The sequence below is a fragment of the Apium graveolens genome, chromosome 2, assembly GCF_009905375.1.
Source record: "Apium graveolens cultivar Ventura chromosome 2, ASM990537v1, whole genome shotgun sequence".
Lineage (NCBI taxonomy): Eukaryota > Viridiplantae > Streptophyta > Magnoliopsida > Apiales > Apiaceae > Apium > Apium graveolens.
Window position 1 is genome coordinate 235,159,940 of NC_133648.1, and position 72,089 is coordinate 235,232,028.

At 37.0% G+C, this 72,089-nt stretch overlaps 1 pseudogene; it reads left to right on the forward strand.

Annotated features, from left to right (window-relative positions):
* The first annotated feature begins 45,129 nt into the window (after window positions 1-45,129).
* On the forward strand, window positions 45,130-57,199 carry LOC141697938 ((-)-alpha-terpineol synthase-like; annotated as a pseudogene).
* Window positions 57,200-72,089: the final 14,890 nt, after the last annotated feature.

A 72,089-nucleotide genomic window follows, 5' to 3' on the forward strand; every position in this document is an offset into this window, starting at 1 on the left:
AAAGAATAGTGAGTCTGATGATTCGCTCTTGCTGGCGGAGAGCTTCCAGCCTTTCCTCCTTCAATCGCTCTAGATGGCGATGGTAGTCCATGTAAAAGAACAGGAGGTGTGTGAGAACCTCCTGGGGAACCGAGTGCCAAATTTCATCAGGAATGACAGTCACGTGCCATTCCTGCTGCCATCCCTCATGGATTAACTCCATGTTGAAGGTCTCATAGTTTAAAAACATATTGTAGTTAACCATGATGTTGTGTATATGAGGGAAAAGAGAGTAAGTGTTTGAGGAAGGGAATAATGTGTAGGCTGATGTGAAGTGTTGGTTTATATAGGCAGAAGAATGCCAGGAGACACATGGATAATTTAATGCGGACAGGTAGAAATAATTCTACCCCGTCTCCCTAGACTGGGAAGACGAAAAACAGTCATTGGAAGTGTAAGACAGGGTTTAATGCGCACAAGAAACAAGTAAAAATTACTGTGCATGTACGTGTTCTACTAACCCTAATTAGATTGACTGTTAATATTCTACCCAAACATATTCTGATTTAAAAAGGAGACTGTTTCAAATTGTAACCACAAATAAGTCAAGTAAAGGATCAGAATTTAATATCAGAACTTAGACTTATATCAGAACTTAACAGTCATCAGAACGTGATTTCTGAACTCGAAAAATGAATGCTTATTTCTGTAGTTCATAAAAATTCTGATTTTGTTTCTTTAGAACTTAATCATCAGAACTTCCATCATAACTTGTCCTCATAATTTATGTAATAGACACTTAAACGTTCATCTAAAACACCATTTATCACCACAATAATTTTCATCATTAATATGGAGTGTATATGTGTGGAGTAAGCTAAATATCAGATAAAGATTAAAGTCTGATTCACTTCAGTACATCTTAAAAATAAGGCATAACTAAGAACTTTACTCAAAATCTGTCATGATTCTGAAGTCTACTTTAGAATGAGTTCATGCATGAGTCCACCTCAACTGTTTTGTGCTCATTTTATGCATCTTTTGAAATTCCATTTTAAGTGGCTTCTCAGTGTAAGTGAGTCACGACTGCTTATCAGAATTTATGCTATTATCAGAGTATTTCTCCAGTAATCATAGAGTGTGAAAAGTCACCAAGAAAAATATTTATTTTTGCTTTTCTGATGCATATTACTTAATACCAGCAATGCACTTGGGTCTTCTCTTCCACAGTTTTTACTCTAGATCTCAAAGGAGTACCTGATTTTTATTTCTTTTTCTTTTCTTTTGATAAGTGAGGCTTATCAGCACTTAGTACATTCACAAGATTTATTAACATCAGGAACTTAACAGATGAGAAGCACTATTCTAGTTGTTGACTTAGTAATAAGATAGACAAAGTCAACTTAACTAAGCTCAATATCAGAATTTGCTTGTGTCAATAGATTTCCACATAAACAATTACTTCAAACATGGGATTTGTTAGTATATTAAAGACTACTAGGTCAGCATCTAGCATATTTATCCTCATTGAATTGAATAATCACAGAAATATTCATATCACTATCAGAGTTTAGAAATTCACATCAGACAACAATCAGTACTTAAGCAATTTTCAATTAAGCACAGAATACACAAAGATGATAATATCTATAAATATTGATCATAAAGTCTGATGCATCAGAACAAAAACTAAGCAGATTTAGAGAAAGAACCTGAAACCATTCCAAGTTCATTTACTAATCTTGTAAAAGTAGCTTCACACAGTGATTTTGTGAAGATATCTGCTAGTTGCTAATCTGTTGGAACAAAGTGCAATTCCACTGTACCTTCATCCACATGTTCCCTTATGAAGTGGTACCTTATACTGATGTGCTTTGTCATTGAGTGTTGAACTGGATTACCTGTCATAGCAATAGCACTTTGATTATCATAGTATATAGGGATTTTAAAATATGTTAACCCATAATCCAGTAACTGATTCTTCATCCAAAGAATCTGTGCACAACAGCTTCCTGCAGCAATGTATTCTGCTTCTGCAGTTGATGTGGAAATTGACTTTTGTTTCTCGCTAAACCAAGAAACCAATCTGCCTCCAAGAAATTGGCAGCTTCCACTTGTGCTTTTCCTATCAATTTTGCAACCTGCAAAATCTGCATCTGAGTAACCTATTAGCTTAAAGTCTGATTCTCTAGGATACCACAATCCCAGATCAGTTGTTCCCTTAAGATACTTGAAAATTTCTTTTCACAGCTGTTAAGTGAGGTTCTCTTGGATCTGCTTGAAATCTTGCACAAAGACAGGTAGCATACATGATATCTGATCTACTAGCAGTTAGATAGAGTAGAGAGCCAATCATACCTCTATAATCAGTAATATTTACTGATTTACCAGTATCCTTATCCAATTTTGTTGCAGTGGCCATGGGAGTGGATGCACGGAAATAATCTTGCATTCCAAATTTCTTCAGCAAATTTCTGGTGTACTTGGTTTGACAAATAAAAGTGCCTTCTTCATTCTGCTTGACTTGAAGGCCCAGAAAATAGCTAAGTTCCCCCATCATACTCATTTGATATCTTGACTGCATCAGTTTGGCAAACTTCTTGCAAAGTCTGTCATTTATAGAACCAAAGATGATATCATCAACATATATCCGAACCAAAAGTAAGTCCTTTCCATGGTTGAGGTAGAACAGAGTTTTATCAATAGTTCCTCTATTAAATCCACTTTCCAGAAGAAACTGAGCTAAAGTCTCATACCATGCTCTTGGAGCTTGCTTGAGGCCATAAAGTGCTTTATCAAGCTTGCAGACATGATTTGGAAATTTGGAATCTACAAAGCCTGGAGGTTGTTCAACATATACTTCCTCTTCCAACTCTCCATTGAGAAAAGCACTTTTCACATCCATTTGAAAGACATTGAACTTTTTGTGAGCAATATAATCCAAAAATATCCTTATGGCTTCCAATCTAGCAACTGGTGCAAATGTCTCATCATAATCAATTCCCTCCTGTTGAGAATATCCTTTTGCAACCAGCCTTGCTTTATTCCTTGTAATTATGCCATCACTATCAGTTTTGTTTCTGAACACCCACTTTGTACCAACAACAGATCTGTTCTTTAGTCTTGACACTAGGGTCTAGACTTTGTTCCTTTCAAATTCATTTAACTTTTCCTGCATTACTTGCACCCAATTAGCATCTTGAAGAGCTTCTTTCACTTTCTTTGGTTCAGTCTGAGAAAGAAAAGAATTATATAGACATTTACTTGAAGTAGCTGTTCTAGTTCTGACACCTGTATCAGGATTTCCAATAATTAAGTCAGATGTATATGACTTAGTCCACTTCCTTGCAGATGGAAGGTTTTCTCTAGAACTGGATGCCCCCCCATGATCCATGCTATCTTCATCAATATTTTCTGATGCTCCCCCTGAAACTATGCTCTCTGAGTTGGATCCTTCAGAAATTGAGTTTTCAGAATTATCAGAACTTGGCTTATCAGAACTTGATGAATCAGAACTTGAAGAGCCAGTTGTATGTTCTGATGCTTCTTGAGATGTGGTTGTATCTTCAGTATGCTCCCCCTGCATAGGTGCATCTTCCTTTGGCATAGTCACCACAGTTTCAATTACGTCAGAGTTTAATCCATCAGAGTTTGCAGTATCAGGATTGTGGCGCCCTCCAAACCCGAGTCAGAAGTTTGGGGTCCACACACACACCTTAATTATAACCTGCTTATAACAATAATAAAGATAATAATAATATATACAATGACCCTACTTACCAACCACCACGGACCGCAACAGGTTAAAGTATGCACACAAGCCAAACACACTAATATATTACAAACCGTTCAAATCCCATCTATTTCAAATTCAAACTGAGTATTAAATATTATTACAAACTTTTACAAACTTAAATTATTCCAAAAGAAGCCTACTAGCTCCGCTTTCTCAACCTGAACCCCTAGCTCTCGCGCTGGACCGGGGATCCTCTTTACCAACTGGTTCCATTTTAACTAGAAAGAATATAAACAACATCGCACAAATGAGCTAACTAGCTCAGCAAGTCACAATGACAAAACTGAGAATAATGATCATCATGTGAATATGGTTATGATATCAAGTGAACAATGGATTATGATTTAGAATCGGATATTATACTTTTAATTTAAAAACCAAGGTTAGGCTGCTGATCAGTCATGCACTAACCCCGAGCAAGGCACACAACATTGCTCTAACTACTGGATCCAAGGCACACATTGGCCTAACTTGACCATTATATGGTCTGACCACGAATCTGGTCCACAATTTTATAAAAACGATCCAATTCTAACATAATAACAGAATATACAATAATAAACAATATCCGAAATCATTAATAACAATAAATGTTTAATAATGAAAGGGTTTCAATCCTTGTAAGGATCAATAAGGCAATTTAAAAGCTTGGATGCTGGGTAATGAAAGAATTGGATAACAAAGGAATCAACGTTTCAAGGTTTCAAGGATTTGGTCTTTCAAAGTATAAGATACCATGGGTTGAGTATATAATAGTTCATTTCAGTGTCTGGTATTTAGTTTGTATGTATTTGTGGAGTAGTATCGTAGATTTGTGGTTCTTGTTTGGGTATACAATAATCAATGGATTAGAAAGAATATGATTCATGGCTCAAGAACAATAACTGAAATCAGGATTTAGGTTTCTGTGCTTCAAAGCACTTGCAATATCACAGGATTATCAAGTACTATAATATATCGAGAAAGTTCAGAACACTTGCCTGATATTAGCTTACTAGACTGCACTTGTTTCCAATCACAACCGTCTTACTCTTCAACTATCTGTTTCCCTTTCTTACGTCTTGCCTCTTCTGCTCACATATCATAAGCATCTATCAATAATTTACTCGTGGAATTCTATTCAACACATACTTCTATCTACCCTTCGGTTTACCCAAATCCGATTAACGGATTGAAAGTTATGCAATAATCAAGTAAACACCGAATATATAGACCGATAGTCAATTAACAAGTCACATATAGCACATAATACATCACATAATCAATGATATATTATTTATAAAGAAGTCTCGGGTCATAAATAGGCTTTCTGGTATTTAAAATGATTTTTAAAACATTTTTCGGAATTAAAACGGGTCATTGGATCAATTTCGGGTTAATAAACAGGGTTCGGTTGGCCCATTCTGGCTCCGAAATAATTTTAGAATAATTATCGAGCCTTGGAAATAATTTAGAATAATATTTTAAAGCTCGAAACTATTTTTCAGAATTTTTAAATCATTTTTAAATAATTAAATCTAATTAAATAATTAATTAAAATCAATTAATAATTAATTAAATCAATTAATCAATTAATTTTCGACTTAGTTGACCAATTAATCAATTATAAATTAACTGAAATTAATTAACTAATTAATTTAGATTTATTTGTGAATTAAAAATAATTTTCAGAATTAAAATAATAATTTTTAGAATTTTCAGAATTTAAAAATGAATTTTTATAATAAAAATAAATAGGAAATATGATTTTTAAACATTTTATAAACAGGAATCCTAAATTTCCAAAGTTTGGAAACTTCAGGGACCTAACTGCATTGTTTTTAAAAGTTGGGGTACTAAACTGTAATTTTCCAACCCTTCGCCGGAAAACAGTCGGGTTCGCCGGAGAACACGTTCCCGGCGTCCTCACCCCACCAACACCTCCAGATCACATCTACACAACACCAGGAACACAACCATGCAATCAATTCATCCTAACAATCCCTGAGTTGGCTGGAATTTGGCCGTGAAGTTTTCCAGTTTCCGGCGAACATCGGAAAACTTCAAAACACAACTCCCTTCTCTACAGACCTCGTTGGTTCATGAAACTTATACGACTAGATTGCAAATTTCACAGAGAATACAACCCACTATAACACAACATCAATCTATCACAGAATAAGAAACCCCCAAATTTCAATTAAGAACATTCATACGGGTTATAAACCCTAATTTTGAAATTCGAAAATCAAACTCAAATTTGAACATGTTATTGAACTCCAAATCAGACGTATGATATATGAAAATCATCAGGAAAACAAGCTCTACAACATGCAATCATCAAATCATACAAACAATCATCCGAACAAAATTTCATATTTTTAATAAAATAAATTCAAAAATAAATAAATTTTTAGAAAAATAACCTTGATTTCTGCAGTGAAACAAAGCTCAAAATCTGATAGACCACTTCAAATCCTTCGTTTTGGTTACTCAAGCTTTGAAAACAGAGATCGGTAACGCCTTCGTTTTGCTGTTTGATTCTTAGAACAATTTTAGGAAATTAGGGCTTTTCTCTGAAAATTATATAATTAACTATCTGCAAATGATTTTGATAAGAAATAAAATACGGTAAAAGGCTATTTATAATTACGGAAAATTTATATCCCGTTGGATCATTCCGGATATAAAACGGTACGTTTATTTGTAAAAACTGATCCAAACGGTATCGGTTTTCGGGATAATTATCCAAATCAGTACAATTTGTACTGCGGTCTTGGTCTCAGCGCCTGGTTACACGTATTACGAAGTGATAATTGTGATAGTTTAATAAAAAGCTCCCGTTTATCGAAAATACGGGTTTTATTGATTTACCGAAATGAATATTGTATCGAAAATGTTGCGCCGGGACCCGCGCAGGAGAAACCGTACGCCGGATCGAAAAAGTCGAAACATGGAATATGCTCGGAATATTACAATTAGGTTAGGAAGGAGTTCTCGAAAGAGTTTCGGGTTCCAAAAACGTAACAACGGTTGACGTCGGTTGGTTCCCGTTTTTATAAAATAGATTTTAATTACCTGGAAAAAGATTTTAGACATTTCATATGATTCTTATAAATCCATAAACCAACATAAAAATAATTCGGAAGATATGACAATTATCTATATTTTATTTTGGACATATAAAAATTAAAATACTCAATTAATATTATTTTTGAATATTCAAGTACAGATAACACTTAACAATTAGCTCACAGAATAGATACTGAATACACATAATAATTATATAATAGCAAAAATAATTACACGATATATCCCGAATATTACATTCTTCCCCCCTTAAAAGGATTCTGTCCTCAGAATCTCTAAGAAAACAAATGAGGGTACTTTTCTCTCATATCACTTTCTAACTCCAAGGTTGACTCTTCAACCTTTGGGTGTCTCCACAATACTCTTACTAACTTTACCACTTTATTTCTCAATACTTTCTCTCTTTCCTCTAGAATCTCTATCGGACTCTCTACATAGGATAAATCTGCTTGAAGTTCTATTGGCTCATATTCTATTACATGCCTAGAGTCTGGATTATATTTCTTAAGCATTGATGTGTGAAAAACATTGTGAATGTGCTCCATGTGCGGAGGTAACGCCAACTCGTAAGCTACCTTGCCAATACGCGTTAGGATTTCAAGAGGTCCGACATATCTTGGGCTTAACTTCCCTTTCTTCCCAAATCTCGTTAGTCCTTTCCACGGTGATACTTTCAATAATACCAAGCTTCCTTCTTCAAATTCAATGTCTTTTCTTGACTGGTCAGCATATTTCCTTTGACGATCTTGTGCGGCTATTAATCTTTTCTGGATAATTTCAACAACTTCTTTTGTCTGCTGCACTAATTCAGGTCCGAGTATTTTGCGTTCTCCTACTTCGTCCCAATATATTGGAGATCTACACTTGCGTCCATAAAGGGCTTCATAAGGTGGCATCCCAATACTGGCGTGATAACTGTTGTTATAAGCAAACTCTACCAGGGGTAAATGCTCGTCCCAACTTCCTTTGAAATCAATAGCACAAACACGTAGCATGTCCTCGATTGTCTGGATCGTTCTTTCACTTTGGCCATCCGTTTGGGGGTGATAAGCTGTACTCATATTTAGTCTTGTTCCCAAACATTCTTGAAAACTCTTCCAAAATCTTGAATTAAATCTTGGATCTCGATCAGATACAATAGACACTGGAACTCCGTGACGAACTACGATCTCTTTCAAGTACATATGAACTAACTTGTCGAGCGAAAATCTTTCATTTATAGGCAGAAAATGAGCTGACTTGGTAAGTCTATCTACTATAACCCAAATGGCATCATGATTAGCCCTTGTCCTTGGTAATCCAACTATGAAATCCATGGCAATATGTTCCCACTTCCACTCTGGAATCTCCAATGGCTGTAGCAATCCGCTTGGTCTCTGATGCTCTGCTTTAACTTTCTGACAGGTATAGCATTTGCTAACCCATTCCGCAATTTCCCTCTTCATATTTGGCCACCAATAATTCTTCTTTAAATCTCTGTACATTTTGGTACTCCCTGGATGGATGGAATATCTTGAACTATGTGCCTCTTGTAAAATTTCATTTTTCAGCTCTGTCACTGGTGGAATCCAAATTCTTGAGGAAAACCTAAGAATACCTTGATCATCTTGTTGCGTGCATAATTCCTCACCTACCAAACTATTTATATCTTGATCCATTACCTTTTTCTGGCATTTCTTTATTTTCTCCAATAACTCCGGTTGGAAAATCATACCGTACACTTTTGCTTCCTCAGGCTTGCAAATTCTAATCTCCAATTCCAATTTTTGAAATTCTTTATATATCTCTTCAGGTACGGATAATACATTTAACTTTTCCTTCCGACTTAACGCATCTGCTACAACGTTCGCCTTACCGGGATGATAATTAATCGAGCAATCATAATCCTTAATCAATTCTAACCATCTCCTTTGTCTCATATTAAGTTCCTTCTGGGTAAATATATATTTCAAACTTTTGTGATCCGTGAAAATCTCACACTTTTCTCCATACAAATAATGTCTCCAAATCTTCAAAGCGAAAACTATAGCTGCTAACTCCAAATCATGAGTAGGGTACTTCTGTTCGTGTAGTTTCAATTGCCTTGACGCATACGCAATCACTTTGTCAGTGCTGCATAAGAAAACATCCTAATCCTTTGTAAGAAGCATCGCTATAAATTACGAAATTCCCTTGATCGTCTGGAAGTGACAAAACAGGTGTTGTGATTAATCTCCGCTTTAATTCCTGAAAACTTTCTTCGCACTTGTCATTCCATATAAACTTTTCATTCTTTTGTGTAAGCTTTGTCAATGGTGTTGCAATTCTTGAGAAATTCTGAACGAATCGTCGATAATATCCTGCCAATCCCAAGAAACTTCTTACCTCAGTGGGTGTTCTCGGTCTTTCTCAATTCGTAATTGCCTCGATCTTTGTCGGGTCCATTTTGATCCCTTCGTTACTGACTATGTGTCCTAAGAACTGAACTTCCTGTAGCCAAAACTCACACTTCGACAATTTAGCATATAACTTCTTTTTCCCTTAAAATCTCCAAAGTTGTCCTTAAATGTTCCGCATGATCCTCCTTCGTCTTTGAATAGATCAAAATATCGTCTATAAATACTATAACGAACTTGTCCAAATATTCCTTGAAAATTCTGTTCATCAGGTCCATAAACGCTGCTGGGGCGTTGGTCAATCCAAAAGACATCACTAAAAACTCGTAATGTCCATACCTTGTTCTAAAAGCTGTCTTTGGTATATCTTCTGGTTTGATCTTCAGTTGATGATATCCCGATCTTAAATCGATTTTGGAGAAATACTTGGCTCCCTTCAATTGGTCAAACAAATCATCAATTCTGGGTAACGGATACTTATTCTTGATCGTCAACTTGTTGAGCTCCCTATAGTCGATGCACAGTCTCATGCTTCCATCCTTCTTCTTGACAAATAATACCGGTGCACCCCACGGGGATACGCTGGGTCTAATTACTCCTTTCTCTAACAACTCTTGCAATTGTTTTGCTAATTCTTTCATCTCAACGGGCGCCATTCTATACGGGGCCTTGGATACTGGTTCGGTTCCAGGTGCTAAGTCGATTGCAAATTCAATTTCTCTATCTGGAGGAAGTCCTGGTAACTCGTCGGGAAATACGTCTGGAAATTCATTTACAACTGGAATATCTTCAAGTTTTGCTGGCTCCTGACTTCTGTCGATCACATATGCTACGAAATGCTCACATCCTTGTCGTAGTAACTTCTTGGCTTGAATCATCGTTAAGAACTTCTTTACCTGCTTCTGTCCCTTGAATGTTACTATTCTTTCGTCTGGCGTTTTCACCATTACTTTCTTATTTCGACAATCTATCTGGGCATCATGCTTAGATAACCAATCCATCCCTAATATAACGTCAAATTCTCCTAACTTAAACGGTATCAAATCTACACAAAACTTACTACCAGAAATCTCAATCTCACAATTCCCACAAACTTGGTTAACAGTTACACGTTCTTGATTTGCTAATTCCACAGTCATTATTTCATTTAAATACCCAACTGGACAATTTAACTTACTAACAAAATCTTGTGAAACAAACGATCGAGTTGCTCCCGAATCTATTAACACTTTGGCACATAAAGAATTCACATTAAGCGTACCTGCCACGACATCCGTATCCTGGATCGCATCCTTCACCGACATGTCAAAAACTCTAGCCCTCGGAGTCTCATTCACTGTTGGGGTAGATCCCATAATCCTTAATGCATTACTGACTGGGGTTGGTGTCTTGCAATCCCTGGCCATATGTCCTGGCTTCCCACATTTAAAGCATGTAAATCCAATGACTGGAACTTTCACTGCTAGATTCCGAATAGGCTGATCCTTATTTGCTGGCTCTCTTGCTGGCTGATTTCGGCACTCCCTCGAGTAGTGCCCTTTCTGGTTGCATTTAAAACATACCACATTCAACTTGTTACAAACTCCTCCATGCTTCTTTCCACATACTTGACAATCTGGAAAAGTTAATCTCAACTGATTCGGCTGATTCACATTAGCTGAACGATTGCCCTGGCCTCCGTCTCCTGCATTTTGTCTCTTGAAATTAAAATTTCTCCCTGGCTGAAACTTGCCCTTCTTAAAATTTGGAAACTTCCCTGTTTGTGACCTGTCCCTCACTTCCCTCAACTTTCCTTTTCTTGCTTTCCTTTTCTTTCTGGAACATCTCACTCTCTGTCTCTGAGATCATAGCTTTCTGTACAACCCCGGCATAGGTATCCAATTCAAAAATAGCTACCTTCCCTCTGATCCATGGCTTCAAGCCTTGCTGCAATCTCTTATCTTTCTTTCTATCAGTATCAACATACGACGGCACATACCTTGACAATTCCTCAAACTTCCCCTCATAATCTGTTACCGACATGTTCCCTTGCTTTAATTCTAAAAACTTCAGCTCCATTTGATCCTGAACAAACTGAGGAAAATACTTTTCTAAAAACAATTCCTTAAACCTTTCCCAAGTAATAACATCTGTGCTTTCCAATGTTTTCACCATTTCCCACCAATAGGTGGCCTCATTCTTCAGATAGTAACTTGCAAATTCAACCTTCTGCTCCCCTTTCACTTTTACCAAGGCAAATGCCTTCTCTATTTCCTTTAACCACACATTTGCTTCAATTGGCTCTAAGGAACCCTTGAATTCTGGTGGGTTTACTGCCTGAAAAGTTTTGAAAGTTACCTGGGGATTGGTCTGTCTCTGCTGTTGTTGTGCCAGGTGAACTGTTTGTTGGGCCAAGATTTGAAGAATCTGGGCTATTGCTGGGTCCATGGGTCCTGGGTTCACAATCTGGTTTGTATCATTTTGGTTATTATTGTTGTTGTTGTTGGTTTCTTCATTCTGGGTGTTGGTGCGGGTATTTCTTCTGGGAGGCATTTTCCGTAAAGAATCAATCAATTTATTTAGCTTTTGAATCAAATCTTTGTATAAAAGAAAAGTTTTGTAAAATAAAAATATCTCTTTTAGAAAACAGTTGTAACTAAGTAAATTGCATGTTTCTTTACAGAATATAAACAGTTATGGAAAACAGGGTACATGGTATTACAGGGTATACTGGTGCAATAAATAAGGTAAAGTAAAACAGGTGCAATAAAGTAAATGACAATGTTGGAAAGGAAAAGGTACTGATATATAGATCAAAAGTTTTAGGTAGTACAAGCGTAAAGACGCTTCGAAAGTAAAAGAAAAAAGGGTACAACAACCTACTCACTAGTCAGCATCGCTAGTCTATAAATACAACTCAAAAGTCTACTGATACACACTACACACTACTGTCCATACTACATAACCATAACAACACTGCTCAGCATCTCCATCTCAAAATCTCTAACTCATGGCAAATCTGGACCTCCTATCTCCTCAAGCTCCTCTAGAACCCACTTAGCCCACTCCACTAGGAAATCAAGGGTGATGTCCTCATGTGTAGCCTCAGCAATCCTTACAGCAGCTGCTCTACGAAACGCCTGGAGCCTCTCCCTAAGTCGCCTCTCACCACTCCCCATCTCTCTGGTACGCATGATATGCAATAACTCCTGGATCTGACCCTGTAAGAATCGCTGCTCCATAAGGCAAGCCTCAAACTGATGATATGGGACAAGATAGGAAGAGAACTGGAAAGGTACTCCTGTGACTGAATGACTAGTAAAGCCTGAGTCAGTAGGTGGGGGTCCTCTAACAGGTGGCCTCATGCCTGGAGGCAGAATAGCCTACAATGGTACGGGCTGCAACACCGGTGGAGGTAGAATAGCCAATGCTGATGGAATCACAGGACGTGGATCCGATGCTGGTGCTCCAACTGAAGGCTCTGAGTCATCAGCTGATACGGGAATAAAAGAGTCGGCCATCTCTGCTATCTGAAATCATATCGTAATATAAGAATCTCGTACCACGACGCAAACTATACTAATACCGGTTATACCATAACACTCAACCGCTCGACGTTCTATCATCCTATACCTTACTTCTAGTCCTATCCCTCTACCCATTCCCGTCAACCTAGGCTTGTGTCAGTGACTTATAACCTGTAGCTCTGATACCAAACCTGTGGCGCCCTCCAAACCCGGGTCAGAAGTTTGGGGTCCACACACACACCTGAATTATAACCTGCTTATAACAATAATAAAGATAATAATAATATATGCAATGACCCTACTTACCAACCACCACGGACCGCAACAGGTTAAAGTATGCACACAAGCCAAACACACTAATATATAACAAACCGTTCAAATCCCATCTATTTCAAATTCAAACTGAGTATTAAACATTATTACAAACTTTTACAAACTTAAATTATTCCAAAAGAAGCCTACTAGCTCTGCTTTCTCAACCTGAACCCCTAGCTCTCGCGCTGGACTGGGGATCCTCTTTACCAACTGGTTCCTTTTTAACTGGAAAGAATATAAACAATATCGCACAAATGAGCTAACTAGCTCAGCAAGTCACAATGACAAAACTGAGAATAATGATCATCATGTGAATATGGTTATGATATCAAGTGAATAATGGATTATGATTTAGAATCAGATATTATACTTTTAATTTAAAAACCAAGGTTAGGTTGCTGATCAGTCACGCACTAACCCCGAGCAAGGCACACAGCATTGCTCTAACTACTGGATCCAAGGCACACATTGGCCTAACTTGACCATTATATGGTCTGACCAGGAATCTGGTCCACAATTTTATAAAAACAATCCAATTCTAACATAATAACAGAATATGCAATAATAAACAATAACCGAAATCATTAATAACAATAAATGTTTAACAATGAAAGGGTTTAAATCCTTGTAAGGATCAATAAGGCAATTTAAAAGCTTGGATGCTGGGTAATGAAAGAATTGGATAACAAAGGAATCACCGTTTCAAGGTTTCAAGGATTTGGTCTTTCAAAGTATAAGATACCATGGGTTGAGTATATAATAGTTCATTTCAGTGTCTGGTATTTAGTTTGTATATATTTATGGAGTAGTATCGTAGATTTGTGGTTCTTGTTTGGGTATAAAATAATCAATGGATTAGAAAGAATATGATTCATGGCTCAAGAACAATAACTGAAATCAGGATTTAGGTTTCTGTGCTTCAAAGCACTTGCAATATCAGAGGATTATCAAGTACTACAATATCTCGAGAAAGTTCAGAACACTTGCCTGATATTAGCTTACTAGACTGCACTCGTTTCCAATCACAACCGTCTTACTCTTCAACTATCTGTTTCCCTTTCTTACGTCTTGCCTCTTCTGCTCATATATCATAAGCATCTATCAATAGTTTACTCATGGAATTCTATTCAACACATACTTCTATCTACCCTTCGATTTACCCAAATCCGATTAACGGATTGAAAGTTATGCAATAATCAAGTAAACACCGAATATATAGACTGATAGTCAATTAACAAGTCACATATAGCACATAATACATCACGTAATCAATGATATATTATTTATAAAGAAGTCTCGGGTCATAAATAGGGTTTCTAGTATTTAAAATGATTTTTAAAACATTTTTCGGAATTAAAACGGGTTGTTGGATCAATTTCGGGTTAATAAACAGGGTTCGGTTGGCCCATTCTGGCTCCGAAATAATTTTAGAATAATTATCGAGCCTTGTAAATAATTTAGAATAATATTTTAAAGCTCGAAACTATTTTTCAGAATTTTTAAATCATTTTTAAATAATTAAATCTAATTAAATAATTAATTAAAATCAATTAATAATTAATTAAATCAATTAATCAATTAATTTTTGAATTAATTGACCAATTAATCAATTATAAATTAACTGAAATTAATTAACTAATTAATTTAGATTTATTTGTGAATTAAAAATAATTTTCAGAATTAAAATAATAATTTTTAGAATTTTCAGAATTTAAAAATGAATTTTTATAATAAAAATAAATAGGAAATATGATTTTTAAACATTTTATAAACAGGAATCCTAAATTTGCAAAGTCTGGAAACTTCATGGACCTAACTGCATCGTTTTCAAAAGTTGGGGTACTAAACTGTAATTTTCCAGCCCTTCGCCGGAAAACAGTCGGGTTCGCCGGAGAACACGTTCCCGGCGTCCTCACCCCCACCAACACCTCCAGATCACATCTACACAACACCGGGAACACAACCATGCAATCAATTCATCCTAACAATCCCTGAGTTGGCTGGAATTTGGCCGTGAAGTTTTCCAGTTTCCGGCGAACATCGGAAAACTTCAAAACACAACTCCCTTCTCTACAGACCTCGTTGGTTCATGAAACTTATACGACTAGATTGCAAATTTCACAGAGAATACAACCCACTATAGCACAACATCAATCTATCACAGAATAAGAAACCCCCAAATTTCAATTAAGAACATTCATACGGGTTATAAACCCTAATTTTGAAATTCGAAAATCAAACTCAAATTTGAACATGTTATTGAACTCCAAATCAGACGTATGACATATGAAAATCTTCAGGAAAACAAGCTCTACAACATGCAATCATCAAATCATATAAACAATCATCCGAACAAAATTTCATATTTTTAATAAAATAAATTCGAAAATAAATAAATTTGTAGAAAAATAACCTTGATTTCTGCAGTGAAACAAAGCTCAGAATCTGATAGAACACTTCAAATCCTTCGTTTTGGTTACTCAAGCTTTGAAAACAGAGATCGGTAACGCCTTCGTTTTGCTGTTTGATTCTTAGAACAGTTTTAGGAAATTAGGGCTTTTCTCTGAAAATTGTATAATTAACTATCTGCAAATGATTTTGATACGAAATAAATTACGGTAAAAGGCTATTTATAATTACGGAAAATTTATATCCCGTTGGATCATTCCGGATATAAAACGGTACGTTTATTTGTAAAAACTGATCCAAACGGTATCGGTTTTCGGGATAATTATCCAAATCAGTACAATTTGTACTGTGGTCTTGGTCTCAGCGCCTGGTTACACGTATTACGAAGTGGTAATTGTGATAGTTTAATAAAAAGCTCCCGTTTATCGAAAATACGGGTTTTATTGATTTACCGAAACGAATATTGTATCGAAAATGTTGCGCCAGGACCCGCGCAGGACAAACCGTTCGCCGGATCGAAAAAGTCGAAACAAGGAATATGCTCGGAATATTACAATTAGGTTAGGAAGGAGTTCTCGAAAGAGTTTCGGGTTCCAAAAACGTAACAACGGTTGACGTCGGTTGGTTCCCGTTTTTATAAAATAGATTTTAATTACCCGGAAAAAGATTTTAGACATTTCATATGATTTTTATAAATCCATAAACCAACATAAAAATAATTAGAAAGATATGACAATTATCTATATTTTATTTTGGACATATAAAAATTAAAATACTCAATTAATATTATTTTTGAATATTCAAGTACAGATAACACTTAACAATTAGCTCACAGAATAGATACCGAATACACATAATAATTATATAATAGCAAAAATAATTACACGATATATCTCGGATATTACAAGGATTTAGACTGTCAGGATTTTCAGTATCAGAATTTAAGTCTTCATTTTCAAATCTCAGCTGGTCATGATCATTGAAATCTTCAAGTCCAGTAATCTTCTTATCATCAAAGGAGACATTGATAGATTCCATGACAACCCTTGTTCTTAAATTGTAGACTCTGAAGGCTTTTGTGGAAAGTGGATACCCAACAAAAATTCCTTCATCAACTTTTAAATCAAATTTGGATAGCTGTTCAGGGTGAGTATTAAGAACAAAACACTTGCATCCAAATACATGAAAATACTTCATATTTGGCTTTTTTTTCTTCACCATCTCATATGGTGTCTTTCCATGCTTGTTAATGAGTATTGCATTCTGAGTAAAACAAGCAGTCTATACAGCTTCAACCCAAAAATAGGTTGGTAGCTTTTCTTCATCAAGCATAGTTCGTGCAACTTCAATAAGAGTTCTATTCTTTCTTTCAATAACTCCATTTTGCTGTGGAGTTCCAGGAGCATAAAATTCCTGCTTGATTTCATGGTCTTTGCAGAACTCTTCCATTGTCAAATTCTTGAACTCAGTGTCATTATCACTTCTTATGATCTTCACAGAATCTTTGACAAATTTATCCAGTTGCTTGACATGATCAATCAAGATAGAAGCAGTTTCACTTTTTGTGTGCAAGAAATACACCCATGTGTATCTGGTGAAGTCATTCACTATGACCATAGCATATTTCTTCTTTGCAATAGACATGACATTCACTGGACCAAATAGATCTACATGAAGTAGGTGATAAGGTTCAAGAATCGATGATTCAGTCTTCCTCTTGAATGAAGATTTTCTTTGTTTAGCCTTCTGATATGAATCACAAAGGCCATCAGGAGCAAATACTGATTTTGGCAGTCCTCTCACAAGATCTTTCTTGACCAGTTCATTTATATTGTTCAAATTTAAATGAGAGAGTTTCTTGTGCCAATTCCAGCTTTCTTCAATTGATGCTCTACTCACCAGACAGATTGCAGACCCATCAGTACTTGTTGAAAGCTTGTCTTCATAAATGTTACCATGCCTGTATCCTTTCAGAACAACTTTGCCTGTAGATTTGCTTACAATTTCACAGTGTTCTTCAAAGAAATCCACATGATAACCTTTGTCACAGGCTTGACTAACACTCAGCTGATTGTGTTTAAGTCCTGAGACCAGAGCTACTTCCTTAATAATGACATTCCCAAGATTGATATTGCCATATCCCAATATTTTTCCAATGTTGCCATCTCCATAAGAAACACTTGGGCCAGCCTTCTCCACAAAGTCTGATAGCAGGGCTTTATTTCCAGTCATATGTCCTGAGCATCCACTGTCCAGAACTAGGATGTTTTTCCTGTTGCCCTGCAATCACAAAGACCACTAATGATTAGTTTTAAGGACCCAGACTTGCTTGGATCCTTTGGCCTTATCAGGTTTGTTAAAATTTGCAGCGGATTTAACATCAGAGTTTATGTTAACATTTTTCTTATCAGCATTTACACTATCAAACTTTGTATCAGAACTTAAACTAGAAGGAACAATGCTAACTTTCTTTAAAGAAGGTTATATTTGATAATAATCATAGTACAAACTATGATATTCCTTACAAGTATAAATGAAATGTCATAAACTACCACAATGAAAACAAGGATTTTGTGGCCTATATCTAACAGACTGACTCTTAACTCCTGACTTTGAAGGTAAGGAGTTTATGTTCTTATTCTTCCTGCATAAAGAAGCCAGATGGTTAGAACTTCCACAGTTATGACATGTTTTTCTAGGAGTATTAGGAACAGGCTTATAATCATTGCTTTTATTCACACCTTCCTTTCCATTCCTATTTTTCCTAGGTGACTTTACCTTGTTTATTTTCTTTACATCTTTCAGCTTATACTTAAATTGCTTCTTTGTCATTAAGCCTACGTTTACTTCAGTTGTCTTTTCCTGTTTTAGTTTGTCAGAAGTTAATTCCTCTTTAACTTCTGATTTCTCAGTATCGGACTTTACAGCTACAGACTTAACAGGTTTTAACTTTGGCTTTTATTTTACAACTGTAGGCTTAATTTCTACAGTTCCTTTATCATTCTTATCATCTCTATAACCTAAGCCCTCTTTCCAGTTTCCACTACGTAACAAATTCTGAGTTGTTCTGCCAGAGTTAGTCCAAGTCCTGATAATCTCTCTTTCCTTTTCAAACTCAGTCTTTAGAGATTCATTCATTTTAAGTACTTCATCCCTAACATAGAAAGCATAATCTCTATCTTTCTGAGTTTGATGGAACATGACTAACTCTTTTTCTAAATAATCATTCCTCTTTTTACAAGCAAGATTTTCATAAGTTAATCTTTCACATGTTAAAGGTTGATCTCTATAACTGATGAACATGGTTTTAAGATATCTTCTCAACTCATTAATGTCATCAGTATGAAAGGCATAAGTAGTTTGAGGTACCTTTAACTCAGCAGCTTCAGGACTGCTATCAGCATTTGCCATTAAGGCATAGTTCACCTCACTTTCAGAATCTGAAGTGTCTGTCCAGCTTTTCTTTTTTATGACAAGAGCCTTGCCTTTGTCACTCTTCACTTCCTTACAATCAAGAGATATGTGGCCTTTCTCACCACAGTTGTAGCATTTGACATTTGTGTAATCTCCTCTGTCAGACTTCCCTCCTTTGCCTTCAGATTTTCTGAAACTCTTCTAATCAGAACTTGCACCTTTCCTGGAAAACCTCTTTCCCTTTCTGAATTTCCTGTATGCAATCCTTGTGATTCCTTTCACCATAAGAGCACACAGCTTCATCATCTCTTCATCAGCATCCATCTCAGGCAAGCTTTCAGTTTCTGAGTCATCATCACTATCAGAACTTGATGACTCGGTATCAGACTTTGTGATGAGCGCTTTTCGCTTGCCTTTCCTTGAGGTAGCTGCCTTGGGGGATTCTTCTTCAGCCTTAAGAGCAACTGTCCTTGACTTTCCTCCTTTCCTCTTGCTTCTTTGTTCCATCTCAAGTTCATGAGTCTTGAGCATCCCATAAATTTCATCAAGAGTTGTTTCATCAAGATTATAGTTGTCTCTTATAATTGTTGCCTTCAAATCCCAGCTTTCAGGAAGAGATAACAGGAATTTAAGGTTTGAATCTTCAAGATCATACTCCTTATCAACTAGTGATAAATCATTCAAGAGTTTGACAAATCTGTCATATAAATCAGTCAATGACTCATTAGGTTTTGAGTCAAAGTGTTCATACTTTTGAGTGAGTATTGTCTTCCTGTTCTTCTTAATCGAATCAGTTCCCTGGCACCTTGTCTCCAAGGCATCCCATATCTCCTTTATAGTCTTGCAGTTAATTACTCTGTTTGACATTACATTATCAATGGCACTATGCAGCAAGTGTCGTACGTTAGCATCCTTAGCAATTGATGCTATATCTTCAGCAGTGTAATCACTCTTCTCCTTTGGTACAGACTTTGCTACTTCACCTGCAACTACAACAGCGAGCTTGTTGGCTTGTGAGGTCCTTCAGTGATTCTGTCAAGATATTCTGGATCTGTAGCTTCCAGAAACATAGTCATCCTCACCTTCCATATGGGATATTCAGATGGTTTCAGTATGGTAACTCTAATAGCCTCATATCGACTATGGATTTGAGTCTTTAGGGGTTCTTCAGTTTTGGTGGGCTTGGTTGGAGTTTCTGCTTCAGACATGATTGTTTTTGGATCTTAAACTGTTTGTGTGTTAACAGATAGGCTCTGATACCACTTGTTAGACACACACTGTAGAAGGGGTTGAATACAGTGTACAACACAATCAAATCGAATTCAAAGAACACAAGTAACAGAAAACAAACTTTATTAAACTCTGTTACAATGTAGAACTGTCCTCTCTCAGTGATGAACAAATATCACGAGAGCTGCTAGGGTTACAATGAATAATATTCTCGATAATGAAAACACTTTTAGTGTAAACCCTATGTCTGTGTTTATATATCACACAGTTACAAGATAATCGCTATCTCCGTAATTCTTCACCCAAATTCTGATATCGATTCTTCATAACTTAATCATCAGAACGTTCAACAAAACCTGTCCTCAGAATTTATTCAATTTGACACATAAACTGTTCATCTACAACAACATGGATCACCACAGAAAATTTCATCATTCATATGGAGTGTTAGTATGTCCATTAAGCTAAATATCAGACAAAGAGTAAAGTCTGATTCACTTCAGAACATCTTAGAAATAAGGCATAACTAAAACTTTACTGAAAATCTGTCATTATTCTGAAGCCTACTATTGAATGAGTTCATGCTTGAGTCCACCTCAACTGTTTTGTGCTAATTTTGTGCATCTTTTTAAATTCCATTTTACAGTGGCTTCTCAGTGTAAGTGAGTCACGACTGCTTAGTATAATTTATACTATTATCAGAGTATTTCTCCAGTAATCAAAGTCACCATGAAAAATATTTATTTACTTTTCTGATGCATTTTACTTAATACCAGCAATGCACTTGGGTCATCCCTTCCACATTTTTACTCTAGATCTCAAAGGAGTACCTGATTTTTATTCCTTGTTTCTTTTCCTTTTTCTTTTGATAAGTGAGGTTTATCAGCACTTAGTACATTCAACAGATTTACTAGAATCAGAACTTAACAGATGAGAAGCATTATTCTAGTTTTTGACTTAGTAATAAGATAGACAAAGTAAACTCAACTAAGCTCAATATCAGAATTTGCTTATGTCAATAGATTTCCACAGAAATAATTACTTCTAACATGGGATCTCTAGTGTATTGAAGACTACTAGGTCAACGTCTAGCACAGGTATCCTCATAGGATTGAATAGTTACATAAACAGACATATCACTATCAGAGTTTAGAAAGTCACATCAGACAACAGTCAGTACTTAAGCAATTTTCAATTAAGCACGGAATACACAAAGAGAGTAATTTCTGTAAATACTGATCATAAAGTCTGATGCATCAGAACAAAACTAAGCAGATTTAGAGAAAGAACCTAAAACCATTCCAAGTTCATTTACTAATTTTGTAAAAGTAGCTTCACACAGTGGTTTTGTGAAGATATCTGCTAGTTGTTGATCTGTTGGAACAAAGTACAATTCCACTGTACCTTCATCCACATGTTCCCTTATGAAGTGGTACCTAATGCTGATGTGCTTTGTCATTGAGTGTTGAACTGGATTACCTGTCATAGCAATAGCACTTTGATTATCACAGTAAATAGGGATTTTAAAATATGTTAACCCATAATCCAGTAACTGATTCTTCATTCAAAGAATCTGTGCACAACAGCTTCCTGCAGCAATGTAATCTGCTTCTGCAGTTGATGTGGAAATTGACTTTTGTTTCTTGCTAAACCAAGAAACCAATCTGCCTCCAAGAAATTGGCAGCTTTCACTTGTGTTTTTCCTGTCAATTTTGCAACCTACAAAATATGCATCTGATTAACCTATTAGCTTAAAGTCTGATTCTCTAGGATACCACAATCCTATATCAGTTGTTCCCTTAAGATACTTGAAAATTCTTTTCACAGCTGTTAGTGAGGTTCTCTTGGATCTGCTTGAAATCTTGCACAAAGACAGGTAGCATACATGATATCAGGTCTACTACCAGTTAGATAGAGTAGAGAGCCAAGCATACCTCTGTAATCAGTAATATCTACTGATTTACCAGTATCCTTATCCAGTTTTGTTGCAGTGGCCATGGGAGTGGAAGCACTTGAACAATCTTGCATTCCAAATTTCTTCAGCAAATTTCTGGTGTACTTGGTTTGACAAATAAAAGTGCCTTCTTCATTCTGCTTGACTTGAAGGCCCAGAAAATAGCTAAGTTCCCCCATCATACTCATTTGATATCTTGACTGCATCAGTTTGGCAAACTTCTTGCAAAGTCTGTCATTTGTAGAACCAAAGATGATATCATCAACATATATCTCAACCAGAAGTAAGTCCTTTCCATGGTTGAGGTAGAACAGTGTTTTGTCTATAGTTCCTCTGTTAAATCCACTTTCCAGAAGAAACTGAGCTAAAGTCTCATACCATGCTCTTGGAGCTTGCTTAAGGCCATAGAGTGCTTTATCAAGCCTGTAGACATTATCTGGATATTTGGAATCTACAAAGCCTGGAGGTTTTTCAACATATACTTCCTCCTCCAATTCTCCATTGAGAAAAGCACTTTTCACATCCATTTGAAAGACAGTAAACTTTTTGTGAGCAGCATAAGCCAAAAATATCCTTATGGCTTCCAATCTAGCAACTGGTGCAAATGTTTCATCATAATCAATTCCCTCCTGTTGAGAATATTCTTTTGCAACCAACCTTGCCTTATTCCATGTAATTATGCCATCACTATCAGTTTTGTCTCTGAATACCCACTTTGTACCAACAACAGATCTGTTCTTTGGTCTTGGCACTAGGGTCCAGACTTTGTTTCTTTCAAATTCATTTAACTGTTCCTGCATTGCTTGCACCCAATCAGCATCTTGAAGAGCTTCTTCCACTTTCTTTGGTTCAGTCTGAGAAAGAAAAGAATTGTAAAGACATTCACTTGAAGTAGCTGTTCTAGTTCTGACACCTGCATCAGGATTTCCAATAATTAAGTCAGGTGTATGTGATTTAGTCCACTTCCTTACAGATGGAAGGTTTTCTCTAGAACTGGATGCTCCCCCATGATCCATGCTATCTTCATCAACATTATTTGATGCTCCCCCTGAAACTATGCTCTCTGACTTGGATCCTTCAGAATTTAGATTTTCAGAACTATCAGAGCTTGGCTTATCAGAACTTGATGAATCAGAACTTGAAGAGCCAGATGTATGTTTTGATGCTTCTTGAGATGTGATTGTATCTTGAATATGCCCCCCCTGCATAGGTACATCTTCCTTTGGCGTAGTCACCACAGTTTCAATAACATCAGAGTTTAATACATCAGAGTTTGCAGTATCAGGATTTAGACTGTCAGGATTTTCAGTATCAGAATTTAAGCCTTCATTTTCAAATCTCAGCTGATCATGATCATTGAAATCTTCAAGTCCAGTAATCTTCTTATCATCAAAAGAGACATTGATAGATTCCATGACCACTCTTGTTCTCAAGTTATAGACTCCGAAGGCTTTTGTGGAAAGTGGATATCCAACAAAGATTCCTTCATCAGCTTTTAGATCAAATTAGGATAGCTGTTCAGGATGAGTCTTAAGAACAAAACACCTGCATCCAAATACATGAAACTACTTCAGATTTGGCTTCTTTTTCTTCACCATCTCATACGGTGTCTTTCCTTGCTTGTTAATGAGTGTTGAATTCTGAGTAAAACAAGCAGTCTGCACAGCTTCAACCCAGAAATAGGTTGGAAGCTTTGCTTCATCAAGCATTGTACGTGCAGCTTCAATGAGAGTTATATTCTTTCTTTCAACAACTCCATTTTACTGTGGAGTTCCAGGAGCAGAAAATTCCTGCTTGATTCCATGGTTTTTGCAGAACTCTTCCATTATCAAATTCTTGAACTCAGTACCATTACCACTCCTTATTATTTTCACAGAATCTTTGACCAATTTATCCAGTTGCCTGACATGATCAATCAAGATAGATGCAGTTTCACTTTTTGGGTGCAAGAAATACACCCATGTGTATCTGGTGAACTCATCCACTATGACCATAGTATATTTCTTCTTTGCAATAGACATGACATTTACTGTACCAAATAGATCAACATGTAGAAGGTGATAAGGCTCAAGAATTTATTATTCAGTCTTGCTCTTGAATGAGGATTTTCTTTGTTTAGCCTTCTGACAAGAATCGCAAAGGCCATCAGGAGCAAATACTGACTTTGGAAGTCCTCTCACAAGATCTTTGTTGACTAATTCATTTATATTGTTTAAATTTAAATGAGAGAGTTTCTTGTGCCAATTCCAGCTTTCTTCAATTGATGCTCTACTCATCAGACAGATTGCAGAACCATCAGTACTTGTTGAAAGCTTGGCTTCATAAATGTTACCACGCCTTAATCCTTTCAGAACAACTTTGCCTGTAGATTTACTTACAACTTCACAGTGTTCTTCAAAGAAATCCACATGATAACCTCTGTCACAGATTTGACTGACACTCAGCAGATTGTGTTTAAGTCCTGAGACCAGAGCTACTTCCTTAATGATGACATTCCCAAGATTGATATTGCCATATCCCAATATTTTTCCAATGTTGCCATCTCCATAAGAAACACTTGGGCCAGCCTTCTCCACAAAGTCTGATAGCAGGGCTTTATTTCCAGTCATATGTCCTGAACATCCACTGTCCAGAACTAGGATGTTTTTCCTGTTGCCCTGCAATCACAAAGACCACTAATGATTAGTTTTAAGGACCCAGACATGCTTGGATCCTTTGGACTTATTAAGTCTGTTAACATTTGCAGCAGATTTAGCATCAGAGTTTATGTTAACATTTTTCTTATCAGAATTTACACTATCAGACTTTGAATCAGAACTTACACTAGAAGGAACAATGGTAACTTTCTTTAAAGAAGGTTTTATTTGATAATAATCATAGTAAAAACTATGATATTCCTTACAAGTATAAATGGATTGCCATAAACTACCACAATGAAAACAAGGATTTTATGGCTTATATCTAACAGACTGACCCTTAACTCCCGACTTTCAAGGTAAGGAGTTTATGTTCTTATTCTTCCTGCAAAAAGAAGCCAGATGATTAGAACTTCCACAGTTATCACATGTTTTTTCTGGGAGCATCAGGAACAGGCTTATAATCATTGCTTTTATTCACACATTCCTTTCCATTCCTATTTTTCCTAGATGATTTTTGTAATATCCAGGATATATCATGTAATTATTTTTGCTATTATATAATTATTATGTGTGTTCAGTATCTATTCTGTGAGCTAATTGTTAAGTGTTATCTGTACTTGAATATTCAAAAAAAAATATAATATTAATTGAGTATTTTAATTTTTATATGTCCAAAATAAAATATAGATAATTGTCATATCTTCCTAATTATTTTTATGTTGGTTTATGGATTTATAAGAATCATATGAAATTTCTAAAATCTTTTTCCGGGTAATTAAAATCTATTTTATAAAAACGGGAACCAACCGACGTCAACCGTTGTTACGTTTTTGGAACTCGAAACTCTTTCGAGAACTCCTTCCTAACCTAATTGCAATATTTCGAGCATATTCCATGTTTCGACTTTTTCGATCCGGCGTACGGTTTGTCCTGCGTGGGTCCCGGCGCAACATTTTCGATACAATATTTGTTTCGGTAAATCAATAAAACCTGTATTTTCGATAAACGGGAGCTTTTTATTAAACTATCCCAATTATCACTTCGTAATACGTGTAACCAGGCGCTGAGACCAAGACCGCAGTACAAATTGTACTGATTTGGATAATTATCCCGAAAACCGATACCGTTTGGATCAGTTTTTACAAATAAACGTACCGTTTTATATCGGGAATGATCCAACGGGATACTAATTTTCCGTAATTATAAATAGCCTTTTACCGTATTTAATTTCGTATCAAAATCATTTGCAGACAGATAATTATATAATTTTCAGAGAAAAGCCTTAATTACATAAACTGTTCTAAGAATCAAACAGCAAAACGAAGGCGTTACCGATCTCTGTTTTCAAAGCTTGAGTAACCAAAACGAAGGATTTGAGGTGTTCTATCAGATTCTGAGCTTTGTTTCACTGCAGAAATCAAGAAGAGGCAAGACGTAGGAAAGGGAAACATGTAGTTGAGGAGTAAAACGGTTGTGATTGGAAGCGAGTGCAGTGTAGTAAGCTAATACCAGGCAAGTGTTCTGAACTTTCTCGAGATATTGTAGTACTTGATAATCCTGTGATATTGCAAGTGCTTTGAAGCACAGAAACCTAAATCCTGATTTCAGTTATTGTCATTGAGCCATGAATCATATTCTTTCTAATCCATTGATTATTGTATACCCAAACAAGAACCACAAATCTACGATACTACTCTACAAATACATACAAACTAAATACCAAACACTGAAATGAACTATTATATACTCAACCCATGGTATCTTATACTTTGAAAGATCGAATCCTTGAAACCTTGAAATGTTGATTCCTTTGTTATCCAATTCTTTCAGTACCCTGCATTCAAGCTTTTAAATTGCCTTATTGATCCTTACAAGGATTGAAACCCCTTCATTGTTAAACATTTATTGTTGTTTATGATTTCGGTTATTGTTTACTATTGCATATTCTGTTATTATGTTAGAATTGGATTGTTTTTATAAAATTGTGGACCAGATTCGTGGTCAGACCATATAATGGTCAAGTTAGGCCAATGTGTGCCTTAGATCCAGTAGTTAGAGCAATGCTGTGTACCTTGCTCGGGGTCAGTGCGTGACTGATCAGCAGCCTAACCTTGGTTTTTAAAGTAAAAGTATAATATCCAATTCTAAATCATAATCCATTGTTCACTTGATATCATAAACATATTCACCTGATGATCTTTATTCTCAGTTTTGTCATTGTGACTTGCTGAGCTAGTTAGCTCATTCGTACAATGTTGTTTATATTCTTTCCAGTTAAAAAGGAACTAGTTGGTAAAGAGGATCCCCAGTCCAGCGCGAGAGCTAGGGGTTCAGGTTGAGAAAGCTGAGCTAGTAGGCTTCTTTTGGAAAAATTTAAGTTTGTAAAAGTTTGTAATAATGTTTAATACTCAGTTTGAATTTGAAATAGTTGGGATTTGAACGGTTTGTAACATATTAGTGTGTTTGGCTTGTGTGCATACTTTAACCTGTTGCGGTCCGTGGTGATTGGTAAGTAGGGTCATTGCATATATTATTATTATCTTTATTATTGCTATAAGCAGGTTATAATTAAGGTGTGTGTGTGGACCCCAAACTTCTGACCCGGGTTCGGAGGGCACCACAGGTTTGGTATCAGAGCCACAGGTTATAAGTCACTGACACAAGCCTAGGTTGACGGGAATGGGTAGAGGGATAGGATTAGAAGTAAGGTATAGGATGATAGAACGTCGAGAGGTTGAATGTTATGGTATAACCGGTATTAGTATAGTTTGCGTCATGGTACGAGATTCTTATATTACGATATAATTTCAGAGAGCAGAGATGGCCGACTCTTTTATTCCCGTATCAGCTGATCACTCAGAGCCTTCAGTTGGAGCACCAGCATCGGATCCACGTCTTGTTATTCCACCAGCATTGGCTATTCTACCTCCACCGGTGTTACAGCCCGTACCATTGCAGGCTATTCCACCTCCAGGCATGAGGCCACCTGTCAGAGGACCCCCACCAGCTGAGTCAGATTCCACTGGGCATTCAGTAGCGAGTGCCCCATTCCAGTCTACATTGCCCCCAGTTCCTTATTACCGGTATGAGGCTCTTCTATTGGAGCGTGATTCCTTGTTGGCTCAGATTAGAGAGTTACAGCATATCATTAGGACTACAGATGTTGATCGTGGTGTGAGGGAGCTTCGAGAGGAGATTCATGTGACACGGAGGGTTCTTGAGGCTAGGCTACATAGAGCTACACTACCTGGAAGAGGCCCTGATGCACTGCTGGGCTGGGCTACTGAGGTAATGGAGGACTTTGAGAGGCTGGCAGGACCAGAGTTTCCTTGGAGCTGAGTTAGAGATTTTGAGATGGAGATGCTGAGCAGTGTTGTTATGGTTATGTAGTATGGACAGTAGTGTGTAGTGTGTATCAGTAGACTTTTGAGTTGTATTTATAGACTAACGATGCTGACTAGTGAGTAGGTTGTTGTACCCTTTTTGCTTTTACTTTCGAAGCGTCTTTACGCTTGTACTACCTAAAACTTTTGATCTATATATCAGTACCTTTTCCTTTCCAACACTGTCATTTATTTTATTTTATTGCACCTGTTTTACTTTACCTTATTTATTGCACCAGTATATCATGTGATACCATGTACCCTGTTTTCCATAACTGTTTATATTCTGTAAAGAAGCATGCAATTTACTTAGTTACAACTGTTTTAAAAAAAAAAGATATTTCTATTTTACAAAACTTTTCTTTTATACAAAGATTTGATTCAAAAGCTAAATAAATTGATTGATTCTTTACAGAAAATGCCTCCCAGAAGAAATACCCGCACCAACACCCAGCATGAAGAAACCAACAATAACAACAATAACAACCAAAATGATATAAACCAGAATGTGAACCCAGGACCCATGGACCCAGCAATAGCCCAGATTCTTCAAATCTTGGCCCAACAAACAGTTCACCTGGCACAACAACAGCAAAGACAGACCAATCCCCAGGTAACTTTCAAAACTTTTCAGGCAGTAAACCCACCAGAATTCAAGGGTTCCTTAGAGCCAATTGAAGCAAATGTGTGGTTAAAGGAAATAGAGAAGGCTTTTTCCTTGGTAAAAGTGAAAGAGGAGCAGAAGGTTTAATTTGCAAGTTACTATCTGAAGAATGAGGCCACCTATTGGTGGGAAATGGTGAAAACATTGGAAAGTACAGATGTTATTACTTGGGAAAGGTTTAAGGAGTTGTTTTTAGAAAAGTATTTTCCTCAGTTTGTTCAGGATCAAATGGAGCTGAAGTTTTTAGAATTAAAGCAAGGGAACATGTCGGTAACAGATTATGAGGGGAAGTTTGAGGAATTGTCAAGGTATGTGCCGTCGTATGTTGATATTGATAGAAAGAAAGCTAAGAGATTCCAGCAAGGCTTGAAGCCATGGATCAGAGGAAAGGTAGCTATTTTTGAATTGGATACCTATGCCGGGGTTGTACAGAAAGCTATGATCGCAGAGACAGAGTGAGATGTTCCAGAAAGAAAAGGAAAGCAAGAAAAGGAAAGTTGAGGGAAGTGAGGGTCAGTCACAAACAGGGAAGTTTCCAAATTTTAAGAAGGGCAAGTTTCAGCCAAGGAGAAATTTTAATTTCAGGAGACAAAATGTAGGAGACGGAGGCCAGGGCAATCATTCAACTAATGTGAATCAGCCGAATCAGTTGAGATTAACTTTTCCAGATTGTCAAGTATGTGGAAAGAAGCATGTAGGAGTTTGTAACAAGTTGAATGTGGTATGTTTTAAATGCAACCAGAAAGGGCACTACTCGAGGGAGTGCCGAAATCAGCCAGAAAGAGAGCCAGCAAATAAGGATCAGCCTATCCGGAATCCAGCAGTGAAGGTTCCAGCCATTGGATTTACATGCTTTAAATGTGGGAAGCCAGGACATATGGCCAGGGATTGCAAGACACCAGCCCCAGTCAGTAATGCATTAAGGATTATGGGATCTACCCCAACAGTGAATGAGACTCCGAGGGCTAGAGTTTTTGACATGTCGGTGAAGGATGCGATCCAGGATACGGATGTCGTGGCAGGTACGCTTAATGTGAATTCTTTATGTGCCAAAGTGTTAATAGATTCGGGAGCAACTCGATCGTTTGTTTCACAAGATTTTGTTAGTAAGTTAAATTGTCCCAGTTGGGTATTTAAATGAAATAATGACTGTGGAATTAGAAAATCAAGAACGTGTAACTGTTAATCAAGTTTGTGGGAATTGTGAGATTGAGATTTCTGGTAGTAAGTTTTGTGTAGATTTGATACTGTTTAAGTTAGGAGAATTTGACGTTATATTAGGAATGGATTGGTTATCTAAGCATGATGCTCAGATAGATTGTCGAAATAAGAAAGTAATGGTGAAAACGCCAGACGAAAGAATAGTAACGTTCAAGGGACAGAAGCAGGTAAAGAAGTTCTTAACGATGATTCAAGCTAAGAAGTTACTACGACAAGGATGTGAGCATTTCGTAGCATATGTGATCGACAGAAATCAGGAGCCAGCAAAACTTGAAAAAATTCCAGTTGTGATGGAATTTCCAGACGTATTTCCCGACGAGGTACCAGGACTTCCTCCAGATAGAGAAATTGAATTTGCAATTGATTTAGCACCTGGAACCGAACCAGTATCCAAGGCCCCGTATAGAATGGCGCCCGTTGAGATGAAAGAATTAGCAAAACAATTGCGAGAGCTGTTAGAGAAAGGAGTAATTAGACCCAGCGTATCCCCGTGGGGTGCACCGGTATTATTTGTTAAGAAAAAAGATGGAAGCATGAGACTGTACATCGACTATAGGGAGCTCAATAAGTTGACGATCAAGAATAAGTATCCGTTACCCAGAATTGATGATTTGTTTGACCAATTGAAGGGAGCCAAGTATTTCTCCAAAATCGATTTAAGATCGGGATATCATCAACTAAAGATCAAACCAGAAGATATACCAAAGACAGCTTTCAGAACAAGGTATGGGCATTACGAGTTTTTAGTGATGTCTTTTGGATTGACCAACGCCCCAGCAGCGTTTATGGACCTGATGAACAGAATTTTCAAAGAATATTTGGACAAGTTCGTTATAGTATTTATAGACGATATTTTGATCTATTCAAAGACGGAGGAGGATCATGCGGAACATTTAAGGACAACTTTGGAGATTTTAAGGAAAAAGAAGTTATATGCTAAATTGTCGAAGTGTGAGTTTTGGCTACAGGAAGTTCAGTTCTTAGGACACATAGTCAGTAACGAAGGGATCAAAGTGGATCCGGCAAAGATCGAGGCAATTACGAATTGGGAAAGACCGAGAACACCCATTGAGGTAAGAAGTTTCTTGGGATTGGCAGGATATTATCGACGATTCGTTCAGAATTTCTCAAGAATTGCAACACCATTGACAAAGCTTACAAGAAAGAATGAAAAGTTTATATGGAATGACAAGTGCGAAGGAAGTTTTCAGGAATTGAAGCGGAGATTAATCACAACACCTGTTTTGTCACTTCCAGACGATCAAGGGAATTTCGTAATTTATAGCGATGCTTCCTACAAAGGATTAGGATGTGTTCTTATGCAGCACGACAAGGTGATTGCGTATGCGTCAAGGCAATTGAAACCACACGAACAGAAGTACCCTACTCATGATTTGGAGTTAGCAGCTATAGTTTTCGCTTTGAAGATTTGGAGACATTATTTGTATGGAGAAAAGTGTGAAATTTTCACGGATCACAAAAGTTTGAAATATATATTTACCCAAAAGGAACTTAATATGAGACAAAGGAGATGGTTAGAATTGATCAAAGATTATGATTGCTCGATTAATTATCATCCCGGTAAGGCGAACGTTGTAGCTGATGCGTTAAGTTGGAAGGAAAAATTAAATGTATTATCCGTACCTGAAGAGATATATAAAGAATTTCAAAAATTGGAATTGGAGATTAGAATTTGCAAGCCTGAGGAAGCAAAAGTGTACAGTATGATTTTCCAACCGAAGTTATTGGAGAAAATAAAGAAATGCAAGAAAGAGGTAATGGATCAAGATATAAATAGTTTGGTAGGTGAGGAATTATGCACGCAACAAGATGATCAAGGTATTCTTAGGTTTTCTTCAAGAATTTGGATTCCACCAGTAATGGAGCTGAAAAATGAAATTTTACAAGAAGCACATAGTTCAAGATATTCCATCCATCCAGGGAGTACCAAAATGTACAGAGATTTAAAGAAGAATTATTGGTGGCCAAATATGAAGAGGGAAATTGCGGAATGGGTTAGCAAATGCTATACCTGTCAGAAAGTTAAAGCGGAACATCAGAGACCAAGCGGATTGCTACAGCCATTGGAGATTCCAGAGTGGAAGTGGGAACATATTGCCATGGATTTCATAGTTGGATTACCAAGGACAAGGACTAATCATGATGCCATTTGGGTTATAGTAGATGGACTTACCAAGTCAGCTCATTTTCTGCCTATAAATGAAAGATTTTCGCTCGATAAGTTAGTTCATATGTACTTGAAAGAAATTGTAGTTTGTCATGGAGTTCCAGTGTCTATTATATCTGATCGAGATCCAAGATTTAATTCAAGATTTTGGAAGAGTTTCCAAGAATGTTTGGGAACAAGATTGAATATAAGTACGGCCTATCACCCCCAAACGGATGGTCAAAGTGAAAGAACGATCCAGACAATCGAGGACATGCTACGTGTTTGTGCTATTGATTTCAAAGTAAGTTGGGACGAGCATTTACCCCTAGTAGAGTTTGCTTATAACAACAGTTATCACGCCAGTATTGGGATGCCACCTTATGAAGCCCTTTATGGACGCAAATGTAGATCTCCAGTATATTGGGACGAAGTAGGAGAACGCAAAATACTCGGACCTGAATTGGTGCAACAGACAAAGGAAGTTGTTGAAATTATTAAGAAAAGATTAATAGCTGCACAAGATCGTCAAAGCAAATATGCAGACCAGTCAAGAAAAGACATGGAATTTGAAGAAGGAAGCTTGGTATTATTGAAAGTATCACCGTGGAAAGGACTAACGAGGTTTGGGAAGAAAGGGAAGCTAAACCCAAGATATGTCGGACCTTTTGAAATCCTAAAGCGTATTGGCAAAGTAGCTTACGAGTTGGCGTTACCTCCGCACATGGAGCACATTCACAATGTTTTTCACATATCAGTGCTTAAGAAATATAATCCAGACTCCAGGCATATAATAGAATATGAGCCAATAGAACTTCAAGCAGATTTATCATATGTAGAGAGTCCGATAGAGATTCTAGAGGATAAAGAGAAAGTATTGAGAAATAAAGTGGTAAAGTTAGTAAGAGTATTGTGGAGAAACCCAAAGATTGAAGAGTCAACTTGGGAGTTAGAAAGTGATATGAGAGAAAAATACCCTCATTTATTTTCTTAGAGATTCTGAGGACAGAATCCTTTTAAGGGGGGAAGGATGTAATATCCGGGATATATCGTGTAATTATTTTTGCTATTATATAATTATTATGTGTGTTCAGTATCTATTCTGTGAGCTAATTGTTAAGTGTTATCTGTACTTGAATATTCAAAAAAATAAATATTAATTGAGTATTTTAATTTTTATATGTCCAAAATAAAATATAGATAATTGTCATATCTTCCTAATTATTTTTATGTTGGTTTATGGATTTATAAGAATCATATGAAATTTCTAAAATCTTTTTCCGCGTAATTAAAATCTATTTTATAAAAACGAGAACCAACCGACGTCAACCGTTGTTAAGTTTTTGGAACCCGAAACTCTTTCGAAAACTCCTTCCTAACCTAATTATAATATTCCGAGCATATTCCATGTTTCGACTTTTTCGATCCGGCATACGGTTTGTCCTGCGCGGGTCCCGGCGCAACATTTTCGATACAATATTCGTTTCGGTAAATCAATAAAACCCATATTTTCGATAAACGGGAGCTTTTTATTAAACTATCCCAATTATCACTTCGTAATACGTGTAACCAGGCGCTGAGACCAAGACCGCAGTACAAATTGTACTGATTTGGATAATTATCCCGAAAACCAATACCGTTTGGATCAGTTTTTACAAATAAACGTACCATTTTATATCGGGAATGATCCAACGGGATACTAATTTTCCGTAATTATAAATCCTTTTACCGTATTTTATTTTGTATCAAAATCATTTGCAGACAGATAATTATATAATTTTCAGAGAAAAGCCCTAATTACATAAACTGTTATAAGAATCAAACAGCAAAATGAAGGCGTTACCGATCTCTGTTTTCAAAGCTTGAGTAACCAAAACTGAAGGATTTGAGGTGTTCTATCAGATTCTGAGCTTTTTTTCACTGCAGAAATCAAGAAGAGGCAAGATGTAGGAAAGGGAAACAGGTAGTTGAGGAGTAAAACGGTTGTGATTGGAAGCGAGTGCAGTGTAGTAAGCTAATACCAGGCAAGTGTTCTGAACTTTCTCGAGATATTGTAGTACTTGATAATCCTGTGATATTGCAAGTGCTTTGAAGCACAGAAACCTAAATCCTGGTTTCAGTTATTGTCCTTGAGCCATGAATCATATTTTTTCTAATCCATTGATTATTGTATACCCAAACAAGAACCACAAATCTACGATACTACTCTACAAATACATACAAACTAAATACCAAACACTGAAATGAACTATTATATACTCAACCCATGGTATCTTATACTTTGAAAGATCGAATCCTTGAAACCTTGAAACGTTGATTCCTTTGTTATCCAATTCTTTCAGTACCCTGCATTCAAGCTTTTAAATTGCCTTATTGATCCTTACAAGGATTGAAACCCCTTCATTGTTAAACATTTATTGTTGTTTATGATTTCGGTTATTGTTTACTATTGCATATTCTGTTATTATGTTAGAATTGGATTGTTTTTATAAAATTGTGGACCAGATTCGTGGTCAGACCATATAATGGTTAAGTTAGGCCAATGTGTGCCTTAGATCCAGTAGTTAGAACAATGCTGTGTACCTTGCTCGGGGTCAGTGCGTGACTGATCAGCAGCCTAACCTTGGTTTTTAAAGTAAAAGTATAATATCCAATTCTAAATCATAATCCATTGTTCACTTGATATCATAAACATATTCACCTGATGATCTTTATTCTCAGTTTTGTCATTGTGACTTGCTGAGCTAGTTAGCTCATTCGTGCGATGTTGTTTATATTCTTTCCAGTTAAAAAGGAACCAGTTGGTAAAGAGGATCCCCAGTCCAGCGCGAGAGCTAGGGGTTCAGGTTGAGAAAGCTGAGCTAGTAGGCTTCTTTTGGAAAAATTTAAGTTTGTAAAAGTTTGTAATAATGTTTAATACTCAGTTTGAATTTGAAATAGTTGGGATTTGAACGGTTTGTAATATATTAGTGTGTTTGGCTTGTGTGCATACTTTAACCTATTGCGATCCGTGGTGATTGGTAAGTAGGGTCATTGCATATATTATTATTATCTTTATTATTGCTATAAGCAGGTTATAATTAAGGTGTGTGTGTGGACCCCAAACTTCTGACCCGGGTTTGGAGGGTGCCACAATTTTACCTTGTTTGCATTCTTAACTTCTTTCAGCTTATACTTAAGCTGCTTCTATGTCATTAAGCCTACGTTTACTTCAGTTGTCTTTTCCTGTTTTAGTTTGTCAGAAGTTAATTCCTTCTTAACTTCTGATTTCTCAGTATCAGACTTTAAAGCTACAAACTTAAGAGGTTTTAACTTTGGCTTTTGTTTAACAATTACATGCTTAATATCTACAGTTCCTTTACCATTCTTATCCTCTCCATAACCTAAGCCCTCTTTCCAGTTTTCACTACTTAACAAATTCTGAGTTGTTCTGCCAGAGTTAGTCCAAGTCCTGATAATCTTTCTTTCCTTTTCTAACTAAGCTTTGAGAGATTCATTCATTTTAAGCATTTCATCTCTAACATAAAAAGCATCATCTCTATCTTTCTGAGTTTGATGGAACATGACTAACTATTTTTCTAAATAATTATTCCTCTTTTTGCAAGCAATATTTTCAGAAGTTAATCTTTCACATGTTAAAGTTTGATCTCTATAACTAATGAACATGGTTTTGAGATATCTTCTCAACTCATTAATATCATCAGTATGAAAGGCATAAGTAGTTTGAGGTACCTTTAACTCAGCAGCTTCAGAACTGCTTTCAACACTTACCGTATCAGCATTTGCCATCAGGGCATAATTCTCCTCACTTTTAGAATCTGAGGTGTCTTTCTAGCTTTTCTTCTTTGTGACAAGAGCCTTGCCTTTATCACTCTTCACTTTCTTGCAATCAGGAGATATGTGGCCTTTCTCACCACAGTTGTAGCATTTGACATTTGTATAATCTCCTCTGTCAGACTTTCCTCCTCTGCCCTCAGATTTTCTGAAATTCTTTTTATCAGAACTTGTGCCTTTCCTGGAAAACTTCTTTCCCTTCCTGAACTTCCTGTATGCAATCTTTGTGATTCCTTTCACCATAAGAGCACACAGCTTCATCATCTCTTCATCAGCATCCGTCTCAGGCAAGCTTTCAGATTCTGAGTCATCATCACTTTCAGAACTTGATGACTTAGTATCAGACTTTATGAAGAGAGCTTTACCCTTGTCTTTCCATGAGGTAGCTGCCTTGCGGGATTCTTCTTCATCCTTAAGAGCAACTGTCCTTGACTTTTCTCCTTTCCTCTTGCTTCTTTGTTCCATCTCAAGTTCATGAGTCTTGAGCATTCCATAAATTTCATTAAGAGTTGTTTCATCAAGATTATAGTTGTCTCTTATTGTTGTTGCCTTCAAATCCCAGCTTTCAGGAAGAGCCAACAGGAATTTAAGGTTTGAATCTTCAAGATCATACTCCTTATCAACCAGTGACAAATCATTCAAGAGTTTGACAAATCTATCATATAAATCAGTCAATGACTCATTAGCTTTTGAGTCAAAGTGTTCATACTTTTGAGTGAGTATAGTCTTCTTGTTCTTCTTAATCGTATCAGTTCCCTGACATCTTATTTCCAAGGCATCCCATATCTCCTTTGCAGTCTTGTAGTTTATTACCCTGTTTGACATTACATTATCAATAGCACTATGCAGTAAGTGTAGTACCTTAGCATCCTTAGCAATTGATGCGATATCTTCAGCAGTGTAATCACTCTTCTCCTTTGGTACAGACTTTGCTGCTTCACCTGCAACTGCAACGACGAGCTTGGTTGGTTTGTGAGGCCCTTCCTTGATTCTATCAAGATATTCTGCATCTGTAGCTTCCAGAAACATGGTCATCCTCACCTTCCATATGGGATATTCAGACGGTCTCAATATGGGAATTCTAATAGTCTAATATCGGATTTGAATTTGTGTCTTTGGAGGTTCTTCAGCTTTGGTGGGCTTAGTTGGAATTTCTGCTTCAGACATGATTGTGTTTGGATCTTAAACTATTTGTGTGTTAACAGATAGGCTTTGATACCACTTGTTAGGTCACACACACACTGTAGAGGGGGTGAATACAGTGTATTGCACAATCAAATCGAACTTTAATAACTCAAGTAACAGAAAACAAACTTTATTCAAAACAATAAACTCTGTTACAGTATGGAACTGTTCTCTCTCAGTGATGAACAAATATCACGAGAGCTGCTAGGGTTACAATGAATAATCTTTTCGATAACGATAATACTTATAGTGTAAACCCTATGTCTGTGTTTATATAGTACACAGTTACAAGATAATCGCTAATTGATATGGAATATAATTCTGCTTCCTAAAATATATCAATCAAATATCTTTTCTTCCAAGTATTCTATTCTTTATAGAATTCCTTCTTCATGCATATCTCTTCTTATGTTTGTCTCGATCTTCTCTTCATGTGAATCAGCTGCCTTCCTTATCTGAACGTTTCCTTTAAGGCTTGATATTATCTTCTGATAAATATCTTCTGAACCTTAAGTACTGATGACTTAAGTTCTGACTTCAGTATAAGTACTGATTTGTCCTATTTAAGTAAGATCTGTAAACTAAACATAAATCACATTAGTCATGACATTATCAAATATATCTAACATTAAACTTGTTGACATTCCTTATTTCTTTCAGCTTATGCTTAAGCTGCTTCTTTGTCATTAAGCCTATGTTGACTTCAGCTGGTTTATCCTGTTCTAATTTGTCAAAAGTTGACTTCTCCTTAACTTCTGTCACAGACTCTTTCATCTTTTCAGAATCAGACTTTACAGTTTTAGCTACAAACTTAACATGATTTACCTTTGGCTTAACAGTTTGTTTAACAACAATTGGCTCAATTTGTTTAGTTCCTTTTTCACTTTTGTCATCTCCATAACCTAAGCCCTCTTTCCAGTTTCCACTACTTAATATATTCTGAGTTGTTCTGCCAGAGTTAGTCCAAGTCCTGATAATCTCTTTTTCTTTTTCTAACTCAGTTTTGAGAGATTTATTCAATTTTAGCAATTTATCTCTAACATTAAAAGCATCATCTCTCTCTTTCTAAGTTTGTGGAACATAACTAACTCTTTTTCTAAATAATCATTCCTTTTCTTAGAAGCAAGATTTTCAGAAGTTAATCTTTCACTATGTTAAAGTTTGATCTCTGTAGCTAATAAACATGGTTTTAAGATATAATCTCAACTCAGTAATAACATCAGTATGAAAGGCATAAGTTGTTTGAGGTACCTTTAATTCAACAGTTTCAGGGCTGCCATCAGCATTTGCCATCAGGGCATAGTTCACCTTATCTTCAGAATCTGAAGAGTCTGTCCAACTTTTCTTCTTTGTGACAAGTGCCTTGCCTTTGTCACTTTTTCCTTTCATGCAGTCAGGAGATATGTGGCCTCTTTCACCACAGTTGTAGCATTTGATATTTGAGTTATCTCCTCTGTCAGACTTTGTACCTTTGCCTTCAGATTTTTCTGAAACCTTTCTTATCAGTACTTCCACCTTTCTTGAAAAACTTTTTTCCCCTTCTGAATTTCCTGTAGGCTATCTTTGTGATACCCTTCACCATAAGAGCACACAATTTCATCATCTCTTCATCAGCATTTATTTCAGGTAAACTTTCAGTTTCTGAATCATCATCATCAGAACTTGATGATTCTGAATCAGACTTTGTGATGAGAGCTTTTCCTCTGTCTTTCTTTGAGACATCCACTTTGGGGAATTCCTCCTCAGCCTTAAGAGCAATTATCCTTGACTTTCTCCCATGTCTCTTGCTTCTTTGTTCCATCTCAAGTTCATAAGTCTTGAGCATACCATAAATTTCATCAAGAGTAGTTTCATCAAGAGCATAGTTGTCTCTTATAATAGTAGCCTTCAGATCTCAACTTTCAGGAAGAGCTAAAAGGAATTTTAGATTTGAATCTTCAAGATCATATTCCTTGTCCACCAGTGATAGATCATTCAAGAGTTTGACAAACCAGTCATATAAGTTAGTTAATGACTCATCACTTTTTGAGTCAAAGTGCTCATACTCTTGAGTGAGTATGGTCCTCCTGTTCTTCTTGATTGCATCAGTTCCCTGTCATCTTGTCTCCAAAGCATCCCATATCTCCGTTGCATTCTTGCAATAAATTACCTTTTCTCCTTTGGTATGGTCTTTGCTGGTTGATCTGCAACTACAACAGAGAGCTTGGTTGGCTTATGCGGTCCTTCATTAATTCTGTCAAGGTATTCTGGATCTGTAGCATCCAGAAACATAACCATCTTCACTTTCCATATGGGGTACTCAGAAGGTCTCAGTATGGGAACGCTAATAGTCTCATATCGACTGTGGATTTGAGTCTTTTGAGTTTCTTCAGTTTTGGCGGGCTTGGTTTGATTTTCTGCTTCTTCAGACATGATTGTTTTGGATCTTTACTGTATGTGTGTTAACAGATAGGCTCTGATACCACTTGATAGGTCACACAATACTGTAGAAGGGGGTTGAATAGAGTGTAGAATACAATCAAATCAATTTCGAACACAAGCAACAGTAAATATATATATTCGATATAATAAACTTTGTTACAAAGGAACTGTTCTATCTCAGTGATGAACAAATATCACGAGAGCTGCTAGGTAGCAATGTATGATCTTCTCGATAATGATAACATATATAGTGTAAACCTATGTCTGTGTTTATATAGTACACAGTTACAAGATAACTTCTAATTGATATGAAATATAATTCTGTCTCCTAAAATATATCAATCAGCTATCTTATACAATTCTTTAAGTCCTTTAACTCTTTCCATGCATATCTTCTTTTTGTATAAGTCTCGATCTTCTTTCCTGTAAATCAGCTTCCTTCCTTAACTGTTAGTCCTTCCGTACTTAAGTTCTGATATCCATCTTCTGATATTTATCTTCTGATAAACTAAGTCCTGATATCCTTAAGTTCTGACTTCCAGTAAGTACTGATTCCAGTAAGTACTGATATTTCCTATTTGTTAAGATCTGAAAACAAAACATGAAACATATTAGACATGACATCTCAAATATTTCTAATAAATGAAGTGGGAGAAAAGAAAGTGCTAGGACCTGAGCTAGTTCAACAGACCAAAGATGCAGTGGCATTGATTCGGAAAAGGTTAGAAGCAGCTCAAGATAAACAGAAAAAGATTGCTGATTTACATCGAAAGGATATGAATTTCGAAGTAGGGTCACTAGTATTGTTAAAAGTATCATATTGGAAAGGATTAGTTCAATTTGGTCAGAAAGGTAAGCTCAGTCCAAGGTACATAGGACCATTTAAAGTTTTGAAGAAGATAGGAAAAGTCGCTTACGTGATAGCGTTGCCACCACAGTTGCAGCATATTCACAATGTGATCCACGTATCCATGTTGAAGCCACATATTCCTGATTCGAATCAAATTATAGAATATGAACTAATTGATCTTCAGCCAGATATGTCCTATATGGAACAGCCAATCCAGATTTTAGATCGTAAAGAGCGAGTCCTTAGAAATAAATCAGTCCCCATAGTAAAAGTGCTTTGGAGAAATCCTCGAGTAGAAGAGTCTACTTGGGAGTTAAATTCAGACATGACTGATAAATATCCTCATTTGTTTAGCTAGATCAGATTCGAGGACATAATCTTTTTAAGGGGAAGGATATAACGACTCATATATTTTTATATTGTTTTAATATATAATTATTGAATAATTGAGTAAATAAAATATGTGTATTAGTTCTGTCAATTGTATGTTGTTTATTACTATTTATGTCTGATTATTGGTGTGTGAGGATTATTGTATAATTAATTATTGAGCTGTATTATTTTGTTTCACTTTTTAAAAAGTGGTTTTATTGCAGATTTATTTCCATAATTATTTTTTGGGATTTTATAAAATTTAAAAATCAATATTTCCTTAATTATTTATCTTTAAATGATTTTCTGATTCAATTTATTTGAAAATTCAGTATTTAATTCCAGGATGTTTTAAAATTACGAAACTTACATATTTTAAAGTTTTTAATATTTCGAGAATTTTAAAATTATTTCGGGAATTTTTTTATGATTAAATTCACTTGCGTGTTTATTCGTTAATTTGTTAAATACAGATATAGTGCACGTTTGAATAATTCGTATTTAATTATGAAACTTTTATTTTATTAACTTTCGAATATTTCCAGAATTTTGGTATTTAATTGATAAAATTTTTCGGCTCATTTTCAACCGCGGCTTTGTTCGATAAAATGCATAAATCGAGTCAAATTCGGGCTTCTAGATATTACAAGGACATGTGTCAAAATCTTAAAAAGAAATTGACACATATCCGGTTTAATTGATATGTGTAAACAGACCAGTTATTTTCCAAATCAATTTCTGTAATCTCTCTCTCTCTCTCTCTCTCATCTAACCCGTCTCTCTCGAAATCTGTCGCATCCCTCTCGAATCTCTCTCGATTTTTCTCATTTTCTTTCATCTCTCTCTTCCCTCCCTATTCTTCGTTCTCCCCCTCCACCGCCCTCTGTTTTCACATTTTCGGCCACGACCCTTGGTTTTCCGGTGGGTTCTGTTTTGCCTACTTGTTACTGTATATATACTCTTGTATGTATATATGTGCTACTGTGTATGTGCATAATCGTGTGTGTGTGTTGTGTGTGTGTGTTCGTGTATATAGGTGTGTGCGGTGGTGAGTGGCCGCGTGTTTGTTGGATGTGGTTCCTATGTTTTTGTGTTGGGCTTCTCTGTTGGGATTTGTTGTTGGGCTCTTGTTGGGCCGAGTGCTTGCAGTTGAATTTGGTTGTTATAATTTTAATTTTTATTCCCTTTTTATGCAGGGAATTATTGATTAAAATTTCATGATATTATATTATATTTCGTGCGGGAAATAATTTTAACCGGTGAAATTTATTCGGACACCCGAATATTTTCGGGCACCAATAAATTTTACCGCCGTCGACGATGAGTCTCGGCGAGTCGACGGTGGACGGTGATGATTAATTCTGAGTCCTAAATTTATAAAACAAATAAAGTAATTCGTATAATTATTTTTCGGAATGTAAATAGTTATTTATTGTAAAACTCATATTATGGCGTAAATTGTAAAATTATGATTGTTGGGAATTGGACTGTCGATTATGTTTCGCTGGGTAGTCCAATAAATAGAGGAGTCGCTGTCCAAATTTTTCTGAAAATTATTTTAAATATGTGAAGCATACTATATTATTTTAAATATTTTGTTATCGTAAATATCATTACCTGAATATATGTATATACATTATACGAGTCGGAATATCGGATTGGGTTAGTTAAGTTCGAGGATATCAAGCATGTCGGTATAACTAATTAGGTTATTCTATTACTGTAGATCCTAGTCAGAGTTCGCGAGGACTAAAGCCAGTCGAGCGTAACTACCCTAGGAATCCCGAGAAATCGTCGCAAGGCAAGTACCCCTGACCATACATTTATGGTTCAGTATATACGAATAAACTGTTGTTTTATTCTCGTACAGGTACAAAAATGTTTTAAGTTACGTATCCCCTGTAGGTATAATTATTTGTTTAAAATCTATTTTGGGGAAAAGTAACTTCGAAATGGTACCTATCTGAAAAATTTTATGTGTGCTGTTAAATGAACGATTTTTAAACTAAGATAGGTACAAGTGATTTGAAAAATGGATAAAATGATCAGATATTGGATAGATAGGGGGCAGAGTGGCCTATTGAGGTTGCGTAAGCGGCTAACTCGGTTGCGCGCACTACATAACTGATTAGTCTAGCAGGTCAGAGACCTAACTAGTCTCTGAGTTCCGGAACAGGTTTATGGGATGGCAGATGGAGCCGTCAGGTGTTGATGGCCTGATCATCCGTCTTCACATATCCATTACGTATCTGATTTGGTTTTGCGATTCCCGTGACGGAGATAGTGATTTATACAGTTGAACTATAAATGTGAATAGAATGCTAAAATTTGACTTTGGTGTTTACACAACACACAACTACGTTGTTTTATTAAGAGCATGCTAGTCAGTGATATCAAGTTTCTTTTATTATTGTTTTGACAGAAATTCAAAATGATTTACTGGTTATTGTTTCCGTATCGTTTTATAGTTATGTTCCTATACTGTTTACAATACTACTTTACTCTGATATTCATATATTGGTACTACTGAGCGATTATATGCTCACCCTTGCAACCTGTTATATATATATCACAGATGCCTAGAAGATCTATCAGACCTGGTCAGAACAGAGTTTCAGCCCCTTCCCGTCCCGGCTCTTCTGAGGTAGTTTGTATCAGACCATGTGCGGTCTGATGAGTTGCTGAATAAGTTAGTGTGTCAGATTTTTAATAAATGGTTGTGTAATAGTGAGTAGCTTAATAATAGTCTCATAGTTTATATTTGTGGTTTGTTATATTTAGTGACGTCAACTCCTGACCCCAGGGTTGAGGCCGTCACAAAGAACAAAATAATGCAGAAAAATAACAAGAATAAAATCTAATGACACAACGATTTATACGTGGAAAACCTCTTCGGTGTGAAGATTAAAAACCATGGGACGTGTTAGGAGTCCACCCTTTCTTTTCTCTTATTATGATAAAATTGAGGGTTAAATTAACCCAAATCAGTCTTACAAAGGTTCACAACTCACCAACAAATTCATACATAAGAAACTCACAATATGGAAACAAAATGAGAAAATAATACCAATAACTAAGAACCTGCCAGCAGTAGTAGAACAACAATAACTCTCATGCAGAAGCTCAAATCAGCGATCCAACCATTCAGAATATAGCATAGTTAGTCCCCTAACAAGCTGTCCAAATTTCAGCCAAAATCGGACTACGTTTGCCATTTTATCAGATCATTTGAATATTGTTGCTAGGGGTGGCAAAATCAGACATGACCCGAAACCCGACACGAACCCAACCCGCAAAAGTACGAATTAGGGTTGAGGATTTTGAATTTCGGGTCGGGTTCGGGTTGGGTAAAAATTTACCCGAAAAAAATCGTGTCATTTTCGGGTTGACCCGAAATACCCGAACCCGACCTGTTTATTTAAATAATTAATATATATATATATATATATATTATATATATAAATGGTAGGTTATATTTTATAAATCATTTGTAATATTGTGTTTTATTATATTTCTATTTTTATATTAATTTGGCATAACATTTTAGTTTTGTAATTATGTAAATTAATTTTTTTAATTTTAATTTTTTTAATTTTTTCTAATTTTTGTGTTATTTCGGGTCAAACAGCTCAATTTCGGATTACTCGGGTACCTACCAGGTCGGGTTCGTGTCACAATTTTTGAACCCGTTTCGGGTCGGGTCGGGTTCGGGTCAGACTAAAAAAAATCAGGTACATCCAACCCGAGACAAACCCGAACCAAAACCCGAAATTTCCACCCCTAATTGTTGCTACCCTATTCTTAAAAACATGTTTTTCTCTCTGGGTGATCCTTTCACACTTTCTCTTTCTACATATAATTCTTTTTCAACCAACTCTGTTGAAAAACCAGAAACCTCATCTGATATTCACATCACCTGTATTGAGCTAATAACCAAATTGGTCAAAAACCACATTTATTTGGGCCGGACCCACTATAATAAGAAGCCCTGACAAGTTATCCCATCGTTACAATTATTGGTGTAATTTTGTTGCCTAAATTGTTGTTTAATCAAAAAAAATTCGATGAAAAGTAGCCTTTTGAAATTGTGTTACAATCAATTTAAATGAATATTCATCGACTAATATCGAAAATTGGAATTATTTGGTTGAGTAACCGATTTGTGATTTATCAGAATTTTTTTATAAAATTGGGTAATTATTGAAATCGGTCAAATCAGATAAATTTTTTGATCAATTTTTGAATGATTTATCGGTAATTTCTGAAAAATCGGCGGATTTTTTTATAAGCATGGCCATTATTAATAACTCCGGAGTTATTGCATTCAAGTATCCAGATTAGTTAGCATGGATCTTGCATTCACTTCTCAAATTATGAGTTGCAGCTTTGGGAGAAATGTCCCTGCCAAGCCTGTGATTAAATCGGTCCCTGAAATAACCAAGGCTTCTCTAGTGTCACAAGAGCCCGTGGTTAGGCGATCGGGAAGCTATAAACCATGCAAGTGGAGAGTCACAAGATTTGATCCAAGGTGGTATATAGATTTTTATGAAAGATATAGTGACATGATCCCTGCGGTATTACAGTTTGCAAAGCTTGACTATAACATTGTACAATGGTTATATCAGGAAGAACTTGAAGAGGCATCAAGGTATATGATGGTTTTTAAAGATGTACGTTGATCAAAATAACGCGCACACTCAACACACAATTTTTAACACTTACTTTATTCTCCATCGAGGCTTTTTTTATTCTTTTTTGCTGAGAGTTGTTTCACATCGTTTGAGGGAGGGAATATATTGAAAAATATTGTACTAAAGTGGTGTTAAAGCCTACTTAGCAAGCCAACATCATTTTGATAAATGGTTTTCTTAGTTATCAACTTCTCTGCGTGAGTGTGAATGGATCTTCGTGGAATTTGGAAATGGTCAATCGCTCATATTTAAATAGGTATCTACACACTTATTAAGCACACTTTTCACCGGAACTTGATTCTGAAAGCTCTGTAACTTGAGCTCTAATGAAGAAACAATATCAAAGAACTAAGAAGAAACATTGTATATTGCTAGAGTAAAGTGTTTACATAGATGAATATTACATTGCTTAGCTTATCACTGTTTGTACATAATGAGACTATATACTAATCCTACAGCACACATACTCTAACAAACTTGTAACAAACTTTCTGATTTATGCTTGCTTATGTGGCATGCTGGCTAGACATTGAAGATATATTCTCAACAGAATCCTCTACTCCTTGTTACTTAGATAATTAAGAGCGTGCATACTTGCTACAACGGTAAGGATTGTGTCTGTTCATTCTGGAGATTTTGTTCACTCTTTGATTATATACAGGTGGTGGGAGAATTCAGGTCTCCGTAACAAAACTGATTCCATAAGGGATAGGGTAACATCATCTTTCTTGTGGAATGTGGGAGTTTCATGCAGGCCTCAACATGGATTTTTCAGGGTATTTTTAACTAAAACAATGCAGCTTATTACAACAATAGATGATGTTTATGATGTTTATGGGACACTGGATGAACTTGAAATCTTTGAAATTCAAAGGCCCAGTCGATATAAATAATAATCTAACTGATATGGCAAATGAGACAGTCTCTTATATAAATGGAATAGACCCTTTACGAATGAGACAGGCAATGAGACAGTCTCAATTAACTGTAGAAAGAAAATTGCTGAAATGTAAATGCAGTAATATAAAAACTGAACAATATAAAAATACCGGGAGTTTTCACTTAGTTCGACCCTTAATCCTAGTCTATAGCCTACATCCAAGTCCCTATGCCACCTAGCATAGAGATTGTATTATATCAACTTCAATAAAAGAACTTACAATCTTTTTTTGATCATAAAAAATAGTCTCGAAAGAAACCTTTTCCTAGCACACTTGCTACCTAGCACAACTGCTATAACCTAGCCCATTTGCTACCTTGGCTACTCTTCTGAAATCAAGCCTTTTCCACAACCCGACACAAGTTGATATAAATACATGATTACAAAGAATAAGTATATGAATTACAACTCAATCTAGATCTTGTTCGTCTGGATATAAGAACGAATGAATAGAGAACACGAGTGATGTTTCAGATAAAGAATATAGCATGTAAGCATCAGTGTTTAATATGAATACAAGAGTTGTATTTATAAGCAAAATCTAACAGATATGATTTACAAACAAGAGATAAGATATATATGATTTAAACGGGTTTGTTTGAAAATATTTGAATAAGTCTTGAAAGATAGTTTGTTAGTTTGTTTTGAAAGAGATAAACTTAGTAAAAGATAAGTGTTTGAATAGTTCAAACTAAGTTTATCGGATAGAGTTTGTTGTAGAAATAGTTATCCAGTTAAAGCAAGATATACATTAAACCCTAACAAACTAATCTGTTATAAACTGTCTCTTTTACAGAGCTTGTTCTCGAAAAGATTAGTGCTGATCTCTATTGCTGGAAACAATCGTCATAAACCTGATAGATTAACATTCTCCCCTATTTATGATAATGATAATGAGAACATAAAATCCCCCTATCAAAAAACACTTTAAGGCCTGTAAAAGAGAGTTAGTAGCAACGGAATATATTTTACAGTTTATGATTTAAGTACAACAAATATATGAATGAGACAAGAAACACGAATGAGACAGTGATGTGAATGAATGATACACTAAGTAAAAACATGAACGAGACACCCAAAGAATGAGACAATCTCAAATGATTTAATAACTTAGTAAATAAACTTGATAAAAAACCCACCCATAAACCAGGGTGTCCGGTTGTAAGCATTCAAAATCACATCATTCAAAAAACATAAACCAACATAACCAAGTTGAAAAACCAGTTCAAAAATCATCAAAGTCTTAAAAACATAAAACATCTCCCCTTTCATCACATAAAAGGGGTCAATTAGTCAGAGTCGAAAACATTCACTGGGGATTTGGATTTTCCTTTTCCTTTGCCTTTGTCTTTGTCTTGAGGAAACACTGGAGGTTTGCCATACTCTGAGAACAGATTTTCAAAATCATCCTTATCAGGAGATGTGCCATCTCGTTACTTCATCCACTCAAAGATCTTCGATTTGTACTCGTCGCTGGTCATGCTGAACACCGACGGTGGAGGTATAGCAGGAAGAAGAAGAAGAGGCACTATTATTTCTTTGACAGTGCAATCTCTAATCCAGTCCTTTTTGCGATGCCGGTACATCTTTGATTTATCTTGCATAGCGGACAGTTTCTGCGACAAGAACTTAGTTTTCGAATCCAGCTGAAAGAACAACTTAACAAACTCCTTTTCCCAAGCTTTGGCAGTTGAAACCATCCCTTCCTGAAGAGTCCCAAACTCAAAACCGATAGTATTGGTGACTCTTTTATCATGTGCATGTAAAATCGACAACTTTGTATTTATAGAATCAAGAGAAGAACAAACATACTTGTTAAACATTTTATATGATGCACGCATCATATTAACTTGAGATGTTAATGAAGAGAGAGACTTAATGGATGCAAAATGTTGATTAACAGAAGCTAAAGTAGCCGACTTTTCATTTAACTTAAGTATCAAAGAATTCAACAAAGAATTAGTGTTTTAGTCAAAGGGGTCCGAAGCATAATTAGGTGATTTTGGCAAACCAGCAAAAAGCCTATGAGAATCATTAAACATAAGGTCATTTAAATCAGACACGACAATACCATTTTGTGTCAAAAAAGACACGTCAAAGATAACAGACCTCTTATCAGACAAAACAAATGGGTTTAAGACTCGAAAATACTCAAAAATCTTAGACAACATACCGGGATATGGAAGGTGCATAGACTCGTGACTAGCATAGTGACTCATATTGTTTATAATCAAAGAGGCCAAATCAAAGGGAATCTTCTTAATAAAAACTGACAACAAAACGCAATCTTGAAACGTGACCCTATCACTACCACCTTTTCTAGGGTGGACATTTGAATGAAACAAACAAAATAATATTAAGGAAGTAGGAGTAAGATCGGATACCACAGATTTTACATAGATTGAGATAAGGTTGTCGTCGAGAATCGCCTTGAGTTGCTCTTCCTATGGGAGGCCAATAATATCATCAAATGCTTGATGAGTTGTAAACCGTAAATGGGCACGGTCCTTTGTCAGAGACTCCAGTAAGCCTAGCAAGCAAATCAGCCTTGAAACAAATAGGGTTTCCTTGAACTTCTAAAAACACGATATTGTTTGACAGAATCCGAAAATTTGCATAGAACTCCTTGACTAAATCCGGGTAAATTACTTCTGATGGTGACAACAACGAAACACATTCAACCTCTTCGAAGAGTTGAGAAATTCCAACTCGGTTCAAAAGCTCTAAATCACTAGACACTTCAGATTAGAGTTTGAAAGTACGACGGCGTTTGGAACCCGAGGCACCGGTATTGGGGGTTTGATGGGCCGAAGATTGAGATATGGTATTATGGGTATTTGTTGAGCTATTGGAGAGGGAAAGTGAAATGTTTGGAGAGAAGAAGGGTTTGAGAGAGAAAAGAGGTTAAGGGTTTTGAGAATTGTGAGAGAAAAATAAGAAAATGAAGAGATGAGAGATATAAAGTATATAAAGGAGAGAAACTAAAGAGTTGGAAGATCAAGAGAAGTACAGAGTGAATCAAATTAATAAGAGTTGTACAAAAATCAGATATATGCAAGAGAAATGAGAAGGTTGGAGATGATAAGTTATATCAAAAGATACACTAAATCACTTTTGCATGCACACGGTAAAACACGCAATCATTAATAATAAAATAATTACAAAACTAAAATATTCATAACAATCACGTAGTAATACACATAAATATATAATAAATAAGAATATGCAAAAAGAAACTATCCCCGAACAAAAACGAGAATAAAAAGAAATAAGATTATAAACAAATTAAAATCAAAAAATAATAAACATAAAACAGGTAAAAATTGCAAGGAACACATACCTAATTCACGGTGCATTAAACAAAAACGATCTTCAGCTAAGGGCTTAGTGAAAATATCTGCATGCTATTTCTCAATAGATATGTAGAGCTCAATATTACCTTTAGAAACATTATCTCGTAGAAAATAGTGACAAACATCAATATGCTTAGTACGAAAATGCATGATAAGATTTTTAGAGATATTGATTGTAGAGGTATTATCACAATAAATAGGAATATTTGAGAAAGAAATACCAAAATCCTGCAATGTTTGTTGCATCCACAAAATCTGAGCACAACAACTACCAGTTGCTATGTACTATCCTTCTACAGTAGAAAGAGCTACAAATGTTTACTTTTTACTATGCCATGCAACCAAACAATCACCTAAAAATTCACAAGCACCACTTGTGCTTTTTCTATCAACATGTGACCCAACATAGTCAGCATCTAAAAAACAGATTAAGTCAAAGGAAGAAGAGCTTGGATAAAACAATCCCAAGTCACTCGTACCTTTCAAATATTTAAAAATACGTTTAACGACATGCAAATGAGATTCTTTAGGTTGAGACTGAAAATGAGCACACAAGCATACACTGTACATAATGTCAGTACGAGAGGCAGTTATATATAAAAGAGATCCGATCATACCTCGAAATTTAGTGACATCTACAAGCGTACCTTGTTCATATTTTGTGAGCTTAACTGAAGTACTCATTGGAGTAGCTTTAGGTGTAACATGTTCAAGTGAAAATTATTTTAGTAGATCCTTAATGTACTTGCCTTGGTGAATAAATATTCCTGCATTAGAATGATTAATTTGTAATCCTAAAAAGTATTGTAGTTCACCCATTAAACTCATATCAAATTCCTTATGCATGCAGTTAGAACACCACTTACACAAAGATTCGTTAATAAATCCAAACACAATATCATCTACATAAACTTGAACTAAGAGAAAATGATCACGTTTATGAAAAATAAATAGAGTAGGATCGAGTATACCACGAGTGAAGCCATTGTTTAAAATAAATTGACTGAGACGCTCACACCAACAACGATGGGACTGTCTCAATCCGTAGACATATTTCTTAAGCCTGTAAACATAGTTAGGATACTTTTCATGAACAAAACCTGGAGGCTAATTAACGTATACTTCTTCCTTGAGATAGCCATTTAGAAAAGCGCTCTTGACGTCCATTTGGTAAAGCTTGAACTTCTTGTGAGCTGCAAAAACCATTAGAATGCGAATAGCTTCTAATCAAGCTATTGGAGCATAAGTCTCTTCGTAATCGATTCCTTCCTATTTATTGTATCCCTGAGCAGCCAAACGAGCTTTGTTTCGAATGATGTTGCCATCTTCATCCTTCTTGTTCTTGAAAACCCAACGAGTACCAATGATTTTGGCATCTTGAGGAGGTGGGACGAGTTCCCAAACGTCATAACGTTCGAACTGATTTAGTTCTTCCTGCATTGCAACTAACCATTGCTCATGTGCAATAATTTCTTGAGCATTCTTTGGTTCGCATTCAGCAACAAAAGCATGGAACGCACACAGATTGTGAAGTCTACTACGAGTTGAGATTCCTTGATCTAAATCTGTAAGAAGATTATTTGGAGGATGATTCTTTACTGTTCTAGAAGACTTAGGAAGACGAATATTACTCATTTCTTCTTCATTAGAATTATCTTCTTGGAACTGAATAGGGGTTGTCTCATCTGAATGAGACGATCTCATTTCCGCTTGTGAAGATTTATCCGATGGAGAAGCAGTGAATACACTTGGAGAATCATCAGGAGTCCTTGGAGAACCAGAATTATTATCTGAAGCTTGAGGATAGTCTAATGAATCACCAGAAGATCGAGATGAACTAGGAGAATCTTGACTAATAGATTTGTCTGAAGGAGACTAACTCTTTTGAGAAAAAGGCTCTCTCATTTGAGAATGAGACGATAGATCTGCATCATCTTCTTCAATTTAAGAAATATTTCGAGTAGATTCATTGAATGAAATGTTGATAGATTCTTCCACTTTGTTCTTGTCCAGATTATAAACACGATAAGCTTTGCTTGTAGTAAAATACCCTAAGAAAATTCCCTCAGTCGAAAATTGGATCGAACTTACCTCGGTTATTCTGATTATCTAGAATAAACTATTTTGAACCAAAAACTCGGAAATAACTGATGTTAGGAGTCTTTTTCTTAAGCAATTCATAAGGAGTTTTAAGAAATATAGGACAAACAAGTACTCTATTTAAAACATAACAGGAAGTGTGTACCGTTTCAGGCCAAAATTTCCTTGGAAGCTTACTCTCATGTAGTAGAGTTCTGGTTGTTTCCTGTAGTGTCCCATTCTTGCGTTCCACTACTTCATTCTGTTGAGGAGTACGAGGAGCTGAGAATTCAGGAGTAATCCCTCTTGATATGCAGAAGGTTATGAAGTCTTTTTCGAATTCTCCTCCATAATCGCTACGAATTTTTTTGAGCTTAAAAGAATACTTGGTTTCACGATTAGTAATTAGATCTTTAAACTCAACAAAAGCTTCATCTTTAGTACGTAAGAATAATACCCAAGTAAAACGAGAATAATCATCAATTATAACAAACACATAATTCTTACCACCGAGACTTCATAGCGTTCATGACCCAAAAGATTAAGATAGAGTAGTTGCAAAGGGTCAGTAGTTGATACTCGATTCTTAGCAATAAAGGAAGTTTTAACCTGTTTTCCAAGCTGGCATGCCGAGCAAGGTTCCACCTTCTTGTATTTAAGCTTTGGTAGACCTCGAACAAGACCATGAGATGATATCTTTCGAAGCAAATCCATGTGTACATGACCAAGACGCCTATGCCAGAGATTCTGTTGATATTGAATAGTAGCAAGACATATTTCTTCGTGCTATTCATCAAAATCTAGAACAAAGATATATCCTTTTCTTTTGGCAACTAAAGCAAACTCGTTAGTTTTAGTACCAATATAATAAACATCTTTATCGAATTTGACTTTATGACCAGCATCAGTAAGTTGACTTACACTAATCAGATTATATTTTAAGCCATCAACTAAACAAACATTAGAAATAACAAACCTGTCATTACCAATAGTGCCTTTACCAATGATACGAACGGTGTTAGAATTACCAAGTGTAACTAGACCTCCCTCTTTAGCAACGAGTGAGAGAAACTTGGATTTATCACCGGTCATATGGAGAGAGCATCCACTATCGATTATCCATTTATTACATGGAACATGGACCTTCAAGCATACCTGCAAAAATTGCTTTATCTCTTAGGTACGCACTTAACCTTGGGTCCTTGTTGGTTAGTATCACAAATCTTATATAAGTGTCTATATGATTTCTTAATCCACATCTAAACAACATTAATAAATGCATTAGCAGATTTATATCTAACATACGATTTATAAGATGAGTTGGACGAGTGGCCCTTGATATCACATAATCGGAATTCAGAGGTAGTGTGACCAGATTTTCCACAATCTCGACATTTCTCATAAGGCATCTTATACTTCATAGGAGCTCGCTTGTAACCACCTTGAAATGCACGCTTCTTGATTGATTCACATCCTAATCCTCCTTTATCTAGAGAAGATTTTTGTTCAGCAAGCAAAACATTCAGAGTTCCTTCACCGTGAAAACACTTTGCTAAATCTTTTTCAAGCTGTGCGACTTTTTGCTTAGTTCAGGAACCAAAGGGTTAGGAGAACTGTCTCTTTTGACAGTTTCTGGATCAACAGAGGCTGACTCTTTCTTCAAAGCTTCAAGACATACATCTTTCATCTTAATCTCATTCTTGAGTTACTAATTTTCTTTAGTAAGCTTAGATATCTTTTCAACTAAAGATCGATTTTCAGCAGCCAAAGTTTCATCTTTCATAGGATCATCCATTTCACTGAGAACTTCACTTAATGCTAATTTTAAATAAGCATTCTTTTCTTTTAGCATTTTAATCTGAACCTGCAAGGTTATTACAGTCGAAGATGCAATTGAATTTACATTATATTTAATATTTTGTACCTCATCATTGTCACTGGAGCTATCTTTGAGTCGAGCAAAACAAAGTTGAGCAACTTCATCATCTGAATCGATCTCTATATCAGAATCATCATCACTCCAGATAAGTAATTCTTTCTTCTTGTTCTTGAGCTTGTAGAAGTCCTTTTTAAAATGCCCATTTTCCCACATTCGAAGCATATGTCCTTGCTCGAATTAGCCTTCTTATCTTTGCTCGGATTAGATTTGAAATCTTTCTTTGGAAACTGAGCTTTCATAGGCCGTTTTGATGCATTTCTTTTGGCAAGAAATTTTGAAACTTCTTGGTCAAGAGATCAATTTCCTTGTCAAAATCATCAAGAGATTCGTCTGCATCTGCATTAGGTACAAGAGTATTTTTTCGAGGAGCATAATCTTCTTCATCATATCTGTGAAGCTGATTCTCGAATTCTTCCAATTCACTAAAGAGTGTAAGAATGTCCATAGTAGAAAGAAGAGTCGAATCCTGCAGTATGGTGACCTTAGGAGCAAATATCTTGGGCATAGCCCTGAGAACCTTCCGATTGATTTCGGATTGTGGAATAGTCCTTTCCAGAAGAGATATAGAATTCATCAAAGTTAAGTATCTTCCTTGAGCATCTCTGATACTTTCATCTCTTTCCAACCTGAAACCTTCATAATCACTCATTAGCATACTAAGTTTGACTTCACGTACCTTCATGGATGACTTTGATAGTATCCCAGATTTGTTTAGCCGTGGTACAAGCTGACACTTTACGCAACTCAGTAGCCACCATTCCATTTGGAAGCGAATTCATAGCATTGAGTTCTTCAGGAGATAATTCTTTGATAGACTTATGATTTCCTTCTTTTTATTGGGACTGTAAAACCATTCTAAACAGCATCCCATTCAAAAGCATCATGCTGGAGGAAGATTTTCATGCAGAACTTCCATTCAGTTGTAATTTTCAGCACCTTGAAGCAATGGCGGATAATTGTTTGAATACCTGTCTCGTTGGACCATGGATCGATAGCAAAATAAACACTAAACAGAAAATTAAATGCACCCGCTCTGATACCAAATGAAATTCAAAGGCTCAATCGATATAAATAATAATCTAACTTATATGGCAAATGGGACAATCTCTTATGTAAATGGAACAAACCCTTTACGAATGAGACAGACAATGCGACAGTCTCAATTAACTTCAGAAAGAAAATTGCTGAAATGTAAATGCAGTAATATGAAAACTGAACAATGTAAAAATACCTAGAGTTTTCACTTGGTTCGGCTCTTAATCCTAGTCTATGACCTACATCCAAGTCCCTATGCCAACTAGCATAGAGAATGTATTATGTCAACTTCAATAAAAGAAATTACAATCTTTTCCTTGATTACAAAAGATAGCCCCGAAAGAAACCTTTCCCTAGCACACTTGCTACCTAGCACACCTGCTATAACCTAGTCCACTGGCTACCTTGACCACTCTTCTGAAATCAAGCCTTTGCCACAACCCGACACAAGTTGATATAAATACACGATTACAAAAAATAAGTATATGAATTACAACTCAATCTAGATCTTGTTCGACTGGATATACGAACGAATGAATAGAGAATACGAGTGATGTTTCATAAAGAATATAGCGTGTAAGCATTAGTGTTTAATCTGAATACAAGAGTTATATTTATAAGCAAAATCTAACAGATATGATTTTCAAACAAGAGATAAGATAAATATGATTTAAACGGGTTTATTTGAAAATATTTGAATAAATCTTGAAAGATAATTTGTTAGTTTGTTTTGAAGAGATAAAATCAGTAAAAATAAGTGTTTGAATAGTTTAAACTAAGTTTATTAGATAGAATTTGTTGTAGAAAGAGTTATCCAGTCAAAGCAAGATATACATTAAACCCTAACAAACTAATCTGTTATAAACTGTCTCTGAAATATATCTGAGTTGCAGAACTTGTTCTCGGAAAGATTAGTGTTTATCTCTGTTGCTGGAAACAATCATCATAAACCTGATAGATTTACAATCTTCACAAGTGTAGTCGAGAGGTTTGTGTTCGCATATCTTCAAACTTTCTATTTTAATTCCTATGTATAAAAAATATTACAAACCACGTCAGTTTTTTTATATTTATGGATGTCAAGTGACGATTATCACATGAGAGAGCAATTATTTCAATTGGGACATAAATGCAATGAAGGAGCTTCCACACTACAATTGGGTGCATTTTGGAGCAGTTGGGCATGCCCATGACGTCAATTAACCAGACATGCCATTTTCATGATTCGGCATGCCTTTTTATTAATTTTTTTTATTTTTTAATAATTATTTTAATATTAGAAATATCCAGAAATAACAAATATAATTTTAAAATATTTACATATATTTTAATATCTAAAAAGTTACTAATTTAAATGAGTATTATGATGATATTTGATTATTACTGTCAACTAACTTTAATTTTATATTCAAATTCATTATATATTAGTATAATAATTATTTATTAAATTTTATTATATTTAATTGATAAATGGCATGCCTTTTGACAAAAAACATGCCTAGACATACTTTTGGAAAGTCTTGTGATAGGTAGCCTACACTATATACTAACACTTTACAATCATGTTAATGAGACTGCCTACCACATTCTCATGGAGCATAAACTAGACACTACACCACATCTGAGAAAAGCAGTAAAATTTGATTACATTTTGATAATTTTTCAAGAAATATCAGTAGGGGGATTTTTTTATTAAATTCTAAAAAAATATAATCTTGTGCTGTAGTGGACTGGTTTGACAAAAAGTTACCTGGTTGACGCCAGGTGGTATCACAGTGGATACAAGCCAATATTCGACGAGTACATGAGGAATGGACTTAAGAGTATATCGGGGCCTCTAAATACAATTTATTCCTACCTTTTCACATCCGAAACAATAAGGAAAGAAGACGTCGAATATATCGAGAGTCTTCCTGATATAGTGTGCTTGGCATCTGAAATATCAAGACTAGCTACGGTATGCTAGAAGAAAACTACTCATTCTCGCGTTTATCGATATCTAAATATCTTTTTTCCAAGTTAGTATTAATTAGAACTAATTATATGAGGATGAATGACAAAATGATTTGAAAAGATGAGATGTTCCAAAAGCAATCTAGTGCTATATGATGGATACGGGTGTTTCAGAAGAAGTTGCACGTGAACACATGATAAATTTGATGAAGAAGACATGGGGAAAATTGATCAAACTTGATGTTCCTTTAGAATGGTCAGTTGTTGAGATTATATTAAATTTCGAAAGAGTGTCTCATTGTACGTACAATGCTGGAGATGATGGCTTTGGAATTCAAGATGGTTTAACGGAAGATAGATTATTTTCGCTCTTTTCTAGAGCCTGTTCCTCTTCTCCTGGACACTGTTATTAAAGGCAAAGATTAAAAGAGAATTTAGACTCGTCATGATTTATCTAATAGTTCCCACTAATCAAATCAATGGCCTGTTTTCACCTTACGGCTTACGCATGTGTAAATTGGCGTGTTTATTTTAAAATTATGAATTAATGTATGTTTATGTGAAACAGAGATTTATAACGCAACAACAATAACAATAGCAAGTATTATTTTATCACAATATAATGTTTAATGTTTATAACGCAACAACAATAGCAAGTATTGTTTTATGGGCTTTGCATGACAGAGGGATGTTTAATGAGTGCTGTGTTGGCTATGGGCTCAATACGGCCCACTGAACGAAGGCCCATCTGACAATTGCACTATTGGGCCGAAGGTCCACCAGGCCCGTGAGCCGAAGGCCCACAGAATGCCATAGGTTGTGGCCCACTTCGTCTTCCAAACTGTTGGAAATAAAGAGGCGTAACGCCCCCTTTTTCCTCCCTCCTTAATGATGAGTAACGGAAGAACATTTATGGGAGAAATGAGTATAAAATCCCTTGGAAGATAAGAAATAAGGAGATACTCATTCTCTTAAACACTCTGCTTTCTTGTATTTCGTTACCCACTTTACAACCAGATTCTTATTCTCACACCGGAGGTGAATCAGGGGAACAATCCCTCGCATTCTCTTCTCTTTCAGGTCACCGCCGAAGGCATATTTATGGAGGTCGAAGCCTGTTCATCCACCCGAAGGAATCTGGACGTAACATTTGGTGCCGTATGTGGAAAATACGAGAATCACAAGACGAGATATCGAGACAATGACAAACGTAATTCTTGAGCATTCACCACCACTAGGTTTTACCCCACCCGACAAGGGGCAGCCGTCCACCCTAGTGGACGCTGATGGAGTCATTACACTAACTCCTGAGGAAGAAGCCTTACTCCTAAAGATCCGAGCGGAAAAGCTAGCTGCGGAGAAGGGCAAGGCCAAAGACGACCAAGCAGAAAAGGAGGCAGAGGTCTGCGCAAAGTGAAGAGAGGCTGATGCGTTACGATTGAAAGCCCTATAGCTGCAAAGAGAAGAAATCGAGTTGCAAGAAAAAGCATTACGTGAAGCGTTGCAGGCCGATGAGCCAAAAAGAACGACTAAGCACAGGAAAGACCGCAGGGTGCATGACGAAGAAGATGAGTCTGACTCTGATTCGTATCCCTTTCATCTGATTCGGACGAAGCAACCCTTTTCATCTGATTCGGACGAAGAGCCCGATGGGTCTCGAATCAGGCTCACCCGCTTGGAAAAGGCTATGTTCGGTGACAGGAGGGTCTACCGAGAGCCGATAGTGACGGAAGAAATTGAACAATTTCGACCCCCTCCAAGAGAAGAAAGGAAGTTCCCAAAGATGAGTGAGGTTAATGGAAAGGGAGACCAGGAACACCACTGCAAAAAATATGAGTTGCTGATGATTGAAATGGGGCATAATGATATCATGCTCTGCAAAATGTTCAAAACCTATATGAAGGGATTAGACTCAATGTGGTACAAGTCCCTCAAACCCAGGTCCATTGGGTCTTACGAACAGTTGAAAAGAAAGTTTCTGAAGTATTATTTGCACTTATGCCGGAAGGCGAAGGATACAGAGGCCCTGGTCCACTGCAGACAGAGGGAGAATGAAGAGTTGGGGGATTATCTAGCTCAGTTTAAGGAGGAAGCTGGAATGGTCACTAATTTGGATAAGGTCAAAGCAATGGGCTTCTTGACGGTAGGGCTAGACCCCTACAAAGGTAAAAAGTTTCGCTCCTCTCTTTACGATTTCCCCCCAAGTCCCTAAATGATATATATGTGAGGGGCAAGAACATTCGCCGAAACATGGAAAGTATTGGGGGATATAAGGACTCCCGAAGGGATGGATGATCAAAGAGAGACAACAGACACGAGAGCTCAGGATCTGGTTCTGACCGAAGGGATAGTAGGAAAGAAGGAAGAAAAGAGACTGATCGTGGGGCCAAACGACTGTCGAGATAGAGATTCGGCCGTATTCACCCCTCTGAATGCGCCAATCTCCAAGATTTCCATGAGATCAAGGGCAAGCCTGGGTTCATTCGGCCCGCCAAAATGAAGGTCCCAAATCATAAGAAGAACCCCGACAAATACTGCGACTATCACAGGGACAAAGGGCATAATACAGATGAATGCTACCATCTCAAAAAGTTGATTGAGCGAATGATCAAAGAAGGCAAACTTAACCAGTTCGTCCGAGATCTGAGGGACAGACTGGGACCGAAGGATAACCAAGAAGAGGCAGAATCCGAAGAGCCATACCAAAGAGACAGGATAAGGGGCGAAGTAAAAACTATCTATGGGGGCAACATCCTAGACAAGGATAGCAAGACGGTGAAGAAAAAATATGCCCGTCAAGTATACAATCTTTATCAGTTCGGCCAGGAGAAGCCACACATGCCCATGACCTTCAGCACTGAGGATTACGAGGACGTCATTCGTCCACACGAAGACCCCCTCATCATTAACCCTATCATTGGGCAGAATAAAATCTAGAAGGTGATGGTGAACTTGGGAAGTTCGGCCAACATACTATTCCACAAGACCTACTGCAAGATGAACCTGGCTGGAGAACAGTTGGAGCCCTGCAATGAAGCTCCTCTTTATGCCATCGGAGGACACCCCATATAGTTTGAGGGCACGATCACTCTTCCCCTCCTCCTAGGCAAACTACCATACAATATGGAAAAGCCGGTGAAGTTCTATGTGGTTCGGATTGAGAGCCCGTACAATGCTATTTTCGTAAGACCATTCATGTCAACCTTTGAAGCAGTGGAGTCTATACCCCACTTCAAGCTTAAGTTCCAAACCGAGAAAGGGGTAGGAGAAATGAGGGGCGATCAAAAAAATGCCGGAATTATAATGCTTGAAGACCTGGAGAAAGATCAAGAATATGAGAAGCCGGACGAAACCGAAAAGAGGAAAAGGGCCGAGACAGAGCCCAGTGAAAGCAAAGAAACACTAAATATTGAGTTAGAAAAGTTTGGGACTGATCTTTCGAGTCCGATCGATGAACCCGAAGTGGATACCAAAGAAGTGGAGTTATATGTCGGCCATTCTGGAAAAATGGTTCGGATTGGGAAAAACATGGAACCAGATCTGAAAGAAAAAGTGATCGCTGTGATTCAGAAGTACCATGATGTGTTCGCCTGGGGGCCGAAAGACATGCCTGGTTTGGATCTCAAGATGACTAAGCACTGCTTAAATGTGTAACCCGAGGCCAAACTAGTGAAACAAAAGAAGAGGACATTTGCAATCGAACGACAAAAGGTAATAGAGACCAAAGTAGAAAAACTATTGGAGGCCAAGTTCATAGAGGAAATTGAATATCCAGACTGGTTAGCCAACGTGATGGTCGTCAAAAAATCAAACGGGAAGTGGAGGATGTGCGTGGACTACACGGACCTCAATAAGGCATGTCCGAAGGACCACTACCCCCTGCCCAGCATCGATCAACTGATAGACGCAACGACTAGCTACCATGTACTTAGTTTTTTGGATGCTTTTTCTGGCTATCATCAAATTACCATCAATGACAAGGATGTGCCCAAGACATCCCTCATAACTCCGAAGGGGACTTATGCTTATATTAAAATGCCCTTTGGACTAAAGAACGCTGGAGCCACATTCCAGTGAATGGTGAACAAAGTCTTTAAAGAGAAGATCGGTCAGAACATGGAAGCATATGTGGACGACATTTTTGTAAAGTCACTGTTCCAAGATCATGCTGAAGACTTGAAAGAGTACTTCGAGACGCTTCGAAGAAATGACATGAGGATCAATCCGAACAAATGCACCTTCGGGGTATCCAGTGGCAAATTCCTGGGCTATATGGTTAGCGCCCGTGGGATAGAGGGGAACCCTGAGAAGATCGAAGCAGTCATTAACATGGAAGCTCCTAAATGCATCAAGGACATCCAAAAGCTGACTGACCAACTCGCCGGACTTCGGCATTTCATCTGCAAATCAGTCGAGAAGGCGCTCCCTTTCTTCTCCGTACTTAAAGGGTCAAAGAATTTTGCGTGGGATCCTGAATATCAGAAGGTATTCGAAGAAGTGAAAGAATACCTCACTAAGGAACCACTCTTAATAAGGCTCGATCTGAAGGAAATGCTTCAGCTTTACCTAGCCGTGTCTGATAGAATTCTAGGTGCAGTTCTTGTGAAGAATCATGAAGGAAACCAACATCCCGTGTTCTATGTGTCTCATGTCCTGAAGGATGCAGAAACAAGATATCCCAACACTGAAAAATTTGCATATGGGCAGGTTATGGCCTCCGGAAAATTGCGACATTACTTCCAAAGCTAAATGATTCAAGTTGTCACCAGTCAACCTTTAAAAAGATTTTGACAAGGCCCGAAGACTCTGGAAGAGTGGTAGCCTGGTCCATCGAACTTTGGGGAGTTCGATCTTGAATACATCCCCAAAACGACGATTAAGGCCAAGCCTTGGCTAACTTTGTGGTCGAATGCATGTTTTCGGGGCCGTAGGATCTCGCCCCAGACGAACAGCTCATTCGGACTCCCGGGAAATGGAAACTCTTTGTAGATGGATCGGTCGCTGAGAAAAAATGTTGGGCCGGCTTAATACTTTCCAGCCCCGAAGGGTTTGAGATATGCCATGATATAAGATTTGACTTTCCTCTGACAAACAATGAAGCAGAGTACGAAGCACTCCTTGCAGGAATGGAGTTGGCTCGAAGCCTTGAGGCGAAGCACCTGAGGGCCTTCAGCGATTCTATGCTGGTAGTAAAGCACTTCTCAGGAGAATATGAGCATAGGGATCCTCGGACGAAGGCTTACGCCATCAAGGTAAAAGATACTTCTCTGTCATTTGAAATATTTGAGCTAAGTCAAATTGGCAGGGTGAACAATGGACAGGCAGACTCCCTCTTCAGGCTAGCTTCGGATGAGACACAGAGCCTAACTGGTTCTACATACCTCACCGAAGCCAAGACGCCTTCTATCGAGAAGAAACAATGTTTGGAAATTCACCAAGGAGCCGATTGTATGACATCATTAAGAAACTTTCTAGAGAAAGGTATCCTACCTCCAAACCGAAAGGAAGCAGTAAAGGTAAAATATAGGGCATCAAGCTACACTATCATTAATGGAAGAATGTATCGTCGATCTGTCAGCCAGCCCCTCCTCAGATGCTTAAATGCCAAAGAACAACATCAAGCTCTTGAAGCGGTATGAAGGAATTTGTGGAGAGCATCTGGATAGTCGGTTCCTCGGCTTCAAAATCCTTTATCAAGGGTTCTTTTGGCCAACTTTGAAAGCCGATGCCAGTGAATATGCCAAGAAGTGTGTACAATGTCAGTTGTTCTCCACGGTTCCGAAGAAACCCCCTGAAGTAATGACTTCAGTTCTCAGCCCTATCCCGTTCGCCATGTGGGCCGTTGAAATAGTTGGAATTCTCCCAACGAGCACAAAACAAGAAAAATACTGCATAATCACCATCGATTACATGACCAAGTGGGTCGAAGCCCGACCATTATCGGCTATAACCGAGGAAACATCCAAGAAATTCTTCCTGGAGCAGATTATTCTCCGATTTGGGATTCCAAAGATTTGCATCTCTGATAATGGAACTCAGTTTGTTGGGAAAAAAATCCGAAGGTTTCTACACCACTTCGGGATCGAACAAAGATTCAACTCAGTCGTCCACCCGTAGGGGAATGGGGCAATCGAAGTGGCAAACAAAATAATCTTTCAAGGGATAAAGAAGAGCTTGGGCGAAGCTAAAGGAAGGTGGTCCAAAGAGCTCCCTGGGATCTTGTGGGATTACCGAATCACCCCTAGGTCTTCAACAGGGGAAACTCTTTTCAGGATGACCTACGGGATGAAAGCCCTAATTCTATTCGAAGTAGGCTTAGAGTCGTACCGAACTGAGGTCTACAATATGGAAACTAACTTCGGGCTAAGGGCGAATGTGGACTTCTTGGAGGAAGAAAGAGAGGCTGCTCACCAAAGGAACATGAAATATTTGCTACAGGCAGCCCAACACTATGACTCAGGCATCAAGAAGAGGTCGTTCGGAATAGGAGACCTAGTCCTAAGATAGCTTCCTAATTCTATGCCAGAAAAATAAAGGAAGCTTCAGCCGAATTGGGAAGGGCCATACAAGGTGATTGAAGTTGTTCACCCAGGAACATACAAACTTGAAACGCTAACAGGCGAAGCAATCAAAAACACCTAGCATGCCATTCGTCTTCAGAAATTTTATCAGTAAGAAATTTCCTTTTAAGTCAATTTCTACTTCTTTGAGTTTTTGTGAAAAGTGTAAAGTTTAATAACGAATAAAAATGCACTTTTCTGTCACATATCTCTTTTATTAAATACAAATTGAGTGGCCGAAATAGTATTATCTAGGGACGATCCCGAAGAAGATAAACCCTTCGACCAATACTTTGGTTTGCTTGTGAAAAAAGAATGAATGGATAAAAATCTAGGGGCAATCCCACGAAAATCAAACATCCTTCCCTCCATAACTATTATCCCATTTATAGTGAACACGTGGAAATGACTAATGAAGAATCTTTAGGGGCAATCCCGATATAAGATTTTCTCCTTCTTCCATCCCTTATTGTTCGTAAAAATGATGTTAAAAGAAGACCGAAGGAAACCCTGCCTAGGGACGATCCCGAAGAGGACAGGACCCTTCGCCCTCAAAATATGCATATATCTGTTACTTCTAACGAGCGATGGAGGTTTGGTCTAGGGGCGATCCCAAATAAGACCAGCTCATCCTCTTCTTGGATTAATATCCCAGCTACATTTTACAAGTACCAATATTGACCGAAGGAATGAAGGAACGCTGGTCAAGGGGCAGTCCAAAGATGAACACCACCCTTGTTCCTTCGCACAACGGAAGCGACCTCGGCCTTTGACACTTGGGAACGAATCAGGACATAAGAAAAGGTAGCAATTCCATGAGTAAAAATCCTGAAAGGCAAAAGATAAAGCCGAAGATGTGATTACAAAATTAAAATTGCTAAGGAAAAAGATAAAGCCGAAGATGCGATTACAAAATTAAATTGCTAAGGCAAAAGATAAAGCTGAAGATGCAATGAAATGTAGAGTTATACTAATGCAGTAAAAGCAATACTGATAAAAGATGAAAGATGCATTAAAATATAAAAGCCCGAAGGCTAGTTAAATTACAAAAGCTTGAAGGCAGGAGTATCAATTACAAAAAACAAATTTATAATTAGAAAAGATGAACGAATGAAGCCGCTGCAAGAGTTGGGTATGACCATGGAAACACCAACAGCAGACTTCACAACAAGATCATCTTCAGTCATATCAAGCACCTCGGGTCTGAAAGCTTAGGCTAGAAGGTCATCATCCGAGAGCTCTTCGTCTTCGCCGGAGGAGACGGGAGGGGCTTCGATTGCTGGCCGGCTGATAGGATCCTCCAGGCTATCGTCCAACAACTGCTTATAATCCTAGTTAAGGCCGTGAGTCTTCTCCAAGACATAATCAGCGTTGAACTGGAAGCAGCGCTCTTCTGTTAGGTCCAGCTGTTTCTTCGTCTTCCGAAGCTCCCTTCTGGACTTCTTCAGCTAAGTATTTCGGTGGGCGATCCTCCTTTTCGCCTTGTCAAGGTCCCTTCCAGCCTGGTCCTCTAACCCTTCAGCACTTTGGCTTGACCATCCAGAGCCTCGTTCCGAGTCATTACCCTTTTGAGCTCCTCTTCGGCCGCCGTGGCCCTCCTCTCCATCTCCTTCACCTCGGCCATCCGAGTCTCCATGTCCTTAACTTTGTCCTCCACGACCGCAGTCCAAGGAGCAGCCTGCCAAAAATACACAAGGCAAAAATGTCAAACGAAAGAAGAAGAGAAATATACAGAAGGATAAGGACAAATAAATATAAATATAACTACGTACCAGGGACAAAATAGACAGAAGCTCAGTACAAGCCTCGGTAGGAGAAGCCGATACTAAGGCCGGAAGATCGGCAGGGAGCTGAAGGTCATGGCACAAGTCTGTGGCCACCTCCTTTGTTGACTGCCTAGACGGATAGACAGTATGGTCGGATGTCAGAACACCCCAACCAGGGAGCTACATCTGAACGACCCCATCGCGGCTTCGGGTCCTCTTAGGAGGGACCCCTTCTCCCATGAACTCCAGCTCATCCCCTTCGCTGCCTTTGGGATCAAGCGGGACTTGGCGAAGCAGAGAGACCCTCTCAGCCTGGGGCCTATCCTCTGTCTTCTCGGAGGGATTTGACGTAGCCTTCTTCCCAGTAGCCTTTTCCCTCGCCTCCGCCTCCGCAGTGTTCTTTCCGGCCGCCCTGACCTTCTTCCTCTCGATCAAGGCCTCCCTAGAAGACACTGAAAAAAAGCAGAAAATATACAAGTCAGTTTCAACATATGTAGAAGCAAGTGAATAAGGAAGACGGAATAAAGGAGAGAACGTACAAACAAAGAGAAGAAACTATGCAAATTACGAAAATAAAGTGAGACTACAAAGGAAATAGACGAAGGAATAGTTTGTTACCCCCACCCCACAAACTTAGGAGCCAGTCTCTGTCCTGAAATTCTTCGAGACCAAGCTTGCTCATGCGGCCATCGACCAAAGTCGCATAATTGTCCTTCTCCTCGTCCTTTAAGTTCGGCATAAGGAGGAGCGAAGCGTTGACATCATGCCACACTGACATCTCGGCCAGCTTAGGCCCACTGACGAAGCACCAGTAGGTGTGGGTGATCTTGTTGCTGGAGTTGGTGGCCGTCCAATCCGCTCAGCCAGCCCAACGAGTGATGGTGTAGAATTCTGGGCTCTTCAGATTCTTCCGGAGATCATAGTGATACCAGAATAGCCGAGTGCAGGGAGTGATTCCAGTGTGAAGGCACCTATTCTAGAAACAGTTAATATGAATGAACACGTTGGGATCCATCTGTCCTAATGCAATCCCCATCTAACTGAAGAGATGCTTCAGAATCTTCAACGTACCCTGAAGCCGCATTTGAACGCCGCTTCCGAAATCCCGACGACACAGTCGCCGTATCCCTTCGGCACTCCTGGAGTGTCATAAATGCGCTCATTCTCCTTGGCAGCATAAAGCCAAAAGAAGCCCCAGAGAATGAAGAAGTCAAAGTACATCTGACCTACCCGCTCATTTGACAACTCCGATCGGTTGTTCACCGCTGGGTAGTTCGCCGCAGAACTGAAAAGATCTCGCCCAGTCCTCTCTGGATAGATATAAGATGTCCCGACCAAACTGTTCGACCTCAGGTCCTAAGTTTGAGCCGGAGGATTCGCTCGGTCCATGTCCCTGTATTCGGAAACATAGAGATATTAGTCCATGTACTCGGATTAAACCAAAAAGAAAATATAATGACAAAAAACCGAGTACATGTTCTAGAACCGAGCGAACAAAGAAAGTGTCTAGGATCGGCTACCGAAGGATGTTCTAATAGACAAGTTTCCCGAAGGAAGTTCTTGCCCCCATAAACCCTTCGCCTGTCATCTTTAAACCCAGACAAAACACCTAAACCCTGGGTCGGCTCTCGAAGGATGTTCTACAACCAAGAACCCCCCGAAGAGAGTTCTTGACTAAAAAACACCTCGCATGCCATCTTTAAACCCATTGGGCGCCCCTAAAACAAACAAAACCTCAAAAAACTCCTATTAACTACCCAGAAAACATCCCATAAATCAAAACACAACCCCAAAACACATACAAAGCCCAGAAAAGAGCCTCTGGACTTACATGCAAAAACAACAAAACTGCTAAACTTGCATGGTTGTGTAAAATGCATTAAAAGGGAAAAAGGGACTTACTGATTTGAAAATGTTCTTGGATCGAAATGGGATGATCTGGAAATGTAGAGTTGTTGCTACCCATGATTGGAGAACTTAGAAAGAATTATTATTGCTTGTATATTGGACACCGGAAAATGTTTAAAAGAACATAGAGTACATTGTGATCCTTTATGAATTTAGGTGCCAAAAGAGGCGACGTTTGGGGAGCTTTGAAATGGACGTCCCAGATTGAAACGGGTAAGATTCAACAGCTGAGATTAAGCCATGAAACGAGGTGCTGGTAGCTGTCACATTAATGCACCCCCAAACTTCCACGTATTTGCCACGTGTCAGAACGAAGATTAAGGAAAAACTGGAACAGTCGCCCTAGTGTTTCTTCACCACAATATGGGCCAAGACGGATGTCCATCGGCCCGACCGAAGGCCCAACCGAAGGACAGGGACATGTTGGCTATGGGCCCAATAAGGCCCACTGAACGAAGGCCCATCTGATAATTGCATTATTGGGTCGAAGATCCACCAGGACCGTGAGCCGAAGGCCCACGGAATACAACAGGCTGTGGCCCATTTCGTCTTCCAAACCGTTGGAAATAAAGAGGCGTAACACCCCCTTTTCCCTCCCGCCTCAATAATGAGTAATGGAAGAACATTTATGGCAGAAATGGGTATAAAATCCCTTGAAAGATAAGAAATAAGGAGATACTCATTCTCTCAAACACTCTGCTTTCTTGTATTTCTTTACCCACTTTACAACCAAATTCTTATTTTCACACTGGAGGTGAATCGGGGGAACAATCCCTCGCATTCTCTTCTCTTTCAGGTCACCGCCAAAGGCATATTCACGGAGGCCGAAACCTGTTGATCCACCCGAAGGAATCTGGGGATAACAGCCTGTTTGATGCTTGACATGTAATCCAAATTCTCTCGTGTATAATACTTGGTTATGTCATTGCTTATAATCTTTGTCTCATTTTCTTAGCTTCGTACTAGCCGAAAGAAATACATGATGGAAAAGCTTTTTTGTGACTTATTGTGAAATTTTATAATTTGTTTGCTTGTTGGTTGCTATCAATAAACTTTTCATTTATTTAGACAAGGTTTATGAGGTTAATGACTTAATTTACTTTGACGGTTATGTATTCACTTATTCTTTACAAATACTGTACTTTATAGTTAACTTGGGCGCAGTTCAGAAAAAAATAATTATTTAAGAAATCTATAGAGAATATTACATGAAAGGTGTTTATTAAAAACTAAAAAAATGTTGGTTAAATAATTTTTTATTAATTAGTTTATTTTAAGTCATTTCTGTAATTTTTTGATAAAATTATGGTCGAGTCTCGTCCCTTCGTCATTTTCTACATAGATTCAATTTTCAACTATTAATTTGATCAGTCCTAATGTATTGATTAGCTTTTTTGGTGACTGGGTTCTATATTCCCTTTATCAATACTAATTATATAGATATTAAAAATAAAAAATATTGCAAAATAGAATGAAAAAGAATGTATTGATGAATCAGAGAGTATCAAAAGTATAAACTCGATAATAATTTTGGGACATTTGTTTTTGACAAAATTTACAAATATTATCAGACCCATTGACTTGCTTAAATTGTATAACCATGCTTATTAATGTATCCGAGTCATTTCCAAGTGTTATTAAAAGCTGATAGTTATGCTTAAAAAAATTAGAACACGTTTTTTCAGATCTAAACTTAGTAAATATATCTTTAATATGGCCAGTAAATCACCGCCTCGATAATTACTGTACAAAATGTTAAGAAAAAAACATCCCAAAGCTAGCACCTTCGTGAGTCCCTCTTTGAAATCATATTAGAATTTCATGTAATAAGGCAGGGTAGACTTCAAATTAAGAGACAAAGTAAGCATGCTGCATTGGACACTGCTTTTGCCAAGTCGTCCTATAAAACTTACATACAAAATTTGAACATATATATATATACACACATGTAGAGATATCCTTATTAACAGAATAAAAAATGAGCATACAAGCCATATACCATTAAAATTAGAGAGACACAATATAAAGCTACTCATACCAAGCACCTAATAATACTTAGTATATATGGCAGCTGAATCACTAATCAATATTAGGTAAATATAATTTTAGAACAAAAAGATTTATGTGCCTTAATAACATCCCAATCAACTGTATGACACCCTTACGAAGATTATAATAGGAAGTAGCCAATGGCCTCTATTTGCTAAAACTCTTGAAACCATTACCTCCACAAATTTTGCATGTAATGTAATTAGTCGTTTCGTTAAGTGTTAATGAGTTCAGGACCATAAGCTGCCTCTCATGAGTCATCATACACCAGACACAATACTGCCATAATGTGTCTATACAGTTTCCAGGCCTAGGAAGCTGAATGCAGCCCGACCTTTGACCATTTCATCCATAAATGCCAGCGGTGATTAGGAACGCTAAATCTAATATCTCACTTATGTAAAGTCAAGGTATATCCTAGCAAGCCATGGTCCATCCTTTCAAGCCATGGTCCAAACATTTTCTGAAGCATCTAGCTAATAAACCTTAATTAGAATATCTTAGACATCGGTGTACCCATGTCACTTAACATGGAAGTAAGTAAAACTCAACAAAAAACAGACCCCGCCTCCATAGGCATCTTTATGAAAACCTCCTATGTCTCTCAAAGAAAACTTGCAACATAGACTTTTTGATAACCTTGTTGCCCTCACGAAATTACGACATAGACTTTTCAATGAATTTTCGCTCTACTTGTGTCAAAGAATCCCAAGCATAGATATGCCCATGATGATGTTTCTTCACCCGCATTTCAGAAATTTGTAGGTTGTGCTTTTTTAGGTATATTAGACCTGGAATAATAGCATTCATCCCATCAACAAAATTAAATGCCTAAGAAAGTCAAAACCATGACATAGACCATGTAACCAAATAAAATGAAAGAAGATTTAAGAAAAATCAAATACTTGATCAAATATCAACTTTAAAAAACCAAAATCCTAGATCTAATGGATTAACTCAACCAAAAAGCACTATTTCAGAATAATACTATTGTTCCATAGTAAATTACTTCCAAAAAATACAAGAAACGATGATTATTAAAAACTTACCCTCGAGATATGTCCATGTTATCGATCATAGTTTATGTCATAAAGTGAAAGACATTATATATATGAAGTGCTTTCATTGATGAGTTTTCACTAACTAAAAGCGCGTAAATGTTCAGACTTTTCAAATTTCCATTAGCTTAATCAAGGAATGCAAAGAGTTGGCAATATCCTTTCTGTTGGATTTTTAACGGAGCGGGGCATGACAAAACACTTTTACACATACAAAATCCAAATAAAAGCATACAGATCATGAATAAAAATTCGAGGGATCGAATCTAATCTTTTAAAATAATTCGGAGACAACGATCAGAGATCCTTAGCAGTTGCTCCTCAAGTGTGAAACACTCCACCGGTATCCACCAAGAAAACGATGTTAAGGAGGAGGAAGGAGGTGGAGAGAATTGTGTTTTCCAAACTTTTTGGGTTTTCTGGTAGGTTAGAATAAAATTAGGGTCTATAATAGTGTATTTATAGGCAAAATTTTCAGCTGAAATTTTCCCATAAATATTATTATTATTATCCCATTTATTATTCTCATTAATAATTAAAACACCTTTTAATCATTAATCCTTTTTCTAAACACTCTAGAAATAATTCTCTCTCTTGATTTAATTTCCAAAAATTAAATCCTTTAATTAATAATATTAAGAACTTTTCTTAATTAATTTATAATCAATTAAATCTCATTTAATCAATTATTAAATTTGCCAATTAATTATTTATTTCACAAATAAATAATTATTTAGCCATTATTAATTAATTCCTCCACCATTAAATCATTCTCTTTTTATGGTGTGACCCTGTAGGTTCAATATTAAGCCGGTAGTAGAAATAAATAATAATAAAACTATTTTATCATTATTTATATAAATTCTCTAATTTATTAAATATGATTAATTAATTAATCACATTTATTCTACATCGTGAGGGATACTTCTCAGCATATCGCGACTATCCGGATAATATGAATTCACTGCTTAGAATACCAAGAACCTATTCAGTGAATAGTTACCGTACAATAAACTCCTTCTACCCTACAATGTCCCGATTAAATACAAGGCATGGATCTCGTGTCAAGCCTATCTAATTCAATCACTTGCTTACCATTTATTATGCGTAGTTCTATGCAAATTAGAAACTCCTTTCTAATTTCATTCACTCTGGCCAGAGATTCCTGAACTAGCATAAGTGGATCAGCCTTGAACATTCGCTTCCTTCACTGGAAGGGGTAGATCCTTTATTGATCATACACTATCTTCGTGTACAAATTTCTATACCCAGTAGAGCCCTAATAATTGTCCCTGGAGACTAAGAACTAAACCAAAGCATAGTTCAGTGTACACAAGATGACTATGATGACCTCAAGTCTAAGGATACTTGTACAACTATCACTATGTGAACAACTGCTGACACGTGAGTGAACTCCATCAGTTGTTCAGCTGGGCGAGTCATGTTCAGTGAACTTATTCTATAATAAGCACCTACGTACTAGCTATAGTGTCACCACACAAATGTCTATGAGAACAGACATCCTTCATAATGAAGCAAGCATAGTATGTACCGATCTTTGCGAATTATTAATTACCAGTTAGTAATCCTACGACCAGGAACTATTTAAGTTTAGAGTTATCATCTTTTTAGGTCTCACTATTATGATCTCATCATAATCCATAAAAAGCTTTACTCTAAACTATGGTATATCTTATTTAAACACTTAAATAGATAAAGCCCGTAATAAAAATAAAATAAATCTTTTATTAATATCAATGAAATCAAAACAGATTACATAAAAGTTATTCCTAAATCCTCATACATGATTGGACTTAGGACATATTCCTTTCACTTTCCACTCCCGTGATACAAAAGTGGTGAAATTTAGAAAAATAGAGAAATTAGAATAAGAGTCATAGGGATGATCCACGTCATACATCCGAGATATTCTTTTATATAAATATATAGATTAGCACATCCGTCTATGAAGTTC